The sequence below is a fragment of the Aegilops tauschii genome, chromosome 6 (genome assembly GCF_002575655.3).
Source record: "Aegilops tauschii subsp. strangulata cultivar AL8/78 chromosome 6, Aet v6.0, whole genome shotgun sequence".
In the NCBI taxonomy this organism is placed as follows: domain Eukaryota; kingdom Viridiplantae; phylum Streptophyta; class Magnoliopsida; order Poales; family Poaceae; genus Aegilops; species Aegilops tauschii.
Genome location: NC_053040.3, coordinates 92,964,146 through 93,036,234, shown reverse-complemented (window position 1 = coordinate 93,036,234; position 72,089 = coordinate 92,964,146). Strand labels below are relative to the sequence as shown.

Below are 72,089 nucleotides of genomic sequence, written 5' to 3'. Positions count from 1 at the left end.
CAGGGCTTCGCCAAGCACCACGGGAGAGGAGGAGGAGGGAGAGGGGTAGGGCTGCGCCGAAAGAGAGACGTTCTCATGTATCTTGGGCAGCCCAAACCTCAACTATATATAGGGGGGGAGGGGGCTGCGCCCCCTTTAGGGTTTCCACCCCCAAGAGGAGGCGGCCAGCCCTAGATCCCATCAAGGGGGGGCGGCCAAGGGGAGGAGAGGGGGGCGCCCCACTAGATGGGCCCTAAGGCCCATCTGGACCTAGGGTTTGCCCCCTCCCACTCTCCCATGTGCCTTGGGCCTTGGTGGGGGGCGCACCAGCCCACCTGGGGCTGGTCCCCTCCCACACTTGGCCCACGCAGCCTTCTGGGGCTGGTGGCCCCACTTGGTGGACCCCCGGGACCCTCCCGGTGGTCCCCGTACATTACCGATTTCACCCGAAACTTTTCCGGTGACCAAAACAGGACTTCCCATATATAAATCTTTACCTCCGGACCATTCCGGAACTCCTCGTGACGTCCGGGATCTCATCCGGGACTCCGAACAACATTCGGTAACCACGTACATACTTTCCCTATAACCCTAGCGTCATCGAACCTTAAGCGTGTAGACCCTACGGGTTCGGGAACCATGCAGACATGACCGAGACGTTCTCCGGTCAATAACCAACAGCGGGATCTGGATACCCATGTTGGCTCCCACATGTTCCACGATGATCTCATCGGATGAACCACGATGTCGGGGATTCAATCAATCCCGTATACAATTCCCTTTGTGCATCGGTATGTTACTTGCCCGAGATTCGATCGTCTGTATCCCTATACCTTGTTCAATCTCGTTACCGGCAAGTCTCTTTACTCGTTTCGTAACTCACATCATCCCGTGATCAACTCCTTGGTCACACTGTGCACATTATGATGATGTCCTACCGAGTGGGCCCAGAGATACCTCTCCGTTTATACGGAGTGACAAATCCCAGTCTCGATTCGTGCCAACCCAACAGACACTTTCGGAGATACCTGTAGTGCACCTTTATAGCCACCCAGTTACGTTGTGACGTTTGGTACACCCAAAGCATTCCTACGGTATCCGGGAGTTGCACAATCTCATGGTCTAAGGAAGTGATACTTGACATTAGAAAAGCTCTGAGCAAACGAACTACACGATCTTGTGCTAGGCTTAGGATTGGGTCTTGTCCATCACATCATTCTCCTAATGATGTGATCCCGTTATCAACGACATCCAATGTCCATGGTCAGGAAACCGTAACCATCTATTGATCAACGAGCTAGTCAACTAGAGGCTTACTAGGGACATGGTGTTGTCTATGTATCCACACATGTATCTGAGTTTCCTATCAATACAATTCTAGCATGGATAATAAACGATTATCATGAACAAGGAAATATAATAATAACCTATTTATTATTGCCTCTAGGGCATATTTCCAACAGTCTCCCACTTGCACTAGAGTCAATAATCTAGTCCACATCACCATGTGATTAACACTCATAGGTCACATCACCATGTGACCAACATCCAAAGAGTTCACTAGAGTCAACAATCTAGTTCACATCACTATGTGATTAACACTCAATGAGTTCTGGTTTGATCATGTTATGCTTGTGAGAGAGGTTATTAGTCAACGGGTCTGAACCTTTCAGATCCGTGTGCTTTACGAATATCTATGTCATCTTGTGGATGCTACCACACGCTACTTGGAGCCATTTCAAGTATCTGCTCTACTATACGAATCCGGTTTACTACTCAGAGTCATCCGGATTAGTGTCAAAGTTCGCATCGACGTAACCCTTTATGACGAACTCCTTTTCACCTCCATAATCGAGAAAATTCCTTAGTCCACTAGGTACTAAGGATAAGTTCGACCGCTGTCATGTGATCCATTCCCGGATCACTATTGTACCCCTTGACCAACTCATGGCAAGGCACACTTCATGTGCGGTACACAGCATAGCATACTGTAGAGCCTACGTCTAAAGCATAGGGGACGACCTTCGTCCTTTCTCTCTCTTCTGCTGTGGTCAGGTCTTGAGTCTTACTCAATACTCACACCTTGTAACATAGCCAAGAACTCCTTTGCTGATCTATTTTGAACTCTTTCAAAATCATGTCAAGGTGTGCGTTCTTTGAAAGTATCATCGGGCGTCTTGATCTATCTCTATAGATCTTGATGCCCAATATGTAAGTAGCTTTTATCCAGGTCTTCCTTTGAAAAACTCCTTTCAAAGAACCCTTTATGCTTTCCAGAAATTTTACATCATTTCGGATTAACAATATGTCATTCACATATACTTATCAGAAATGTTGTAGCGCTCCCACTCACTTTATTGTAAATACAAGTTTCTAACAAACTTTGTATAAACCCAAAAACTTTGATCACTCCATCAAAGTGTATATTCTGACTCCGAGATGCTTGCTCTAATCCATGGAAGGATCGCTGGAGCTAGCATACCTTTTAGCATCCTTAGGATCGACAAAAACTTTCTGATTGTATCACATACAACCTTTCCTTACGAAAACTGGTAAGGAAACTTATTTGACATCCATCTGCCAGATTTCACAAATGCAGCTAATGCTAACATGATTCCGACGGACTTAAGCACCGCTACGGATGAGAAAATCTCATCGTAGTCAACTCCTTGAACTTGTGGAAATACTCTTTGCCACAAGTCGAGCTTCATAGACGGTAACATTACCGTTCATGTCCGTCTTCTTCTTAAAGATCCATTTACCTCAACAGCCTTACGACCATCAAGTAGTACTCTCAAAGTCTATACTTTGTTTTCATACATGGATCCTCTCGGATTTTATGGCTTCTAACCATTTGTCGGAATATGGGCCCACCATCGCTTCTCCATAGCTCGTAGGTTCAGTATTGTCCAACAACATGATATCTCAGACAGGATCACGTACCACTCTGAAGTATTACGCATCCTTGTCGTCCTACGAGGTTTGGTAGTGACTTGATCCGAAGTTTCATGATCACTATCATAAGCTTCCACTTCAATTGGTGTAGGTGCCACAGGAACAACTTCCTGTGCCCTGCTACACCCTAGTTGAAGTGACGGTTCAATAACCTTATCAAGTCTCCACCATCCTCCCACTCAATTCTTTCGAGAGAAACTTTTCCTCGAGAAATGACTCGTTTCTAGAAGCAATTACTTTTGCTTCCAGATCTGAAATAGGAGGTATACCCAACTGTTTTGGGTATTCTTATGAAGATGCATTTATCCGCTTTGGGTTCGAGCTTATCAGCCTGAAACATTTTCACATAAGCATCGCAGCCCCAAACTTTTAAGAAACGACAACTTAGGTTTCTCTAAACGGCGTCGTCTCAACGGAATTGCGTGGTGCCCCTTTTAAAGTGAATGCGGTTGTCTCTAATGCCTAACCCATAAACGATAGTGGTGATTCGATAAGAGACATCATGGTATGCACCATATCCAATAGGGTGCAGTTATGATGTTCGGACACACCATCACTCTGTGGTGTTCCAGGCGGTATTAATTGTGAAACACTTTCCACAATGTCTTAATTGTGTGCCAAACTCGTAACTCAGATACTCATCTCTATGATCATATCACAGACATTTTATCCTCTTGTCACGACGATCTTCAACTTCACTCTGAAATTACTTGAACCTTTCAATAATTCAGACTGGTGTTTCATCAAGTAAATACACTCAGCATCTACTCAAATCATCTGTGAAGTAAGAACATAACGATATCCACTGCATGCCTCAACACTTATTGGACTGCATACATCAAAATGTATTACTTCCAACAAGTTGCTCTCTTGTTCCATCTTACTGAAAACGAGGCCTTTCAGTCATCTTGCCCATGTGGTATGATTTGCATGTCTCAAGTGATTCAAAATCAAGTGAGTCCAAACGATCCATCTGCATGGAGTTTCTTCATGCATATATACCAATAGACATGGTTCACATGTCTCAATCTTTTCAAAAACGAGTGAGTCCAAAGATCCATCTACATGGAGCTTCTTCATGCGTTTTATCCCAATATGACTCAAATAGCAGTGCCACAAGTATGTGGTACTATCATTACTTTTGGCATGAACATGTGTATCACTACGATTGAGATTCATTTTAGGTGTAAGACCATTGAAGGTATTATTCAAATAAACAGAGTAACCATTATTCTCCTTAAATGAATAACCGTATTGCGATAAACATAATCCAATCATGCTCAACGCAAACACCAAATCTTGATGGTAGAGGGAGCATGCGATGCTTGATCACATCAACCTTGGAAACACTTCCAACACATATCGTCATCTCACCTTTAGCTAGTCTCCGTTTATTCCGCAGCTTTTATTTCGAGTTACTAACACTTAGCAACCGAACCGGTATCTAATACCCTGGTGCTGCTAGGAGTACTAGTAAAGTACACATTCATATAATGTATATCCAATATACTTCTGTCGATCTTACCCGCCTTCTCATCTACCAAGTATCTAGGGTAGTACTGCTTCAGTGACCGTTCCTCTCATTACAGAAGCACTTAGTCTCGGGTTTGGGTTCAACCTTGGGATTCTTCACTAGAGCAGCAAACGACTTGCTGTTTCATGAAGTATCCCTTTTGCCCTTGCCCTTCTTAAACTAGTGGTTTTACTAACCATCAACAATTGATGCTCCTTCTTGATTTCTACTTTCGCGGTGTCAAACATCGCGAGTTGCTCAAGGATCATCATCTATCCTTGATATTTATAGTTCATCACAAAGCTCTAATAGCTTGGTGGCAGTGACTATTGAGAACCATCACTATCTCATCTGGAAGATTAACTCCCACTCGATTCAAGCGATTGTGGCACTCAGACAATCTGAGCACATGCTCAACGATTGAGCTTTTCTCCCTTAGTCTGCAGGCTTAAGAAACTTGTCAGAGGTCTCATACCTCTTGACGTGGGCACTAGTCCGAAATCCCAATTTTAGTTTTCAGAACATCTCATATGTTCTGCGACGTTTCAAAAACGTCTCTTGTGCCACAATTCTAAACCGTTAGCATTACTCACTGAACTATCACGTAGTCATCAAAACGTGTATGTCAGATGTTTCACAACATCTACAGACGACGCTGAGGTTTAGCACACCGAGCGGTGCGTTAAGGACATAAGCCTTCTGTGCAGCAATGAGGACAATCCTCAGTTTACGGACCCAGTCCGCATAATTGCTACTACCAACTTTCAACTAAATTTTCTCTAGGAACATATCTTAAACAGTAGAACTAAAGCGCAATGACATAATTTGTAAAGACCTTTTGACTATGTTTATGATAATGAAGTTCATCTGATTATTGAACTCCCACTCAGATAGACATCCCTCTAGTCATCTAAGTGATACATGATCCGAGTCAAACTAGGCCGTGTCCGATCATCACGTGAGACGGACTAGTCATCATCGGTGAACATCTCCATGTTGATCGTATCTGCTATACGACTCATGTTCGACCTTTCCGTCTCTTGTGTTCCGAGGCCATGTCTGTACATGCTAGGCTCGTCAAGTCAACCTAAGTGTTTCGCATGTGTTCCGAGGCCATGTCTGTACATGCTAGGCTCGTCAACACCCGTCGTATTCGAACGTTAGAATCTATCACACCCGATCATCACGTGGTGCTTCGAAATAACGAACCTTCGCAACGGTGCACAGTTAGGGGGAACACTTCTCTTGAAATTTTAGTGAGGGATCATCTTACTTACTACCGTCGTTCTAAGCAAATAAGATGCATAACATGATAAACATCACATGCAATCAAATAGTGACATGATATGGCCAATATCATTTTGCTCCTTTGATCTCCATCTTCGGGGCACCATGATCATCTTTGTCACCGGCATGACACCATGATCTCCATCATCATGATCTCCATCATTGTGTCTTCATGAAGTTGTCACGCCAACGATTACTTCTACTTCTATGGCTAACGCGCTTAGCAATAAAGTAAAGTAATTTACATGGCGTTATTCAATGACACGCAGGTCATACAAAAAATAAAGACAACTCCTATGGCTCCTGCCGGTTGTCATACTCATCGACATGCAAGTCGTGATTCCTATTACAAGAATATGATCAATCTCATACATCACATCTTCTGGCCATATCACATCACATAGCACATGCTGCAAAAACAAGTTAGACGTCCTCTAATTGTTGTTGCAAGTTTTTTACGTGGCTTGTATAGGTTCTAGCAAGAACGTTTCTTACCTACGTAAAACCACAACGTGATATGCCAATTTCTATTTACCCTTCATAAGGACCCTTTTCATCGAATCCGTTCCGACTAAAGTGGGAGAGACAGACACCCGCTAGCCACCTTATGCAACTAGTGCATGTCAGTCGGTGGAACCTGTCTCACGTAAGCGTACGTGTAAGGTCGGTCCGGGCCGCTTCATCCCACAATGCCGCCGAAACAAGATAAGACTAGTAGCGGCAAGAAGAATTGGCAACATCGACGCCCACAACTACTTTGTGTTCTACTCGTGCATAGAAACTACGCATAGACCTAGCTCATGATGCCACTGTTGGGGAACGTAGTAGAAATTCAAAATTTTCTACGCATCACCAAGATCAATCTATGGAGTAATCTAGCAATGAAGGGAAGGAGAGTGCATCTACATACCCTTGTAGATCACGATGCGGAAGCGTTGCAAGAACGCGGATGAGGGAGTCGTACTGGAAGCGATTCAGATCGCGGTTAATTTCGATCTAAGCACCGAAGAACGGTGCCTCCGCGTTCAACACACGTGCAGCCCGGTGACGTCTCCCACGCCTTGATCCAGCAAGGAGAGAGGGAGAGGTTGGGGAAGACTCCATCCAGCAGCAACACGACGGCGTGGTGGTGATGGAGGAGCGTGGCAATCCCGCAGGGCTTCGCCAAGCACCACGGGAGAGGAGGAGGAGGGAGAGGGGTAGGGCTGCGCCGAAAGAGAGACGTTCTCATGTATCTTGGGCAGCCCAAACCTCAACTATATATAGGGGGGGAGGGGGCTGCGCCCCCTTTAGGGTTTCCACCCCCAAGAGGAGGCGGCCAGCCCTAGATCCCATCAAGGGGGGGCGGCCAAGGGGAGGAGAGGGGGGGGGGCGCCCCACTAGATGGGCCCTAAGGCCCATCTGGACCTAGTGTTTGCCCCCTCCCACTCTCCCATGCGCCTTGGGCCTTGGTGGGGGGGGGGCGCACCAGCCCACCTGGGGCTGGCCCCCTCCCACACTTGGCCCACGCAGCCTTCTGGGGCTGGTGGCCCCACTTGGTGGACCCCCGGGACCCTCCCGGTGGTCCCGGTACATTACCGATTTCACCCGAAACTTTTCCGGTGACCAAAACAGGACTTCCCATATATAAATCTTTACCTCCGGACCATTCCGGAACTCCTCGTGACGTCCGGGATCTCATCCGGGACTCCGAACAACATTCGGTAACCACGTACATACTTTCCCTATAACCCTAGCGTCATCGAACCTTAAGCGTGTAGACCCTACGGGTTCGGGAACCATGCAGACATGACCGAGACGTTCTCCGGTCAATAACCAACAGCGGGATCTGGATACCCATGTTGGCTCCCACATGTTCCACGATGATCTCATCGGATGAACCACGATGTCGGGGATTCAATCAATCCCGTATACAATTCCCTTTGTCCATCGGTATGTTACTTGCCCGAGATTCGATCGTCGGTATCCCTATACCTTGTTCAATCTCGTTACCGGCAAGTCTCTTTACTCGTTTCGTAACTCACATCATCCCGTGATCAACTCCTTGGTCACACTGTGCACATTATGATGATGTCCTACCGAGTGGGCCCAGAGATACCTCTCCGTTTATACGGAGTGACAAATCCCAGTCTCGATTCGTGCCAACCCAACAGACACTTTCGGAGATACCTGTAGTGCACCTTTATAGCCACCCAGTTACGTTGTGACGTTTGGTACACCCAAAGCATTCCTACGGTATCCGGGAGTTGCACAATCTCATGGTCTAAGGAAGTGATACTTGACATTAGAAAAGCTCTGAGCAAACGAACTACACGATCTTGTGCTAGGCTTAGGATTGGGTCTTGTCCATCACATCAGTCTCCTAATGATGTGATCCCGTTATCAACGACATCCAATGTCCATAGTCAGGAAACCGTAACCATCTATTGATCAACGAGCTAGTCAACTAGAGGCTTACTAGGGACATGGTGTTGTCTATGTATCCACACATGTATCTGAGTTTCCTATCAATACAATTCTAGCATGGATAATAAACGATTATCATGAACAAGGAAATATAATAATAACCTATTTATTATTGCCTCTAGGGCATATTTCCAACACAGAACTGCGTCCTCTCTCCAGCGACTCGCCTACGGCAAGCTGGTGCTGACCTCGTAGCCTTCTCCCCATCTCTGGCTCCAGGAGCAGCTCTCGGGCGTGCTCCCTTACTCCTCCCCCTCACGATCCAGATGCAGCAGCAGCTCGCCGGCGGCAAGCAGGTGGTGGGCTCCTAAACTCCTTCCCCCTCATGTTCAACAACAAGGTATACTGCTCCACTCCCCTCCCCCATCTCTCTCTTACAGATTTGTATGTAATGGTTGCTTGCCTCTTCGCTAGCTATAGATCTCACGGGAACTACTAGCATAGAATCTGGGCTTCACGTACAAAAATAGAAAAAAAAGGTTCTGAGCCATTGGATTGAAGATAGACGGTACAGGTTATAGTGGAGCGATCCGCGCGATCTATTAGCAAAAAAGGACCCTCACTTATAGTTAATTTGCTTCTGATATCATTATCCTCCAAACCTGAATCAGATGGCTCGCCAATCTCTCACCGGCAAGAAGAGTAGCAGACGGTGGTGACGGTCCAGAATGTTGGGTAACGTAGCAGAAATTCAAAATTTTCTACGCATCACCAAGATCAATCTATGGAGTAATCTAGCAATGAGGGGAAGGAGAGTGCATCTACATACCCTTGTAGATCACGATGCGTAAGCGTTGCAAGAACGCGGATGAGGGAGTCGTACTCGAAGCGATTCAGATCGCGGTTGATTCCGATCTAAGCACCGAAGAACGGTGCCTCCGCGTTCAACACACGTGCAGCCCGGTGACGTCTCCCACGCCTTGATCCAGCAAGGAGAGAGGGAGAGGTTGGGGAAGACTCCATCCAGAAGCAACACGACGGCGTGGTGGTGATGGAGGAGCGTGGCAATCCCGCAGGGCTTCGCCAAGCACCACGGGAGAGGAGGAGGAGGGAGAGGGGTAGGGCTGCGCCGAAAGAGAGACGTTCTCATGTATCTTGGGCAGCCCAAACCTCAACTATATATAGGGGGGGAGGGGGCTGCGCCCCCTTTAGGGTTTCCACCCCCAAGAGGAGGCGGCCAGCCCTAGATCCCATCAAGGGGGGCGGCCAAGGGGAGGAGAGGGGGGGCGCCCCACTAGATGGGCCCTAAGGCCCATCTGGACCTAGGGTTTGCCCCCTCCCACTCTCCCATGCGCCTTGGGCCTTGGTGGGGGGCGCACCAGCCCACCTGGGGCTGGTCCCCTCCCACACTTGGCCCACGCAGCCTTCTGGGGCTGGTGGCCCCACTTGGTGGACCCCCGGGACCCTCCCGGTGGTCCCCGTACATTACCGATTTCACCCGAAACTTTTCCGGTGACCAAAACAGGACTTCCCATAAATCTTTACCTCCGGACCATTCCGGAACTCCTCGTGACGTCCGGGATCTCATCCGGGACTCCGAACAACATTCGGTAACCACGTACATACTTTCCCTATAACCCTAGCGTCATCGAACCTTAAGCGTGTAGACCCTACGGGTTCGGGAACCATGCAGACATGACCGAGACGTTCTCCGGTCAATAACCAACAGCGGGATCTGGATACCCATGTTGGCTCCCACATGTTCCACGATGATCTCATCGGATGAACCACGATGTCGGGGATTCAATCAATCCCGTATACAATTCCCTTTGTCCATCGGTATGTTACTTGCCCGAGATTCGATCGTCGGTATCCCTATACCTTGTTCAATCTCGTTACCGGCAAGTCTCTTTACTCGTTCCGTAACTCACATCATCCCGTGATCAACTCCTTGGTCACACTGTGCACATTATGATGATGTCCTACCGAGTGGGCCCAGAGATACCTCTCCGTTTATACGGAGTGACAAATCCCAGTCTCGATTCGTGCCAACCCAACAGACACTTTCGGAGATACCTGTAGTGCACCTTTATAGCCACCCAGTTACGTTGTGACGTTTGGTACACCCAAAGCATTCCTACGGTATCCGGGAGTTGCACAATCTCATGGTCTAAGGAAGTGATACTTGACATTAGAAAAGCTCTGAGCAAACGAACTACACGATCTTGTGCTAGGCTTAGGATTGGGTCTTGTCCATCACATCAGTCTCCTAATGATGTGATCCCGTTATCAACGACATCCAATGTCCATAGTCAGGAAACCGTAACCATCTATTGATCAACGAGCTAGTCAACTAGAGGCTTACTAGGGACATGGTGTTGTCTATGTATCCACACATGTATCTGAGTTTCCTATCAATACAATTCTAGCATGGATAATAAACGATTATCATGAACAAGGAAATATAATAATAACCTATTTATTATTGCCTCTAGGGCATATTTCCAACACAGAACTGCGTCCTCTCTCCAGCGACTCGCCTACGGCAAGCTGGTGCTGACCTCGTAGCCTTCTCCCCATCTCTGGCTCCAGGAGCAGCTCTCGGGCGTGCTCCCTTACTCCTCCCCCTCACGATCCAGATGCAGCAGCAGCTCGCCGGCGGCAAGCAGGTGGTGGGCTCCTAAACTCCTTCCCCCTCATGTTCAACAACAAGGTATACTGCTCCACTCCCCTCCCCCATCTCTCTCTTACAGATTTGTATGTAATGGTTGCTTGCCTCTTCGCTAGCTATAGATCTCACGGGAACTACTAGCATAGAATCTGGGCTTCACGTACAAAAATAGAAAAAAAAGGTTCTGAGCCATTGGATTGAAGATAGACGGTACAGGTTATAGTGGAGCGATCCGTGCGATCTATTAGCAAAAAAGGACCCTCACTTATAGTTAATTTGCTTCTGATATCATTATCCTCCAAACCTCAATCAGATGGCTCGCCAATCTCTCACCGGCAAGAAGAGTAGCAGACGGTGGTGACGGTCCAGAATGTTGGGTAACGTAGCAGAAATTCAAAATTTTCTACGCATCACCAAGATCAATCTATGGAGTAATCTAGCAATGAGGGGAAGGAGAGTGCATCTACATACCCTTGTAGATCACGATGCGTAAGCGTTGCAAGAACGCGGATGAGGGAGTCGTACTCGAAGCGATTCAGATCGCGGTTGATTCCGATCTAAGCACCGAAGAACGGTGCCTCCGCGTTCAACACACGTGCAGCCCGGTGACGTCTCCCACGCCTTGATCCAGCAAGGAGAGAGGGAGAGGTTGGGGAAGACTCCATCCAGAAGCAACACGACGGCGTGGTGGTGATGGAGGAGCGTGGCAATCCCGCAGGGCTTCGCCAAGCACCACGGGAGAGGAGGAGGAGGGAGAGGGGTAGGGCTGCGCCGAAAGAGAGACGTTCTCATGTATCTTGGGCAGCCCAAACCTCAACTATATATAGGGGGGGAGGGGGCTGCGCCCCCTTTAGGGTTTCCACCCCCAAGAGGAGGCGGCCAGCCCTAGATCCCATCAAGGGGGGCGGCCAAGGGGAGGAGAGGGGGGGCGCCCCACTAGATGGGCCCTAAGGCCCATCTGGACCTAGGGTTTGCCCCCTCCCACTCTCCCATGCGCCTTGGGCCTTGGTGGGGGGCGCACCAGCCCACCTGGGGCTGGTCCCCTCCCACACTTGGCCCACGCAGCCTTCTGGGGCTGGTGGCCCCACTTGGTGGACCCCCGGGACCCTCCCGGTGGTCCCCGTACATTACCGATTTCACCCGAAACTTTTCCGGTGACCAAAACAGGACTTCCCATAAATCTTTACCTCCGGACCATTCCGGAACTCCTCGTGACGTCCGGGATCTCATCCGGGACTCCGAACAACATTCGGTAACCACGTACATACTTTCCCTATAACCCTAGCGTCATCGAACCTTAAGCGTGTAGACCCTACGGGTTCGGGAACCATGCAGACATGACCGAGACGTTCTCCGGTCAATAACCAACAGCGGGATCTGGATACCCATGTTGGCTCCCACATGTTCCACGATGATCTCATCGGATGAACCACGATGTCGGGGATTCAATCAATCCCGTATACAATTCCCTTTGTCCATCGGTATGTTACTTGCCCGAGATTCGATCGTCGGTATCCCTATACCTTGTTCAATCTCGTTACCGGCAAGTCTCTTTACTCGTTCCGTAACTCACATCATCCCGTGATCAACTCCTTGGTCACACTGTGCACATTATGATGATGTCCTACCGAGTGGGCCCAGAGATACCTCTCCGTTTATACGGAGTGACAAATCCCAGTCTCGATTCGTGCCAACCCAACAGACACTTTCGGAGATACCTGTAGTGCACCTTTATAGCCACCCAGTTACGTTGTGACGTTTGGTACACCCAAAGCATTCCTACGGTATCCGGGAGTTGCACAATCTCATGGTCTAAGGAAGTGATACTTGACATTAGAAAAGCTCTGAGCAAACGAACTACACGATCTTGTGCTAGGCTTAGGATTGGGTCTTGTCCATCACATCAGTCTCCTAATGATGTGATCCCGTTATCAACGACATCCAATGTCCATAGTCAGGAAACCGTAACCATCTATTGATCAACGAGCTAGTCAACTAGAGGCTTACTAGGGACATGGTGTTGTCTATGTATCCACACATGTATCTGAGTTTCCTATCAATACAATTCTAGCATGGATAATAAACGATTATCATGAACAAGGAAATATAATAATAACCTATTTATTATTGCCTCTAGGGCATATTTCCAACACAGAACTGCGTCCTCTCTCCAGCGACTCGCCTACGGCAAGCTGGTGCTGACCTCGTAGCCTTCTCCCCATCTCTGGCTCCAGGAGCAGCTCTCGGGCGTGCTCCCTTACTCCTCCCCCTCACGATCCAGATGCAGCAGCAGCTCGCCGGCGGCAAGCAGGTGGTGGGCTCCTAAACTCCTTCCCCCTCATGTTCAACAACAAGGTATACTGCTCCACTCCCCTCCCCCATCTCTCTCTTACAGATTTGTATGTAATGGTTGCTTGCCTCTTCGCTAGCTATAGATCTCACGGGAACTACTAGCATAGAATCTGGGCTTCACGTACAAAAATAGAAAAAAAAGGTTCTGAGCCATTGGATTGAAGATAGACGGTACAGGTTATAGTGGAGCGATCCGCGCGATCTATTAGCAAAAAGGATCCTCACTCATAGTTAATTTGCTTCTGATATCATTATCCTCCAAACCTGAATCAGACGACTCGCCGATCTCTCACTGCCAAGCAGAGTAGCAGACGGTGGTGGCGGTCCAAATCTGCGTCCTCTCTCCAGCAACTCGCCTACGGCAAGCTGGTGCTGACCTCGTCGCCTCCTCCCCATCTCTGGCTCCAGGAGCAGCTCTCGGGCATGCTCCCTTACTCACCCCCCTCATGATCCAGATGCAGCCGCAGTTCACCGGCAGCAAGCAGGTGGCGGGCTCCTAAACTCCTCCCCCCTCAAGTTCAACAACATGGTATACTGCTCCCACTCCCCTCCCCATCTCTCTCTTATAGATTTGTATGTAATGGCTGCTTGCCTCTCCGCTCGCTACAGATCTCACGGGAACGACTAGCATAGAAGCTGGGCTTCACGTACAAAAATAGAAAAAAAACATTCTGAGCCATTGGATTGAAGATAGACGGTACATGTTATAGTGGAGCGAGTGGTTCTATCCTCCAAGTAGAAGGGGGCGAGGAGAGCATCATTGTCCGGCGCCACGAGTAGTTGGGGTCCTGCCCAAATGCTCGGGCCCAGAGCCACTCCTCCCAGTAATGGGGTGGATAGGGGGCGATCCCCCCCCCCCCCCCCGGTGCACTTCGCCACGTTATATTTATTCAATAGTTGTTTATGGTCGAATAGACGTATAACATATACTATTTGCAAAAAAAAGATGTATAACATATATGTGATGTATTGAAACTATTTGCTAATTAATATATGGGTGGAAGTCAATTTCGTGTTGTTCTTTTCGAGGGCGATGCATCAGCAAGCAGACTTTTCGGCCTGCTCGTGGCCCACTCAGGTCTGGACTGATCAGTCCCAGCTTGCTAGCAAAATTGGCTGGTACGACCTAGAAAATTAGGCCCGCTCAAACAACATGCCTATACACAAGTTTATTTTTTATTTTTTCTGATTCTTTTTCCTTTTTTTTGTTAATACACAAGTTTCAAAAACTGTTCCAAAATTCATATATTTGTTCATTTTTCCAAAATTATTCGTGTTTATCAAAATAAACTGAAAATTTCAAAATGTGTTCATGTTTTTCAAAAATTTCGTGTGTTATAAAAAATGTTCATGTTTTTTTGAAACAAGTTCAAATGTTTGAAACACATTTTCAAAAATTGTTTGAAAAGTCAAAAAATGTTCACCCTCTATAAAAGTGTACACATTTTCAAAAAACGTCCACATCTTTCAGAAAATGATTGGAACTTTGTATAAATATTCTTCTTTCTGAGAAAATGTTTCCCAATTTTAAAATTTGTTCTCATTTTTGCAAAACCATATCTTAATTTCAAAAAAAATTCGTCTCAACTTAAAAATCACAATTCAGGGAATGTTTGTTTTTTAAAATTGTTTGATCTGCCGCTGAATATAGTTTTCAGTGTTTGGCGGTGACAAGAAGTCACTGCGCCCAATAGCTCTTGTGGCTAGCTACAGGCATGCATCTATAAGAGGTCTTGTGTTTGATTCTGAGCAGCCGCATTTCCATTTTTTTGGAGTTTCTACGATGCACTATCCATCATCGTGCCACGCCTGCTAATGAGCCAGCCCAGTCAGGTGCTCCCTATGCGGTACGGCGCGTGACAGTCAGATGCAACGCCCGGCGGCTGCACAAGCACAAGCAAACAAAAAACGAGACAAACAAACAGACCCAAGATAAACAAAAGATAATAATGTTAGGAATCACAACTTTCAAAACGACTCAAAAGTTTGAAAAAAATCACTTTCTAAAATTGTTTGCGTTTTCCAAAAATGTTCGGAATCAAAATTTTGTTCAAACTTTCGAAATATGTTAACAAATTGTTCATATTTTCAAAAAGTGTTCAGAATTTGAAAAATCGTTCACAATTTCCAGAAAATATTAAAATTTCAGAATTTTTTCCCTTTTCAGAAAATATTCAAAATTTATTCATAATTTCAAAAAATGTAAAATTGGTCATATTTTTTAAAAAGAAAATCAGATATTTAAACGTCCGCACACAAGCTAGCCTCGTCCCAGCACGCTACCTTCCCGCCATTCGCTTGTACGTGCAAAGCAGGTCTCAGACCAAACACACAAGCAAGCAGCTCGATTTGATCTATAGTAGCTAGCAGATATGCACGTGTAGCTTTTTTTAGCGGCAACGGCCAAATTCTTTTGAGCGTGTAGTTGTACGAGCTGTAGCTTTTTTGTGTATATATACTGTAAAAAAAAGAAGAAAACAAATAGAGGGCTCCACAATGTAATATGATGTCATGTTAGATGTGAGGTAGTATTATCTTACATATGTGACATAGACAGACCCACTTTTTTTTTTTACTAGATTTGCTAATTTTCCTAAGTCTCACCTTACCCTTATTTGATTTTGCGCGGAGATTCATGCGATTTTTTATTCCCTTCAACTTTTCCCTACCATTACTCTATCCTTGATACGGGTGGCAAGATATGCATTTGTAAGAAGGAAAATCCTAGACACGTACAGAAGAAGGCAAGAGCAAAACGAATCTGTACGGCGGACGACGATGCGGCTGAGCCGGCGGTTCCTCTACCTCGTCGTCGACACGCGCAGGTTCTCCTCCAGCCCCAAGTACACGCTGCACCGCATCGATCCTTCTCACCTCTTCTACACCAATGGAGCAGCGGACCGCGCTGCGCGGCGCCGGCGGTCGACACACCTCTCCCTGAACCCACCATGGGCTTCAGCTCTTCTGAGGACATGTAGTTCACGCTCCTCGGCCACCGCATGGACACGATCCTCGGCATGGACTGCAAGGGCCGTGGCATCCTCTACGAGGACGACACGTACGCGGTCCGCCCTATGCCCAACATGACGGCGCCCGAGCGTTACTGTTGATCCCTCTGCCTTCTATTTTGCTAATGCATACGGAAAACATGACTTAAACATGATCAGTGTTGATCAACTTGACATGAAAGTGAGCATTAGATCTTAACTTAGATTAATTAAAATTGATGAACATAGGTGGCAGTACTGATCCGTAGCAAATTAGAATTAAAACATGATGATTTACAGAGGGTATCAAGACAGTAGCATGCATATTTGGCCTAACCAGGGGCTAAAACTTTCAATCTTGATCATGAACCCTAAACCTGACATTGATCTAAACATGATAGTGATCTACCGATCAACAATAAAGGGATCTATTGCAATCAAGATTGGCCACTGATACCATTGTTGGAGTAATTATGCATCTATGGGATGCTATTAGCAGGATCAAAAAATTGCATCTAGATCACCTAACAACATGAATAGAGTAGGGTTTAGAGATCCTTTACATGTCACGGGAGTGGACATGATCACCTGCTCGGTGCAGGCGTGATGCAGGGGTGATGTAGTCGAAGCAGAGGTTCTCCTCAACGTCCTGATTCCTTCAGGACCCCACCGGGACTGGCCAGGGACGGCAGCGGCAGCTGGAGTAGGTCTTCCCGTCGCTGCAGCGCTCCCCCTGATCGGATGGGGTGAGAGAATATCGGGAGGGGAGTGAAACCGTACGAGAATTGTGATCACGCAGGCTGCCAACCCTCTCTGGTACCCCCTTTTATCTAGCGCTGGCGACGGGGGACCTAAACCATCAGTTGGTTTGGGTGCCCCTGATTAGGGCGCCTTAGTTGGGATAAAAAGCCCACGTACGTTGGTGCGTGGGGCCTTTTCATTAACGTTATCTTTCCCTTTTTTCTGTTAGACTAATAGATCTAACTGGCATGTTTAAGCCGTCAGATCAAACCAACATGGGTATGGCACTCGCTCCCGCCGCCGCCGTACGTGCACGAATTGCCTATCCTGGGCACGGACGAACGGTCCGGCAAGATCATCTGCCACGGGATGGAAGGCAACCGCGTGGTCAACGGCTCGCTGGTTTGGGTGTCCACGGCGGGCCGCGACACGTATGGGCTGGACACCGGGAGCGACATGTGGAGCAAGGCCAGCGACTGGGCACTGCCGTTCCGGGGACACGCGTCGCCTGTCTGGGAGTACGGCCTCTGGTTCGGCTTCTCTGCCGTAGACAGCAGCCACATCCGCGCCACCAACCTATACCCACTGGTGCACGACGGTCCTAAACAAACGGTTTAAAACCCCTTTCCGCGACGGCATTTGGAACCGCCGCCAAGTGAGTATGTGCGATAGGGTGTCCTTCCCACACGACCCAGAAATCATCGGGGATAGGCCCTCCTGGGACCCAGGCTGGGGCCGTGTGCGATCGGGCGAGGCATCGAAACCCAATCATTTCCGTAGGTATGTACATCCCACACGGTGAATCCCAGAAATCATTTCCGTAGGTATGTACATCACAGACAGTCAATCCAGGGAAAACATTTCCGTTTGGATGTACATCCCACACGGTTTTATATATACGCTCGTGTGTGAAAGGTGTAATATCACACACGCTCTGCCTTGGTTAACTGTTTGCTTTCATTAACTACATCACACATGATTTGATGTAGAAAACTGTGTGGCATTGGGCTATCCATCGCAAGCGCTTTTACTGCTAGAACCGTTTGTAAAGGTCCATGACCGTCTGTTCTATTTTTATTTTTTCCTGTAATTTATTATTCTAATTGGAAATTTTGAAATACGAAACGTGCAATTCAAATTCTCAGCACAATGGTTCAACAACGAATCCATAAATAAAATTGCCAGTACAATATGTTCAGTAATTACAGGATTAGGCAGCAATTAACTATGATGAACCACAGTATTTAAAGGCGGTAAAGGTGAAGAGACAAGTGTAAATCATTTTGACTGCCGACGGTGTTGAAGAAGCGGAATGCCCATAATGTGCCTTCCTGCAAGCCATAGGCATGAACCACTTTTGTCCAACCCCTTGTGACGATCGCCCGCCCATCCTTCACCGCCTTCAGGAAGACTGCTAGAGCATTATCAATTTAACCTTAGTTGCCTCCACTCCGGTCATGTAGTTTGCAAGGTAATCATCAGTAAATAGCTTCGGAAACCACTGAAAAGAGAAAAATATCAGATACTGAGGTCTAATAGAGTAACTTGTTGTGGGCAGGGGGAAAAGGCAACACATTACCTACCATCCTAAAGTTCACTATTGTCTTCGACAAAGTGTAAATAAGGAGCTTAATTCCAATCACCCGTTTCTTTCGCCTAACAATCTTTCTTAGTTTCCTCACTTGACGCTTGTTCATGAATATCTCATTGCCCCATACGCAAAAGGGATCGAAGCGTGGATCAGTACCCCTCATATGTACCTACAAGCAACCAGTAAATGTTAGAAGCTAAACTGAGATTGCACAAATCATTTAAAATACAACTACCTATGTTCCTAAGTACAACTAATTTTTTTTTGAGATTTCAATATGAACTACATACGGATGTATATAGAATTATAGATATAGTTTAGATTAGAATCTAGATTCGCTCATTTTGCTCCTTATGTAGTCTATATTGGAATCTCTAAAAATACTTATATTTAGGAATAGATGGTGTATAAGACATGGGATGCAGCTAACCTCGACGGCAAACAACATCATCGCCCATTGTAGCCCTATGTAAGTACATGGAAAGCCAATGTTAACTACAACAGGGTTAACATCCACCAAAAATAGCAAATGGTAATAAAACGGCAGCATCTGTAGTGATATCTTCATTTCGAAAGAGTAGCACGGTAGCAAAGGGACGGATTAAAAAATGGATACAGCTGTTAATTGCAACAGGCTTAACAACATCCTAATTCAGGTTTTGTAAGTTTGTAGCCAGTGAAATACAACTCTTTAAAAATGGATACAACTGTTAATTGCAACAGGCTTAATGGCCATTGAAACCAGTACTGATAAAAATGCAATTGACAGAGTTAAACATCACTGGGCAGGTGCTGCCAGAGCAGATAATGGCCTAGTTGTCTATAAAGAAGTAGGGAAAATAGCTCAAACATGTTAGGCATGTTTACTACAACATGCTTAATACATCGACAGTACAAAACATAGCCATTAATTGCAACTGGTATTGGTAAGATTGAACTGGTGGGTACATACTTGGTAAGTTCTGAGAGGTAGTTGCTGGGGCACTTCATCTTGGCCAGAGGCCGCCCAAAGTCAGCGGCGGCGGAGGCGAGCTGTTCCTTCGGGTCGAAGCGTGGATCAGTGCCACTGACATGTGTACCTACAGGCAACCAGTAAATTGTAGAAGTTAAACTGCAATTGCACAAATGATGTGAAATACTGTAAGACATGGGATGCGGCTAACCTTAACGCAAACAACAGCATCGGCCGGTATGACCCTGCGTAAGTACATGGACAAGCATTTTAGGTACAACAGGGTTAGCATCCACCAAAAATAGCAAATGGGGCAGCATCTCTAGTATATCTTCATTGCGGAGAGTAGCATGGTAGCAAATGGACAGATTAAAAAATGGATACAACTATTAATTGCAACAGGCTTAACAACATCCTAAGTCATGTTTTGTAAGTTTGTAGCCATTGAAATGCAACTGTTTAAAAATGGATTCAACTGTTAATTGCAACAGGCTTAATAGACATTGAAACCGGTACTGATAAAAATGCAATTGGCATAGTTAAACATCACAAGGCAGGTGCTGCCAGAGCATAGAATGGCCAGAGGTCTATAAAAAGGTAGGGATAGTAGCAAAAACGTGTTAGGCATTTTTACTAGAACATGCTTAATACATCGACCGTACAGAACATAGCCATTAATTGCAACTGGTATTGGTAAGATTGAACTGATGAGTACATACTTGGTAAGTCTTGAGAGGTAGTTGCTGGGGCACTTCATCTTGGCCAGAGCTCGCCCAAAGTCAGCGACGGCGGAGGCGAGCTGTTCCTCTGGGTCGAAGCGTGGATCAGTGCCACTGACATGTGTACCTACAGGCAACCAGTAAATGGGTAGAAGCTAAACTGCAATTGCACAAATTATGTGAAATACTGTAAGGCATGGGATGCAGCTCACCTCGACGGCAAACAAAAGCGTCGGCCGTTATGACCGTGCGTAAGTACATGGACAGGCATGTTAAGTGCAACAGGGTTAGCATCCATTAAAAATAGCAAATGGGCAGCATCTCTAGTGATATCCTGAGTCATGTATTGTAAGTTTGTTGCTGGTATTGGTGAAATTGAGCTTGACACGGTAATATTTGAACATCACACAGTGTGTAGTACTGAAATAAACAAGGCACGAACATGCTTAATACATCAACCGTACAAATCATAGCCGTTGCAAGTGGTATTGGTAAGATTTAGCTAGTCAGATCTTACCTATTAAGTCCTGGGGGGTAGTCGCTGGGGGACTTCATCTGGGCCAGACTCTGCACCATGTCGTCGGTGGCGGCGGAGGCGAGGTGTTCCTCCGGGTCAACACGCACAGCGGCCATCGCGCCATGGACCGCCATCAGCTCCTGGCGGGGGGGGGGGGGATTTGGAGGCATGAGGATGTTTCGTAGGCGCCATTTAAGCAATTAGGCCGGGGACTGATACGTCTCCGTCGTATCTATAATTTTTTATTGTTCCATGCCAATATTATTCAACTTTCATATACTTTTGGCAACTTTTTATACTATTTTTGGGACTAACATATTGATCCAGTGCCCAGTGCCAGTTCCTGTTTGTTGCATGTTTTTGTTTCGCAGAATATCCAAATCAAACGGAATCCAAACGGGATAAAAACAGACGGAGATTATTTTTGGAATATTTGGAAAATTCCGGAAGAAAAATCCACGCGAGACGGTGCCCGAGGTGGCCACGAGGCGGGGGGCGCGCCCCTGACCCTCGTGGGCCACCCGTAAGGCGGTTGATGCCCTTCTTCGGCCGCAAGAAAACTAATTTTTGGTAAAAAATCACGGCGAAGGTTTCAGTCCAATCGGAGTTACGGATCTCCATATATATACGAAACAGTGAAAGGGTAGCAGAGGAAAACGCAGAAATAGAGAGAGACAGAGAGACAGATCCAATCTCGGAGGGGCTCTCGCCCCTCCCAAGCCATGGAGGCCAAGGACTAGAGGGGAAACCCTTCTCCCATCTAGGGAGGAGGTCAAGGAAGAAGAAGTCCCCTGCTCTTCCGGTGGCACCGGAACGCTGCCGTGGCCATCATCATCACCGCAATCTTCACCAACAACTTCACCGCCATCATCACCAACTCTTCCCCCCTCTATGCAGCGGTGTAACCTCTCTCTTACCTGCTGTAATCTCTACTTAAACATGGTGCTCAACGCTATATATTATTTCCCAATGATGTATGGCTATCCTATGATGTTTGAGTAGATCCGTTTTGTCCTATGGGCTATTTGATGATCAAGATTGGTTTGAGTTACATGTTTTATTATTGGTGCTGTCCTATGGTGCTCTCCGTGTCGCGCAAGCGTGAGGGATTCCCGCTGTAGGGTTTGCAATATGTTCATGATTTGCTTATGGTGGGTGGCGTGAGTGACAGAAGCACAGACCCGAGTAAGTAGGTTGTTTGCGTATGGGATAAAGGGGACTTGATGCTTTAATTCTATGGTTGGGTTTTACCTTAATGATCTTTAGTAGTTGCGGATGCTTGCTAGAGTTCCAATCATAAGTGCATATGATCCAAGTAGAGAAAGTATGTTAGCTTACGCCTCTCCCTCAAATAAAATTGCAATAATGATTACCGGTTTAGTTATCGATTGCCTAGGTACAAATAACTTTTTCGTGACAAAAAGCTCTTTACTAAAACTAATTTAGTTGTGTCTTTATCTAAACAGCCCCTACTTTTTATTTACTCGCTCTTTATTATCTTGCAAACCTATCCAAAAACATCTACAAAGTACTTCTAGTTTCATACCTGTTTCCGGTAAAGTGAACGTCAAGCGTGCGTAGAGTTGTATCGGTGGTCGATAGAACTTGAGGGAATATTTGTTCTACCTTTAGCTCCTCGATGGGTTCGACACTCTTACTTATCGAAAGAGGCTACAATTGATCCCATATACTTGTGGGTTATCAAGACCTTTTTCTAGCGCCGTTGCCGGGGAGCAATAGCGTGGGGTGAATATTCTCGTGTGTGCTTGTTTGGTTTATCACTAAGTAATTTTTATTTGCTGTTCTTAGTTGTTCTTTATCTTTAGTTATGGATATGGAACACGAAATACCAAAAAAACAGATGAGGAACCTCCTAAAACCCTCGATGCTCGTTATGTGACAGATATTATGTACTACTTTGATAATCCATAGAAAACCCCATTCAATTTGGTAATGGGAGTAACGTTGGATCAACTTGAATACTTTAGGGATTATCGCTTGACACAAAAAGGGAAACTATTATGGGATCAAATTTATATATTGAGGTGGTATGCTCGGCAAGTATGCTTGAGTTATGATTATACTTGTTGCTCTAGGATGAAGGCTCCACACCTTCCCTTTTCATGAAAATTTAATGATAATGAAACCTTGGCTTCTTATGCTAGAGGTATATATGATTACTATGATGTGGAACAAATAGAAGAATTTGTTGCTTTTAAGGGTGCTTATGAAATTGAATCTTTGTTTGAAAAGTATGAAGCTTTTGATGATGATGTTTATAGGCCTGAAAATTTAGCTATCCTAAAATATTGCTATGATAATTATGAATATAATTCCTATATTAATGCACTTATTGAGAAAGTCTCCGCTGTCCAAGAAGAGACTAATATTTTGCAGGAATCTATGGAAGAAGAAGTTGATGAAACTGTGAGCTCATTGGATGAAAAAGATGAGGAGGTGAGCAAAGAACAAAAGGAGGAAGAGCGGATTGATCACCCGTGCCCACCTTCTAATGAGAGTAACTCTTCAACTCATACATTGTTTAATTCCCCTTCGTGCTTACCGAAGGATGATTGCTATGATGACTATTATGATCCCATTGATTCTCTTGAAATATCCCTTTTTGATGATGCTTGCTATGCTTGTGTCCAAGATGCCAATATGAATGATGCTTATGGAGATGAACTTGCTATAGTTCCTTATGTTAAACATGAAATTGTTGCTATTGCACCCACGCATGATAGTCCTATTATCTTTTTGAATTCTCCCGATTATACTATATCGGAGAAGTTTGCACTTATTAAGGATTATATTGATGGGTTGCCTTTTACCGTTGCACATGATGATTTTGATAGATATAATATGCATGTGCTTGCTGCTCCTACTTGCAATTATTATGAGAGAGGAACTATATCTCCACCTCTCTATGTTTCCAACATGGTAAAATTGCAAGAAACTGTTTATACTATGCATTGGCCTTTACTATGTGTGCATGAATTGTTCTTTTATGACATGCGGATGGATAGGAAGAGAGTTAGACTTCGTCATTACATGATATATGTTACTTTGTGCTCACTACTAAATCACAAATCATTGTTAATTAAAATTGGCTTTGATATACCTTGGGATCCGGGTGGATTCACTACTTGAGCACTATATGCCTAGCTTAATGGCTTTAAAGAAAGCGCTGCCAGGGAGACAACCCGGAAGTTTTAGAGAGTCATTTATTTCTATTGAGTGCTTTCATATAGTTTAAAAAAAAAGAGGGGAACCCAAAACTTTTTCAAAAAGGAAAGTGAAAGTGAGAGAGACAAGCATTGTTGAAGTGGGAGCTAGCCTTGAACTTTGTTCTTGCTCACGGAAACTTTGTGAATCTTTATTACAGGAAATTTTCAACAAAAATAATTATCCCCTTGTACAATTACATTGTATTATAAAAATAATGTGCCAAGGTTTGCCTTTAGGATGTTTACAATGCTTGTTGGTTTGTACGGTGCAGGACAGAAACTTTGGCTGTAGTGCGCGATTTTTCATTTTTTTACTAGAACGTCAAACGGTTCTGATTCTTTTTGCACTGTCTTTATATACAAATTGTTTATTTTTCCTAATTTTGGCAGAATTTTTCAAGTACCAGAAGTATGGTTAATGTTCATATTATTACAGACTGTTCTGTTTTAGACAGATTCTGTTTTTGATGCATAGTTTGCTTGTTTTGATGAAACTATCGATTTATATCAGTGGATTAAGCCATGGAAAAGTTATACTACAGTAGACACAATGCCAAAACAAAATATGAATTGGTTTGCAACAGTACTTAGAGTAGTGATTTGCTTTATTATACTAACGGATCTTGCCGAGTTTTCTGTTGAAGTTTTGTGTGGATGAAGTGTTCGATGATCGAGAAGGTCTCGATGTGAGAAGAAGGAAGAGAGGAAAGAGCTCAAGCTTGGGGATGCCCAAGGCACCTCAAGTAAATATTCAAGGATACTCAAGTGTCTAAGCTTGGGGATGCCTCGGAAGGCATCCCCTCTTTCTTCAACAAATATCAGTATGTTTTCGGATTCGTTTCATTCATGCGATATGTGCAAATCTTGGAGCGTCTTTTGCATTTATTTTTCATTTTTCTTTTACGCACCATGCTGGTATGAGATAGTCCTTGGTTTATTTATAGAATGCTCTATGCACTTCACTTATATCTTTTGAGTATGGCTTTATAGAATGCTTCATGTGCTTCACTTATATCATTTGAAGTTTGGATTGCATGTTTCTCTTCACATAGAAAACCGCCATTTGTAGAATGCTCTTTTGCTTCACTTATATTTGTTAGAGCGTGGGCATATCTTTTGTAGAAAGAATTAAACTCTCTTGCTTCACTTATATCTATTTAAAGAGATGACAGGAACTGGTCATTCACATGGTTAGTCATAAAATCCTACATAAAACTTGTAGATCACTGAATATGATATGTTTGATTCCTTGCAATAGTTTTGCAATATAAAGATGGTGATATTAGAGTCATGCTAGTGGGTAGTTGTGGATTGTAGAAATACTTGTGTTGAAGTTTGTGATTCCCGTAGCATGCACGTATGGTGAACCGTTATGTAACGAAGTCGGAGCATGATTTATTTATTGATTGTCTTCCTTATGAGTGGCGGTCAGGGACGAGCGATGGTCTTTTCCTACCAATCTATCCCCCTAGGAGCATGCGCGTAGTACTTTGTTTTGATGACTAATAGATTTTTGCAATAAGTATGTGAGTTCTTTATGACTAATGTTGAGTCCATGGATTATGCGCACTCTCATCCTTCCATCATTGCTAGCCTCTTCGGTACCGCGCATTGCCCTTTCTCACCTTGAGAGTTGGCGCAAACTTCGCCGGTGCATCCAAACCCCGTGATACGATACGCTCTATCACACATAAACCTCCTTATATCTTCCTCAAAACAGCCACCATACCTACCTATCATGGCATTTCCACAGCCATTCCGAGATATATTGCCATGCAACTTCCATCATCATCATATACATGACTTGAGCATTTATTGTCATATTGCTTTGCATGATCGTAAGATAGCTAGCATGATGTTTTCATGGCTTGTCCGTTTTTTGATGTCATTTCTACGCTAGATCATTGCACATCCCGGTACATCGCCGGAGGCATTCATATAGAGTCATATATTTGTTCTAGATATCGAGTTGTAAGTAAATAAAAGTGTGATGATCATCATTATTAGAGCATTGCCCAAGTGAGGAAAGGATGATGGAGACTATGATTCCCCCATAAGTTGGGATGAGACTCCGGACTTTACACAAAATAAAAGAGGCCAAAGAAGCCCAAATAAAAAAAGAGGCCAAAGAAGCCCACCAAAAAAAATAAAAAAAGAGAGAAAATAAGAAAAAGAGAGAGAAAAAGAGAGAAGGGGCAATGTTACTATCCTTTTACCACACTTGTGCTTCAGAGTAGCACCATGTTCTTCATATAGAGAGTCTCTTGAGTTATCACTTTCATATACTAGTGGGAATTTTCATTATAGAACTTGGCTTGTATATTCCGATGATGGGCTTCCTCAAACGCCCGAGGTCTTCATGAGCAAGCAAGTTGGATGCACACCCACTTAGTTTTCAGTCTGAGCTTTCATACACTTATAGCTCTTAGTGCATCCGTTGCATGGCAATCCCTACTCACTCACATTGATATCTATTGATGGGCATCTCCATAGCCCGTTGATACGCCTAGTTGATGTGATACTTTCTCCTTTTTTGTCTTCTCCACATAACCCCGACCATCATATTCTATTCCACCTATAGTGCTATGTCCATGGCTCACGCTCATGTATTGCGTGAAAGTTGAAAAGGTTTGAGAACGTCAAAAGTATGATACAATTGCTTGGCTTGTCATCGGGGTTGTGCATGATGTGAATATTTTGTGTGGTGAAGATGGAGCATAGCCAGACTATATGATTTTGTAGGGATAACTTTCTTTGGCCTTGTTATTTTGAAAAGACATGATTGCTTTATTAGTAGGCTTGAAGTATTATTTCTTTTATGTCAAATGATAGACTATTGCTTTGAATCACTCGTGTCTTAATATTCATGCCATGATTAGACATATGATCAAGATTATGCTAGGTAGAATTCCACATCAAAAAATTTCTTTTTTATCATTTACCTACTCGAGGACGAGCAGGAATTAAGCTTGGGGATGCTGATACGTCTCCGTCGTATCTATAATTTTTGATTGTTCCATGCCAATATTATTCAACTTTCATATACTTTTGGCAAATTTTTATACTATTTTTGGGACTAACATATTGATCCAGTGCCCAGTGCCAGTTCATGTTTGTTGCAGGTTTTTGTTTCGTAGAATATCCATATCAAACGGAATCCAAACGGGATAAAAACAGACGGAGATTATTTTTGGAATATTTGGAAAATTCCGGAAGAAAAATCCACACGAGACGGTGCCCGAGGTGGCCACGAGGCAGGGGCGCGCCTGCTCCCTGACCCTCGTGGGCCACCCGTAAGGCAGTTGATGCCCTTCTTCGGCCGCAAGAAAGCTAATTTTTGGTAAAAAAATCACGGCGAAGGTTTCAGTCCAATCGGAGTTACGGATCTCCATATATATACGAAACGGTGAAAGGGTAGCAGAGGAAAACGCAGAAACAGAGAGAGACAGATCCAATCTCGGAGGGGCTCTCGCCCCTCCCACGCCATGGAGGCCAAGGACCAGAGGGGAAACCCTTCTCCCATCTAGGGAGGACGTCAAGGAAGAAGAAGACGAAGAGGCCCCCTCTCCCCTTTTCTTCCGGTGGCACCGGAACGCTGCCGTGGCCATCATCATCACCACAATCTTCACCAACAACTTCACCGCCATCATCACCAACTCTTCCCCCCTCTATGCAGCGGTGTAACCTCTCTCTTACCCGCTGTAATCTCTACTTAAACATGGTGCTCAACGCTATATATTATTTCCCAATGATGTATGGCTATCCTATGATGTTTGAGTAGATCCGTTTTGTCCTATGGGCTATTTGATGATCAAGATTGGTTTGAGTTGCATGTTTTATTATTGGTGCTGTCCTATGGTGCTCTCCGTGTCGCGCAAGCGTGAGGGATTCCCGCTGTAGGGTTTTCAATATGTTCATGATTTGCTTATGGTGGGTGGCGTGAGTGACAGAAGCACAGACCCGAGTAAGTAGGTTGTTTGCGTATGGGATAAAGGGGACTTGATGCTTTAATGCTATGGTTGGGTTTTACCTTAATGATCTTTAGTAGTTGCGGATGCTTGCTAGAGTTCCAATCATAAGTGCATATGATCCAAGTAGAGAAAGTATGCTAGCTTATGCCTCTCCCTCAAATAAAATTGCAATAATGATTACCGGTTTAGTTATCGATTGCCTAGGGACAAATAACTTTCTCGTGACAAAAAGCTCTTTACTAAAACTAATTTAGTTGTGTCTTTATCTAAACAGCCCCTACTTTTTATTTACTCGCTCTTTATTATCTTGCAAACCTATCCAAAAACATCTACAAAGTACTTCTAGTTTCATACCTGTTTCCGGTAAAGCGAACGTCAAGCGTGCGTAGAGTTGTATCGGTGGTCGATAGAACTTGAGGGAATATTTGTTCTACCTTTAGCTCCTCATTGGGTTCGACACTCTTACTTATCGAAAGAGGCTACAATTGATCCCATATACTTGTGGGTTATCAGGGACATGATAGAGATTGGTGGGTTACCTGACTGGATCCGAGCATAACGTAGATGTGGTTGAAGCTGTGGTTGCGGCGGCGGCGGTTTGAGATGCCGGTAGGGGGAGGCGCGAGGGAGGGGGATACTGAGGGGAAGGAGCTGTGGTTGGAGAAATAAATTCTGAAATCGCGCGCCTAATGAAAATTTTGGTGCGAAATTTGAAACTTGGGTGGGGGAAACACACAACACAGATGAAGCGCGTAAAATACTCGTGTGCGAGAAAAAAGATAGTTGGCAGATCCCGTCTCCAAAAAATGTACATGTGTACTTGATTTTTTTCGGTCAATGGTATGCCTGGTTTATTAGGAAATATCGCACAGGTAACTGACTTATGGGTCATTAACAGAAAAAACGCAGACGGGTACGGCATAGAAACCATGTGTTTTGTGATCTTCTACTGATTAACGCAAAAAACGCACACGGGCACACATGCTAATCAACGCTCAAAGCCTCAAAGGATGCTCTTACCGACATTGTAAGTTAATACTACAAACTTAAAGTACTAATGGTAATTTTCTCTAATACTACAAACTTAAACTACTTCTCACATGCTGCCATTAGGGCATGCTAGCCAGACGCCGGCGTTCTCCTTCCCGCGGCGGCAGCCCACCGTGCTTCGATCTCCGCCAAGCTCTCCTCACCACGGCGTGCGGCCTCTTTTTTCTTGCGGCGGCGGGACTCTCTTTTCTTGACTGCTTTCTTCCTTTTCCGCTCCTTCTGTGCGGCTTTGGCCGCCTCTAGATCCACCACCCATTCGGCCATGGCAGCCTCAAAGGCCGCCCATGTAACTGTCTGGCCGCCGGCGGCGATGAACTCGGCGCGGCGAGATGCCATCGCTTCCTTACCATGTGCGTGGTCGCGGGCGGCGAGGAACGCGGCGTGGTGGGATGCCATCGCTTCCTTACCAGTTACTGTGCGCCGCGGTGCCATGGACGACGCCTGGAGAGAGCTCTGGGACGGAGGGGCCGGGAAGCCATACAGTGCGGTGGTATTCAAGAGCTCAACCACAAAAGACAACAGAAATTTAGCTTCCCTTACAATTTTGCTCGTTCATTATCGCCCACGGTTCATCTCCGTCGCTTCCGAAAACAGTGTGCGCAGAGCCTATTGTGTGTTGGGTTATGATTGGCCGGAACCCCAGCCACGGGGATCGCGCGTGTGCACCGTTGGATGCGCCGCGATCGAACGGCAATCCACGTCCCTCACATCACACCCGTGCACCTGTAGCTGGATTGGATTTATATGCGATAAATGCCTAGAAAATGCACATAATCCCCTAAATATGGTAAATGAGCCCGGAAAAATGCCAAATTTGACCACGGCGATTTGCAGGGTGTATGTTCGTCGTAGAAAAAAACTCCAGGGCAAAGAACAAAGAAATTTTGGATTCCCCTTCAATCTTGAGGATTTCCCTTTCGAAAGCATGGAACTTCCTCGGTGATGGTTCGATTTATGAAGGGCGTGCATGACAACATAAGCCAAACCTTCTCAAATTTTTACCAAGGCATGGTGAGGTCATACCATGGCACCATGCCAGGCGTCATGTTTTTTAAGCATTTATTTCATTTTTCGTAGTTGAAAACCCAACAAACAGACATTTGTGGTTGACTATTGCCACACATTTCATCGAAATATCTGTCCATTCCTTGTAAAAGGCATGAGAATTTACTAAATGGCACGGGCATGATTTTCTAGGCCGTTCTTGCGGACCCATTCATGCATCGATTGTTTGAACTTGAATTATGCGCATTAATGCCTAGGAAATGCACATAATCCCCTAAACATGGCAAATGAACCCAGAAAAGTGCTAAATTTGAACATGGTGATTTGCAGGTTGTATGTTCATCGTAGAAAAAAAACTCGTCAACAAAGGACAAAGGAAATTTGGACCCCCTTCAATCTTGGTGATTTCCCCCTTGAAACCATAAAACTTCCTCGGTGATGGTTCGATTTATGAAAAGCGCGCATCACGACATAAGGAAAACATTCTCCAATTTTTACCAGGGCATGGTGAGGCCATACCATGGCACCAAGCCAGGCGTCATGTTTTCCAACCATGTGTTTCATTTTTTGTATAGTTGTTAACCGAGTAAACGACGCGTTTATGGTTGACTATTGCCACACATTTCCTTTAAATATCTGCCCATTCCTTGTAAAAGGCATGAGAATGTGCTAAATAACATGAGCATGGTTTTCCAGACTGTTCTTGTGCACCTTTTCATGCACCGATTGTTCGAATTTGAATTATGTCCATTAATGCCTAGAAAATGCACATAATCCCCTAAATATTGTAAATGAGCCCGGGAAAATGTCAAATTTGAACACGTTACATTTGAGGCGGTATGTTGATCGCTGGAAAAAACTGAATGACCAACTAGGACGGAAATTAGGATCCCCCTTCAATCTTGGGGATTTTCCCTCTCGAAAGCATGGAACTTCCTCGGTGATGGTTGATACGTCTCCAACGTATATATTATTTTTTATTGTTCCATGCTATTATATTATCAATCATGGATGTTTTATATGCATTTATATGCTATTTTATATGATTTTGGGACTAACCTATTAACCTAGAGCCCAGTGCTAGTTTCTGTTTTTTCCTTGTTTTTGAGTATCGGAGAAAAGGAAAGCCAAACGGAGTCCAATTGACCTGAAACTTCACGGAACTTATTTTTGGACCAGAAGAAGGCCATGGAGTAAAAGAGTTTGGCCAGAAGAGTCCCGGGCTGCCCACGAGGGTGGGGGCGCGCCTCCCTACCTTGTGGACAGCCCGGAGACCCCCCTGACTTGTTCTCGATGCCAAAACCTCTTATATATACAGAAACCCCCAGAACATAACCTAGATCGGGAGTTCCGCCGCCGCAAGCCTCTGTAGCCACCAAAAACCAATCGGGACCCTGTTCCGGCACCCTGCCGGAGGGGGGATCCCTCACCGGTGGCCATCTTCATCATCCCGGCGCTCTCCATGACGAGGAGGGAGTAGTTCACCCTCGGGGCTAAGGGTATGTACCAGTAGCTATGTGTTTGATCTCTCTCTCTCGTGTTCTTGAGGTGGTACGATCTTGATGTATCGTGAGCTTTGCTATTATAGTTGGATCTTATGATGTTTCTCCCCCTCTACTCTCTTGTAATGGATTGAGTTTTCCCTTTGAAGTTATCTTATCGGATTGAGTCTTGAAGGATTTGAGAACACTTGATGTATGTATTGCATGTGCTTATCTGTGGTGACAATGGGATATCACGTGATCTACTTGATGCATGTTTTGGTGATCAACTTGCGGGTTCTGTGACCTCGTGAACTTATGCATAGGGGTTGGCACACGTTTTCGTCTTGACTCTCTGGTAGAAACTTTGGGGCATTCTTTGAAGTACTTTGTGTTGGTTTGAATAGATGAATATGAGATTGTGTGATGCATATCGTATAATCATACCCGTGGATACTTGAGGTTACATTGGAGTATCTAGGTGACATTAGGGTTTTGGTTGATTTGTGTCTTAAGGTGTTATTCTAGTACAAACTCTATGATAGATCGATCAGAAAGAATAACTTTGAGGTGGTTTCGTACCCTACCATAATCTCTTTGTTTGTTCTCCGCTATTAGTGACTTTGGAGTGAATCTTTGTTGCATGTTGAGGGATAGTTATATGATCCAATTATGTTATTATTGTTGAGAGAACTTGCACTAGTGAAAGTATGAACCCTAGGCCTTGTTTCAACGCATTGCAGTACCGTTTGTGCTTACTTTTATCATTAGTTACCTTGCTGTTTTTATATTTTCAGATTACAAAAACCTATATCTACCATCCATATTGCACTTGTATCACCATCTCTTCGCCGAACTAGTGCACCTATACAATTTACCATTGTATTGGGTGTGTTGGGGACACAAGAGACTCTTTGTTATTTGGTTGCAGGGTTGTTTGAGAGACACCATCTTCAACCTCCCACGGATTGATAAAACTTAGGTCATCCACTTGAGGGAAATTTGCTACTGTCCTACAAACCTCTGCACTTGGAGGCCCAACAACGTCTACAAGAAGAAGGTTGCGTAGTAGACATCAAGCAGTTTCTGGCGCCGTTGCCCGGGAGGTTAGTGCTTGAAGGTATATCTTTAGATCTTGCAATCGAATCTTTTTGTTTCTTGTTTTATCAATAGTTTAGTTTATAAAAGAAAACTACAAAAAATGGAATTAAGGTTGCCTCATATGCTTCATCTTTTTAATGTCTTTCGTGAAAATGATGGGAAGGAAAATTGTGCTCAATTGCTAGAGGAAGAATGCATTAGAATGTTTGGCACTAAATATTTGAATGATGAGCATGATTGCAATGTTGTTAGTATGAATTCCTTGAATATCCATGATGCTGATGATATGCAAAGCCACAAGCTTGGGGAAGCTATGTTTGATGAAGATGATATTTTTTGTCCCCCAAGTTTTGATGAGCAAATTTATTATGATGATAGCATGCCTCCTATTTATGATGATTATATTGATGAAAGTGGGTTTGGAAGAGTGTCAACTTTAGGAAGTAATGATCCCACTATTTTGGAGGGTGTTGAATCTTATTGTGATAATTATGAAAGTGAATTTGGAGAGTTCATGACTTTATTTAGTGATGAATCCACTATTTCGGAAGAGGTTCCAATTGATTATGAGAATAAAGTTGCTATCTATGATGATTACTGTGATGACATGTATGCTATAAAGAATAATTATAACCATGAAACTTGTCATCATGATTTTACTTTTCAATTGGATTATGCCTCACATGATGGTTATTTTGTTGAGTTTGCTCCCACTACTATTCATGAGAAGAAATTTGCTTATGTGGAGAGTAATAAAAATTCTATGCTTGTAGATCATGAAAATAATGCTTTATGTGATGGTTATATTTTTGAATTCATTCATAATGCTACTGAAAATTATTATGAGAGAGGAACATATGCTTGTAGGAATTGCAATAATATCAAGTTTCCTCTCTATGTGCTTAAAGTTTTAAAGTTATGCTTATTTTGCCTTCCTATGCTAGTTGACTATTGTTCCCATAAGTTGTTTGCTCACAAAACCCCTACGCATAGGAAGAGGATTAGACTAAATGTGCTAGTCATATTCTTCATGATGCTCTCTTTATGTTTCAATTCTTATCTTTTATGTGAGCATCATTGAAATCATCATGCCTAGCAAGGGGCGTTAAACGATAGCGCTTGTTGGGAGGCAACCCAATTTTATTTTATTTTTTTGCTTTTTGGTTCTATTTAGTAATAAATAATCCATCTAGCTTCTGTTTAGATGTGTTTTTGTGTTTTAATTAGTGTTTGTGCCAAGTAGAACCTTTGGGAAGACTTGGGGAAAGTCTTTGCGATCTTGCTGTAAAAAAACAGAAACTTTAGCGCTCACGATATTAGCTACAACTTTTTACTGGAGAGTGCTATTTAGTTTATTCTTTTTGCAGATGATTAATAGATAAATTCCTCACGGCCAGCAATTTATTTTAGAATTTTTTGAGTTCCAGAAGTTTGCGTTAGTTACAGATTACTACAGACTGTTCTGTTTTTGACAGATTCTGTTTTTCGTGTGTTCTTTGCTTATTTTGATGAATCTATGGCTAGTAATGGAGTTTATGAACCATAGAGAAGTTGGAATACAATAGGTTTAACACCAATATAAATAAAGAATGAGTTCATTACAGTACCTTGAAGTGGTGTTTTGTTTTCTTTCGCTAACGGAGCTCACGAGATTTTCTGTTAAGTTTTGTGTTGTGAAGTTTTCAAGTTTTGGGTAAAGATTTGATGAATTATGGAACAAGGAGTGGCAAGAGCCTAAGCTTCGGGATGCCCAAGGCACCCCAAGGTAAAATCTAAGGACAACCCAAAATCCTAAGCTTGGGGATGCCCCGGAAGGCATCCCCTCTTTTGTCTTCGTCCATCGGTAACTTTACTTGGAGCTATATTTTTATTCACCACATGATATGTGTTTTGCTTGGAGCGTCTTGTATGATTTGAGTCTTTGTTTGTTAGTTCTCCACAATCATCCTTGCTGTACACATCTTTTGAGAGAGACACACATTATTCGGAATTTATTAGAATACTCTATGTGCTTCACTTATATCTTTTGAGTTAGACAATTTTGCTCTAGTGCTTCACTTATATCTTTTAGAGCACGGCGGTGGTCGACAAGGATGCGTACTATTTCAGAGTGGTACGTAATCCTGTCTTGGAGGTCATGTTGCTAGACAACAATGAACCTACGAGCTATGGAGAAGCGATGGTGGGCCCGAATTCCGACAAATGGCTCGAGGCCATAAAATCCAAGAGGATCCATGTGTGAAAACAAAGTATAGACTTTGGAAGAACTACTTGATGGTCGTAAGGCTATTAGGTACAGATGGATTTTAAAAGGAAGACAGACAATGATGGTAAGTATCACCATTAAGAAAGCTCGACTTGTCGTTAAGATGTTTTCCGACAAGTTCAAGGAGTTGACTACAGTGAGACTTTCTCACTCGTAGCGATGCTAAGAGTCTGTTGGAATTGTATTAGCAGTTACTGCATTATTTATGAAATCTTGCAGATAGGATGTCAAAACATTGTTTCCTCGACAATTTTCTTGAGGAAAGATTGTATGTGATACAACCAGAAGGTTTTTGTCAATCCTAAAAGATGCTAACAAGTATGCAAAGCTCCAACAATCCTTCTAAGGACCGGAGTAAGCATCTCGGAGTTGGAATATACGCTTTGATGAAATGATCAAAGATTTTGGGTTTATACAAAGTTATGAGAAACTTGTATTTCCAAAGAAGTGAGTGGGAGCACTATAGAATTTCTGATGAGTATATGTTGTTGACATATTCTTGATCAGAAATGATGTAGAATTTCTGGAAACCATATAGGGTTGTTTGAAAAGTGTTTTTTAATGGAAAACCTGGATTAAGCTACTTGAACATTGAGCATCAAGATCTATAAGGATAGATCAAAAACGCTTAATAGTACTTTCAAATGAATACATACCGTGACAAGATTTTGAAGGAGTTCAAATAGATCAGCAAAGAAAGAGTTTTTGGCTGTGTTATAAGGTGTGAGCATTGAGTAAGACTCAAGATCTGACCACGGCAGAAGAGAAAGAAAGGACGAAGGTCGTCCCCTATGCTTTAGACGTAGGCTCTACCGTATGCTATGCTGTGTACCGCACCTGAAGTGTGCCTTGCCGTGAGTCAATCAAGGGGTACAAGAGTGATCCAGGAATGGATCACATGACAGCGGTCAAACTTATCCTTAGTAACTAGTGGACTAAGGAATTTTCTCGATTATGGAGGTGGTAAAAGAGTTCGTCGTAAAGGGTTACGTCGATGCAAACTTTGACACTAATCCGGATGACTCTGAGTAGTAAACCGGATTCGTATAGTAGAGCAGTTATTTGGAATAGCTCCAAGTAGCGCATGGTAGCTGCATCTACAAGATGACATAGAGATTTGTAAAGCACACACGGATCTGAAAGGTTCAGACCGATTGACTAATAACCTCTCTCACAAGCGAGATATGATCAAACCCCATCGGTGTTGGATTCATTACAATCACATAGTGATGTGAACTAGATTATTGACTCTAGTGCAAGTGGGAGACTGTTGGAAATATGCCCTAGAGGCAATAATAAAATGGTTATTATTGTATTTCCTTGTTCATGATAATTGTCTATTGTTCATGCTATAATTGTATTAACTGGAAACCGTAATACATGTGTGAATACATAGACCACAACATGTCCCTAGTGAGCCTCTAGTTGACTAGCTCGTTGATCAATAGATGGTTATGGTTTCCTGACCATGGACATTAGATGTCATTGATAACGGGATCACATCATCAGGAGAATGATGTGATGGACAAGACCCAATCCTAAGCATAGCACAAAATCATGTAGTTCGTTTGCTAGAAGCTTTTCTAATGTCAAGTATCATTTCCTTAGACCATGAGATTGTGCAACTCCCGGATACCGTAGGAATGCTTTGGGTGTACCAAACGTCACAACGTAACTGGGTGGCTATAAAGGTGCACTACAGGTATCTCCGAAAGTGTCTGTTGGGTTGGCACGAATTGAGACTGGGATTTGTCACTCCGTATGACGGAGAGGTATCTCTGGGCCCACTCGGTAATGCATCATCATAATGAGCTCAATGTGACTAAGTAGTTAGTCGCGGGATCATGCATTACTAAACGAGTAAAGTGACTTGTCGGTAACGAGATTGAACGAGGTATTGGGATACCGACGATCGAATCTCGGGCAAGTAACGTACCGATTGACAAAGGGAATTGTATACAGGATTGGTTGAAGCCCCAACATCGTGGTTCATCCGATGAGATCATCGTGGAACATGTGAGAGCCAACATGGGTATCTAGATCCCGCTGTTGGTTATTGGCCAGAGAGCTGTCTCGGTAATGTCTGCATGATTCCCGAACCCGTAGGGTCTACACAGTTAAGGTTCGATGATGCTAGAGTTGTTATGGGAATTAGTGTGCAGTTACCGAATGTTGTTCGGAGTCCCGGATGAGATCCCGAATGTCACGAGGAGTTCCGGAATGGTCCGGAGGTAAAGATTTATATACGGAAAGTCCTATTTTGGCCACCGGAAAATGTTCGGGATTTTTTGGTATTGTACCGGGAAGGTTCTAGAAGGTTCCGGAGTGGGGCCCACCTGCATGGGGGGACCCACATGAACGTGGGTAGTGGGGGCAAGGCCCCACACCCCTGGTCAAGGCGCACCAAGATCCCCCCTTAGAAGGAATAAGATCATATCCCGAAGGGATAAGATCAAGATCCCTAAAAAAGGGGGATAACAATCGATGGGAAGGGAAATGATGCGATTTCTTTCCCCCACCTTTGCCAACGCCCCAATGGACTTGGAGGGCAAGAAACCAGCCCCCTCCACCCCTATATATAGTGGGGAGGCGCATGGGAGCCGCAGCCCTTCCGCTGGCGCAGCCCTCTCCCTCCTCAACACCTCCGTAGTAGTAGTAGTGCTTGGCGAAGCCCTGCCGGGGAACTGCAAGCTCCACCACCACGCCGTCGTGCTGTCGGAGCTCTCCCTCAACTTCTCCTCTCCCCTTGCTGGATCAAGAAGGAGGAGACGTCCCTGGGCTGTACGTGTGTTGACCGCGGAGGCACCGTTGTTCGGCGCTTAGATCGGAATCAACCGCGATCTGAATCGCTGCGAGTACGACTCCTTCATCCGCGTTCTTGTAACGCTTCCGCATCGCGATCTTCAAGGGTATGAAGATGCACTCCCCTCTCTCTCGTTGCTAGTCTCTCCATAGATTGATCTTGGTGATGCGTAGATTTTTTTTAATTTCTGCAACGATCCCCAACAGTTTCCAACCAACTGCTGAAAGTCCTGATGTGTTCACATGTAATCCAGTCGTCACACTGCTCTGGGTGTTTGGAGCGCAGACTGTTCTTGTATTCATCGACATACGGGGTCACCAAGGTAGAGTTCTGTAGAACTGTGTAGTGTGCTTGAGACCAAGAATGCCCGTCCCTGCATATTATTGAGTCTGCTCCTAGCGTGCCTTTTCCAGTCAGTCTCCCGTCATACCGCGATTTAGGGAGACCTATCTTCTTAAGTCCAGGAATGAAGTCAACACAAAACCCAATGACATCCTCTGTTTGATGGCCCATGGAGATGCTTCCTTCTGGCCTAGCACGGTTACGGACATATTTCTTTAGGACTCCCATGAACCTCTCAAAGGGGAACATGTTGTGTAGAAATACGGGGCCCAGGATGACAAGCTCATCGACTAGATGAACTAGGACGTGCGTCATGATATTGAAGAAGGATGGTGGGAACACCAGCTTGAAACTGACAAGACATTGCACCACATCACTCCTTAGCCTTGGTATGATTCCTGGATCGATCACCTTCTGAGAGATTGCATTGAGGAATGCACATAGCTTCACAACGGCTAATCGGACGTTTTCCGGTAGAAGCCCCCTTAATGCAACCGGAAGCAGTTGCGTCATAATCACGTGGCAGTCATGAGACTTTAGGTTCTGGAACTTTTTCTTTGGAATATTTATTATTCTCTTTATATTCGACGAGAAGCCAGTCGGGACCTTCATACTGAGCAGGCATTCAAAAAAGATTTCCTTCTCTTCTTTGGTAAGAGCGTAGCTGACAGGACCTTCATACTGCTTTGGAGGCATGCCGTCTTTTTCGTGCAAACGTTGCAGGTCCTCCCGTTCCTCAGGTGTATCTTTTGTCTTCCCATACACGCCCAAGAAGCCTAACAGGTTCACGCAAAGGTTCTTCGTCACGTGCATCACGTCGATTGAAGAGCGTACCTCTAGCTCTTGCCAGTAGGGTAGGTCCCAAAATATAGATTTCTTCTTCCACATGGGTGCGCGTCCCTCAGCGTCATTCGGAACAGCTAGTCCGCCAGGACCCTTTCCAAAGATTACGTGTAAATCAGAGACCATAGCAAGTACGTGATCACCGGTACGCATGGCGGGCTTCTTCCGGTGATCTGCCTCGCCTTTGAAATGCTTGCCTTTCTTTCGACATTGATGGTTGGTCGGGAGAAGTCGAAGATGGCCCAGGTACACATTCTTCCTGCATCTGTCCAGGTATATACTTTCGGTGTCAGCTAAACAGTGTGTGCATGCGTGGTATCCCTTGTTTGTCTGTCCTGAAAGGTTACTGAGAGCGGGCTAATCGTTGATGGTTGCAAACAGCAACGCATGCAGGTTAAATTCCTCCTGTTTGTGCTCATCCCACACACGTACACCGTTGCCATTCCAAAGCTATAAAATGTCTTCAACTAATGGCCTTAGGTACACATCAATGTCGTTGCCGGGTTGCTTAGGGCCTTGGATGAGAATTGGCATCATAATGAACTTCCGCTTCATGTACATCCAAGGAGGAAGGTTATACATACATAGAGTCACAGGCCAGGTGCTGTGATTGCTGCTCTGCTCCCCGAAAGGATTAATGCCATCCGCGCTTAAAGAAAACCATACGTTCCTTGGGTCACGTGCAAACTGAGCCCAGTACTTTCTCTCGATTTTTCTCCACTGCGACCCGTCAGCGGGTGCTCTCAACTTCCCGTCTTTCTTACGGACCTCACTGTACCATCGCGTCAACTTAGCATGCTCTTTGTTTCTGAACAGTCGTTTCAACCGTGGTATTATAGGAGCATACCACATCACCTTCGCAGGAACCCTCTTCCTACGGGGCTCGCCCTCAACATCACCAGGGTCATCTCGTCTGATCTTATACCGCAATGCACCGCATACCAGGCATGCGTTCAAATCCTTGTACGCACCGCGGTAGAGGATGCAGTCATTAGGGCATGCATGTATCTTCTCCACCTCCAATCCTAGAGGGCATACGACCTTCTTTGCTGTGTACGTACTGTCGGTCAATTCGTTATCCTTTGGAAGCTTCTTCTTCAATATTTTCAGTAGCTTCTCAAATCCTTTGTCAGGCACAACATTCTCTGCCTTCCACTGCAGCAATTCCAGTACGGTACCGAGCTTTGTGTTGCCATCTTCGCAATTGGGGTGCAACCCTTTTTTGTGATCCTCTAACATGCGATCGAACTTCAGCTTCTCCTTTTCACTTTCGCACTTTTCCCTTGCATCAACAATGACCCGGCAGGGATCATCATCGAGCACACCGTCTGGTTCCTCTTGATCTTCAGCAGCTTCCACCGTTGCAGCATCACCGTATTCAGGGGGCACATAGTTGTCATCGTCCTCTTCTTCTTTGCTGTCTTCCATCATAACCCCTATTTCTCCGTGCTTGGTCCAAACATTATAGTGTGGCATGAAACCCTTATAAAGCAGGTGGGTGTGAAGGGTTTTCAAGTCAGAGTAAGACCTCGTATTCCCACAGCTAGGGCATGGACAGCACATAAAACCATTCTGCTTGTTTGCCTCAGCCACTTCGAGAAAATTATGCACGCCCTTAATGTACTCGGAGGTGTGTCGTACATCCATTGCGGGTTCATCTGCGTGCATTATATATAATTATGTGTGTCAAAAGTAAGAAAATTAGACAAGTATCTATGTAAAGTAAGATTTTTTTTCAGAAAGAAGATAAGAACAAGAGGCTCACCACGGTGGTCCTGGCGACGAGATCGGCGCGGGCGATCGACGGCGGTGAAGACGAGGACGAGGCGTGACAGACCACTAATATAAACCTAGACAAATCTCGGGAAAAATGGAGCTCGGAGGTCGAGCTTCGAGAGGAGAAAGCTTAACTAGTGTGGCTTGGGCATTTTATCGAACAACTCATGTACATAGGAGGTGAGCTAGAGCACCCAATGCCCTCCCCCTCGCCGGCCAGCAAAAAACAGAGCACTGTGAAGTGCTCTGCTCGCCGGCGATGGGGTATATATAGGCAACTCATTTGTCCCGGTTCGTGGGTGAAACCGAGACTAAAGGCCTTTCTTCTGTCTCGGTTCCTGCCACGAATCGGGACCAATGGTTGTGGGCCAGGAGCGAGGCCCATTGGTCCCGGTTCGTGCCAAGAATCGGGACAAATGGGCCCAGACGAACCAGGACCAATGCCCACGAGGCCCCGGCCGGCCCCCTAGGCTCCCAAACCGAAACAAATGTCTCCATTGGTCCCGGTTCGTGGACTAATGGGCTGGCCAGGCCCGAACGAAAGCCCCGTTTGTTCGGAATGCCTGCGCCTGGCCTCCATCTGCTTCTCCTTCATGTCGTCGAAACGCAAGGAGCGTCCTGCTCGTGCCTCGGCTCCAAAGTACCCGCGCAGGGATGGCCCCGGTCTGATCTAGGGTTTCCTACCCGTCGACAGGGATGGAAAAGGATGGGGAGGAAGAAGAGGCAGATACGGACTACAGTATTTTACTTGATCGACGTGGGGGCGATCACGGCCGTCGGATGCTATTAAACAGACAAGATCGAATACGTTTGATTTTCTTTTCGCCGGCGATTAGTCTGCTTTCTTGCGCCGGCCGGCCTAATTAAGCAGAGGAGGAGGAGGAGGAGGGATTCGAACAAGGGCCGATCAGGCGCCCGCCATTGTCACAGATCCAGTAAGGTCGATCCACATAGCGCTGTGCAGGCGCATCATCAAGAACACCAGTTCTTTTAGATCATCAGAAAGGCACACGCCTAGTTACGTTGCGACCAATTGTTGGTCCGATCAGCCATGACGAAGAAAAGACGTCGTCGCAGACGCAATGTAAGTACTGTTATATATTACTGTTGTGCCTGATTGGTATTTGTATACGTACTTCACACGAAAGGAAAGGTTCTTCCTAAAAAGGCTGATTATCTGTTGCTCCAGGTAAATGCAGCACAGAAAGCAACTCGCAACAACGACGAAGAAGACGGAGACAGGCTTAGCAAGCTGCTTGACGACCTTCTGCTCAACATTCTGGAGAGGGCGGACACACTCGATGCAGTAAGGGCCTGCGTCCTCTCGAGGCGAATGATGAAGCTCATCACCATGCTCTCGCGGTTCTTCCTAAGCTGCAGCTCCGTTCCAGGCCACCAGGACAGCGCTCGTATTTTCGACCCCACTGAATTTTTCAGAATCAACAGCGCCGTGGCTCATGTAACGGACAACATCTTGAGCACAAGGAGCCCGGAGATCACCATCAGCAAGCTCCAAATCAGATTCATCCTGACGCAACGTGATTCTTACACGATTGGCGAATCCGTCGCCCACGCCATGGCAACGCAGAAGGTCGGCGCGGCTGAGTTTCAGATCTTGACAGAGAAGGCTTATCTGGAGAGCACTCCTGCCGATCTTCTCGACCATGCCAAGAAGTTCAATGGTTTTCTCAGTGCTTGCCCTGATGCGTTTGCCGGCCTCAGGCGCCTGTGGCTGCGCAACATGAGGTTTGCTGAACCGGACATACCCAACATCCTCAGCGCTTGCAAGCTCTTGGAGTCTCTGCATCTGACCCACTGCGACTCGGGGAAGAATTCCGTGCTGCGGCTGGAACATGCTCAGCTTACCGAGCTCGAGGTCAAGGTTGGGAAATTTGAGACAGTTGAGCTGGCATGTCTACCAAAACTCCAAAGGGTGAGCTATAACAATTGGTTCAACTCCCATAAAGATCCCCTGTATTTGGGTTTTGTACCACAGCTTTCAAAGCTGTGGCTTGCTAAAACTGGCCGCCGATCGACTAGGACTCTAAAGTTAAGTCAGCTCCTTGGTAATGTTCCTTCCATAAGCGATCTGCATATGGATTTTCAAAGTGAAAAGGTACTAATTAGTCATTTGAATCATGCCTGTCCATTCTCACTCTATATATGATGGTTATATATATATGTGTGTGTAAATAACGATAGTAGCTTAAGTTGGTCTTCTCCGCCGGTTGAGAATGTGATTTCTGCAACTTGCACTCACAGTTTGTAAATTGTTTCTTCTTTCCCAGATTTGGGTTCTGCCAGAAAGCCCGAAGCTGCTCAAGCCTGTGCTCAGCAAACTACAGCACGTGAATCTGGACAATCTTCCTGAAGGATGTGATTTAGCTTGGACAATGTTTATTCTTGAAGCTGCGCCGTCCCTAAAAGAGCTGTGCATCACGGTATGGGATCATTGGTGCAATATGGCGATGAGAGACAAAGAGTTTCGGGAGAGAAATGGTTACTGTGAAAAGGTAGACGTGGAGTGGAAGCCACATGCCCCTGATTTCAAGCACAAGAACCTGGTTAAGCTCACCATCTACGGCTTCCAAGCAGATGGCATCTTTGTGCGATTCATCAGGTGTGTCATGGAACATGCGGTTAATATGGCAGAGATATCTCTGCATGACAGGAAGGTGTGTCTGCACTGTGGTGACTTGGATCCCGAGATGAAGTGCCCATCGAGATATCCATGGAACGCTGATGAGCGCATGCAGATCATTGAAGAATTGGGGTGTCTTTGCCTGCCATGGTTCGCTTCCTGTCGTAATTGAAAAAAAGAGATGCTGTTTGTAAGCCCTCTGAACTCAGTAGTTCAGTAGTTATTGCGATTGTACTCTTGCTTCCTCTTAAATTGAAGCTATGTGAACTGTTGCTTAATGGAGAAATTTTTTAGTAAATTTTCTGAGTATTCTGACATTTTTGAATGCTTCCTTTAGGATAAGTTCATAGATACGTGGCTCCGTTTAGAGGTTAGAACCAAGTGCCCTCGATGTGTTGGAACAAGCTGACATGCTCATTTGTTTTTATGCATATCAGTGTAGAAATAATAGTGGGGTAATGCATTGTTATGGTTTGCTCTCTGATGTCTAAATTCCATCTTTTAGGTCAGATATTTGTGTTTTTTTTTCTAGAAAAGGAGGAATCACCCCCGGCCTCTGCATCTGGGAGAGATATTTGTGTTTTACACATCAACTTTTCTGGTACACTGTTGTGACTCGTTGCTTGAGCTTTATTTATCTAGTACTGAAAACCAGTACTTCAGAGAAATTGCAATCCAATAGTTGTTGCTGAAGCACTTTTTTCAGTGGACTACTTCAGTAGCAGCATACATGTTGAATGCGCACTTCAATGGTTACTCATCTGTTTTGGCGCTTTATTTATTTATTTATTTATTTTTGCTCAAGTGAGAAGTAAAAAAAGATCAATCTTACATTGATGGTAAGGGAAAGTAACATGGTTGCCTTCTTCTTACAAAAGAAACCTACTAGTAGATTTTGTGTTTTGGAATTAAGGAGCCCCAGGTCCGGCAGATTATTACAGCAGCTATTCTTAAATATCCAAAGTTAACTGAACCAACAGCTAGAAAACCTGACCATACAGCAAGTTCAAAACGATCGTGGCCGCGTAGTTGTTACATAGCAATAGCTCAAAGCACTAGTGTCATTGCTCTGTAAGTCAAAGATAAAACATGTAGCCAGGAGGATCCACAAAGCATAATTTGTATGGGAACTCAACACTAGTGTCACTGAAACTTATTTGTGATAGATTGGTGGTGTTTATCTGTGGCCAAGTGATCTAGGTATAATTTCAAGAGTTCTGACTGAAGCACTCATTTGCCTACAGAATCATGAGTGTGGGCAAATTCAAGTGAACCTGCATCACCTGGGCAACCACCGGTTCTACGTCGTCAAGCTCTTCAGGATGACGACCCGCCGCCAAGGCGGGGGCTGCTGCGATGATCCCAAGGAGAAGTGTTTCGCAACGCTCACTGGCGTGGAGGTTGTGGGCGGCGACCACGCCGGCAAAGGCATCACATGATGAAGCACAGATCTCTCCAGTACTACTTGGGTGAACACTTCTCTGGGTTGTTACTGGCTTGAGAATTTGGAAATTTATCACTGTCTATTTTTTTGAGTTGCAAGAAGATTGATCACTGTCGACTAAGGTTGGTTAAGAATGGTCAGTTTTGGAGACTATGCTAAATCAAACCTCTCCTGTACTTTGAAACGGAGAGAATGTTAATGGTTAATTGAAATTCGTTTTTGTTGTGTATAGTTGTCTCTTGCAAATTCATCTCTTTGGTGTTCCACATATGTGTAAAGTAACAAGAGCATGTACAGGATTCTGATGGAGCAAAAATAAATGGACAAATTCATGTAGTGCCAAGGCAAGCAAATGCAGCAATGTATGGATAGATTAAAAAAATGCACAAACATAGAAGTGACAAAATTAAGAGTGAAAAGGGAAACATACAAGCCAAGAACGATGAAAATTGAGATCTAAGAAAAAATGGCATAAATGTAGTAAGATGTGCGCATCTGCGGTGGTGTTTGCAGAGGACAGTTCCGCTGGGAGTACCATGCTAAATCTAAAGGACCTGCTAAGTGTTCGTGCAACTTGGAAATCTAAGGCAACACTTATTATCTTTAATGGGCTCCATTGCAGTGACCTGGAGGCGTTTGTATTGATCAGGGATGATGCGAGATCCTGGAAATCAGCCGGCTCTATCTCTGAAACTGGAATCTTCTGAGGTATTTTTCAGTTGGAGTTACTCTGTACTTCAGCTTGCTCTGCTGAGTTTTCTTGCTACCCTGTTTTTCTCCCTCTCATAATAAAGATCCTCGGCCAATGCCCTTTCAGATGGGGCTCGATGGTGCAGACGACATCGCCGGTCGATGGTGCCAAGTAGTAGAAGATGATAAGGAGCTGTTCGGCAATCCAGCAGCTCCCTGAAATTTAAGAATCTGCGGAGCACCTGTTCGCTCGCTCCGCGGTTTTTAACTGGAACTCCACATGCTCAGGGAGCGGCCTCGTGGAGCAAAGGGACTCCGAACAGGTAAATGAACTAGCTCCATGAAGAGCTCACAGTATATCGGTCAAGATGAGCAGTACTTCATACGTGCCGTGTTCACAGTCGCAGGTTAGTGCAAAATCTATGGCACCTGTAATCAGTAGTGCCAAGCAGTTGGATGCTGGAGGAAAGCCTAAGAATGGGAAGATAAATTATAGAGAAGATCAGACTTATAAGCATGTGTCGCATCAGTCTACCTACATGCAGAAGGTGCTGTACCATGTTGTCCGAGCATGCCCAAGAGTCAGTGGATCAGAAGAGAGGCAAAGTGGATATTGGACTTGTGGAACTGAATACACTTGCTAAGGAGGTGAAGGCAGAAGGAACTGTTATGGAAGCGTGGGGCTGCTGGTAACCTGATGGAGCCGCGTGTGACGCTCCATGAGGAGCTATGAATCTTCTAAGTTGGAACTGCCAGGGGATTGGGGCCATCTTATTCCTCAGTTTGCGTTCTTCTGTGAAACTAGGCAGAGCAGTGATAGAGTTAACCATGCTCTGTTGCTCTAGGTTTAACAAAGACAATGACATCTAACTGCAAGCCTGCGACAACAGGGTTAACCATGCCTAGTTTGATGATGTTCGCCACACTTTTCAAAAGTGGAGATGACAGTTCAATGTTCAACAAGTGTCAAATAACCTAATCCTTCTTACTGGTTCGCCAAACATCTCATTTCTTGTGCAAACAGGCAACAAGCACGCACACACAATTTTTCGAAATGCAACAAGATCCTGACGACACGGTTTTCATTACTGACAAGAGATAACTACTAGTAGTAACATCTTTACATACTGCCCAACTTAACTTAGAAAAAAAAACATACTACCCAACTGGAAACTGTTTCCTGAGTTGTACCAGCTGCCAGCACAGGGCCACCATTAAAAAGGTTTGGACAAAACAACACAAAAGGCTTGAAACAACTTCTATCACTGGTCCAACACACCAATTTAGTCTTCACCGGACCAGTAGGGATCAAAGGCCCTAGGTGATACACACACGAGACGATAGACTGCACAAAATTGAAAACAAAACATCAGCTAGATTATATGATTGATACCTTAATTGATTTGATAGGAATTTCTGACTGAATGGACAGGATTTTTTTTTTTGAAACAGAGAGAGAACTAACATAACATGAATGTATTTATCAGAGTACATAGACCGGGAAGTAAGCTGAAACTTTTGTTTAGTTATCCGAGTACATAGACTTCCAGCAGTACAAGACCTCAATATTCAAAAGACTCAGCTTTCAGTTAGAATTGTGGCTGACATGTTGGTTTGCCCAGTTTTACTATAGGAGATAAAGAATTTCTCTGATAAGCAAATTGGTCACAAGCTCCATACATAACTAAAAAACAGTCAACAATAGGAGATTCTTATTAAAATGGAAGCCAAGAAGAGGAGCATAAAAGCAAAGTAAACTGAATATGAAGATGAGAGCAACTGGTGTACAAAAGCAAGAGTTAACTTACAACCTTCTGGCCTTGGGATCTTCTTGAAACTGATGTTCTCAGTAAGTACGCCATTTCTAGTCATGATCTTCACAATTTGGTTGACCTTATCCTTGACCCTTAGTTTCTCTTCACATTCAATGCTGACTTCCTTAAGATGCACGCATGAAAATGATTGCTCAATTCGAACATGTTTTCTTTCACCTCGGGCAGCGCTTAACAAATTCTACAGGACACAAGCCATTTTAGTAAGATCAATACAATACACATGATCTATTCATTACTACAGTGGTCCAGAAAATCTACCCAGTCGCTACGAAGCTGGAGAGTGAGCTTTTCAAGAACTGGCGTGTGCTGCAGAATGCGAACTAGTGCATGCAGATCAGTAGCCCTGCACCACATGTCGAGTAAAAGAGTCTTCAATCTGCCAAATATGGGGCAACATTCCAAATCCCTTTTGTAGATGTACTGGACAAATTGCACAAGTACAAAATATCAGAAATTCAAGTTTTCAAGATTTTAAAGGAAAATAATTGAGTTTACTAGAAACTCTGGGCAGATATTTTAAATTCACAAATAAATAGAAAGATCCCAGAACTACACCTCAAGTCTCTAAACTATCCAATTTGTATAATCATGCATCCATTTAATTAAACCCAATGATCTAAGGGTGCACTTCAATAAAAATAATTAGTCGAGGGATCGCATCAAGAAAACAACACTATAAGGACTTGACTGGACAAAATACGACAACAGTTAGTGCCTTAAAAGAGTAGTTTTGACATGCAATGAGAAGTGTTCATAACCCATTATGTTTAAGTTTTTCTGCATCCAAACATGGATATAAGAAATTGACAAGTACTCAGTCTAACATTTCAAAACTGCAATGCTGTAAGAAAATGCAGGTATAATCAACAGTGTAAGAATAATTTATCCTAATCAACAGAAACTAATAAAAATGTATGTCATTAGAAACTAATTAAAGTACCAAGTTATTTAAGTATGCGTTTATGCATGTCGAACAATCAATAGAGATATTAGTTTATAAGAGAAACTGTGGGTTGCAAATGACAGGAAAAGAAGATACAGAAGAAGTGAAAGCAAAGCATACCACTTCAGGTTGATCTTTCAACTCCAAATTTACAGCATTAGACAAAGTATTCAAAAGGACACTACGATAACTCCCAGCAGGATAACCATGACAACCTTCACAGCTTGGATCACCACCAGAACCCCGACACTTATCCTTGCATCGACCAGAAAGGTCAAGGGATACTGTATCAAGCAATGGCATGCTTTCAAGCAAAGGAGTCTTGCCTCCACTGTCATGCAGACACAGTGAAACAAGACTGGGTGCAGAAATACAAACACGATACGCCTCAGGGAAGTTGCATTCAGTAAGCCACAAACGCTTTAGCGATGGAAACGACATCTTGCGCACCCAAAGGCCACAGTGCTGCATCTTCAGTTCTTCTAACATTGGACAGCTTGAGAAATCAACAAAATCCTTTTCCACCAGAACATGATGAACTTCCAGGCTCCTCAGGTGCTGGGAGATGAGAGGCACGATGAGCTCAGTTTCCGCTCCCACATCATCACCGATGATTTTGAGCACCTGAACCTTGCACAATAGAGCATATTGGATCCACGAATCAAAGTATATGTTTGGCAAGGGTTCATCAGGTTCACCAGCATAATCATCATTGGTTGGATAGGCTTGGATCTCGCAGCTGACAAGAGGTAAATGGCCACGGAGGGAGATGAGATGGTTCATGAACTTGTCAAAATCCTCCGCGCTGGTGAACCTCTTCTTGTTGGGACCTAGGAGGCGCAGGACAGGTATGTGCTTCCAGAGGTATCGCCACCGGCGGGCCAGCACAGATGTCTGCACGGCCTCATGCACCGGCAACAAGGAGAGCACATGGTGGAGGAGCACATCCGGGAGTTCGCTGATGCGGTCCTCACTGGTCACCACAGCCTTCTTCCGCATTCCTTCAAACTGGTTGCGGTTGCGGGCAGCACAGAGGTTCTGCAGGAGCCAGAAAATAATGAGCATGGACCGAGAGAGAGAGAGAGAGAGAGAGAGAGATGAGAGAAAATATGTGGAATTAGGGTCACGTCACCTCAACTCGACAGTCGGTTGCTACTTTGCTCCAGCCACCAACAGCAGTGAGAGAGCAAGATGACTCAGTGGTTGACTCCATTTGCCTATCAACAGCAGCAAACCATTGTTACAATAAGAGATTAACAAGTCCAAAGGATTCCCAGTTCCTAGTGGAGTAATGCATTACAAAGTCTTCTACATGAGTCAAGTAAGAATATAAAAAATTCAAACATATTCTACACACAAATTCTTCAAACATGTTATCCGTGGACCAACTAAGCACATAGCTGACGTGGAGTTACTGACATGGTGCACTCCAGTGCTTAGCAAGAAGATAGCTACGGCTGGTCAGCTTCATTGGATGCATATGCGGGCTTAATACTTCGTCACTTCTCACATGGTTCAAATATGTAATGATTTTTGTGAGCAAGATGGCAGGAGAAAGTAATGATGCGATAGGAGAACATGGTACACACAGTCTGCTAGATCAAAACCAGATGCATCTGCATGGTTTATCATTTGGTACGAGCAATAAGTAATAACTGACACAGATCGGCATCGTGTATCATTTGGTAATCTAGCTATTACTACTTGATGTTGCTAGCACAGCACAATGAACAGTCAACTAATGGTGGATGGAAAGAACGTATTCGGTCAGCACGGATCGACAGTGGCATCTAGAAGTACAGATGAGATGATATGGTTAGGCAGGCACGAGCCAGATGAACGCAACACAACCAGCTGTTACGTTCTGATGCAGTTCTAATTTCTCTTCTCGTCAGCAGAATGTGATCAGTGGCATCTAATCTACAGTGGATCAATAACTACATCTACGGTTACATTAGACATGATCGACAACGCCATCTATAAACAGCCATGGAATGGAGGATTGCTCGGATCCTCACCGCGGATTCGGTGTATAGCTGCCGCCGGGGGTAAGGTGAACCCAGTAGCTCGGCAGCATCGGCACGCGACGCGGAGGCGGCGGCGCTAGGGCTTGACGATCCGCCCTTTCCGCCGCCGGCGCGGGCTTCTCCCGGTGAGACATGCTCCCGGGGGGCCGCCGGCGGTGTGGACCGAGGAGGCTCTGGGGGCTGCAGGGAGGCGAGCGGCGAGGAGGGGAGGCGAAGGTGAAGGTGCCGGGGGATTTAAGGTGGCCAGCGAGCCGCTGGTCGCGGGAGGTTTGGGCCGGGGGCGCGGGATTTGGCGGGGAAGGGGAAGAATCGCGCGCGCGGGAGCGGGGAAATTTGGGGGAGGAAGAAGCGCACGGGACCGCGATGTGTGTCAATTAACTCGCCGCCTCGGTGGTTACGAAGCGCACGGGCTTTGCTCCTTCGTGGACTTCTCGTGGCCCCGTGCGCTGCCGTCTCACCTTAGCGCCATGGCTATGTGTCATCGTCCACATTTGAGAAATTTAGTTTCATTCGTTTCCGGCTGTCATCTTTGGCGCGGAAAGATAGGAGATCTCAAATCTTCAAGACCTATATATTCTTTGTAAACGGCTTGCGATTAAGATAGAGTTTTATGACAATAAATTTCCTTTCATTATTTTGACGGTGTCATAGAGTTTTCTGTCCTCGCAGGTCCGATTATTAGGACCTATTAAGTTTAAGTTGTTGTGCCAAGCTTTTTTTCTTTTAGTTTGATTTATCGTGGAGGTGAAATATTTTACGGAAAAACTAACGCCCACACGTGTGGGCGTTTGCACATCGCCCACGCGCCTCCATCACCACTCATTTTGCCACGTATGAATAGATGACATCAGCAGCAATCTTTTTGGTTTTTGGCTTAAAAATGTTTTATCTCCTAATTAAAAAAGCGAATTAAAAATCTGTTTTCACCATTAAATCTGTCTCGACGAGATCTTCAAAACTAGACCCCATGTTGATATGTTTCGACGAAATTTTTTTTTGCCCAGAAGTTGCCATGATGTTTACACTATAGTTGCCATAGTGCTTAAACTAAAATTGCCATGTGCCAATTTTAGTTTGTAGATCATGACAATTTTAGTTTTTTGATGATGGCAATTCCAGTACTTTAACCATGAAAATAATTTTTTGTATGAACCATGGCAATTTTAAGTGCATGTATCATGGCAATTTTAGTTTATGGTGCATGGCAAGTCTAGTTTCTTAATTCCCCGTTTTATAATATGTTAAAATTTACTTTTAATGTAAAAGAAAATTGCTGAAACATATTATGGCAACTTCAGTGTAAATATCATGGCAATTCATGTGCAATAGACATGGCAACTTTTAATAAAAAAATCGCCAAAATATATCGATATGAGATCTAGTTTCGAAGATCTCGTCGCGAGGGATTTAATGGTGAAAACGGATCTTCAATCAGATTTTTTATTTAAGAGATAAAACATTTTAAAAACTGAAAATCCAAAAAAATTCCACATACATGCATGCGGTGACATGGCGTAGTCTGTGTGTTATATGGCGTGTGGGCGGGTTTGACTCCCACCACACGTGTGGGCGTTAGCGTTGTCCATATTTTATGAACACCATGACGAAGATAGTGATTCGATGGCATGCACTTTTAGGGGATCATATCATCGATCAAGGCTTTCCTTTTTTTGGATGGCCGACTCAAGACGCTTTTAAAAATCATTATTGGTAATGTTTGTGCAGGTGAAAGAGTGACAACGTTGTTGCTTCAGCCCAATTGCAACCTTTTTACCAATGTCTTTGGAGTATTACTTCAAGCAGAGATTGATATCACCACTAGTAGAAAACATGGCTTTGGTCACAGCTCAATATACACATTAGTCCCGGTTGCATTACGAACCGGGACTAATGCGAGCATTAGTCCCGGTTCGAGCGGCTAAAGGCATTAGTCCCGGTTCAAATGAGACCTTTAGTCCCGTTCGTGTCTCAAACCGGGACTAAAGGGGTGTGTGTCCCAAACTCTACCCCCTCCCCCCCCTCGTGTATCGCCATTTCAGTTTTGAAAAAAACAAAAGAAAATGATAAAAACTTGAAAAAATAAGATCCTTCGAGATGTAGTTATATTAGTACATCTACTAGTTAGGAAAATTAAAAAACTTAAATTTGGACATGTTTTGCAAAGAAGTGTTATGAAAAAGTAAAAACGGCTATAACTTTTGCATACGATGTCGAAAAAAAGTATAATATATCAAAATGTTCAGCACGAAAATCCGCGTCCAATTTTGACGGTCGTAGGCCTGTTTGCAAATTTTTAGAGTCCTCAAATTTTATAAGGAAAAAAAGTTATGCTCAAATTTCAGTTTTTTTTGAATTTTGGTTAAATCTGGTCAAACTACTTATTCAAGAAGTATTAGTGTTACTAAATAATTATTCAAAAATATTAGTGTTACTAAATAATTATTTCAGTTTTTGTGAATCTTGGTCAAATCTGGTCAAACTGTGGTCAAACTACTTATTCAAGAAATATTAGTGTTACTAAATAATTATTGTTTTTTAGAATAATAGTTTCAAACTCAAACAGTGAAACGTGTGACTTCATGATCAAGCTAAACTCCTGAGGGTTAATAGGATTGACATCTTACTATTGTCAGGAAAACAACAAGTGCAGACTTGGACACGAGGGGGAATAGAACCCGGAAGTTAAGCGAGCTCAGGCTGGAGTAGTGAGAGGATGGGTGACCGGCCGGGAAGTTAGATGATTTGAAATGATGAGGGGTGATTAGATATTAGAGGTTAAATTGAGCAGTGATGAGGGGGTGATTAGAGATTAAATTATAAAATAATTCAGAAATTTGAAAACCAGGAAAAAATTAAAAAAAATCGTAAAATTTCCTTTAGTCCCGGTTGGTGTTACCAACCGGGACTAAAGGTGGAGCTCCAGACAGCGACCGCATGGAGGGCCTTTAGTCCCAGTTTGTAACAGAACCGGGACTAAGGGGGGGGGGGCTTTAGTACCGACCCTTTAGTCCCGGTTCCAGAACCAGGACTAAAGACCCTCTAGAACCGGGACAAATGGGCATTTTTCTACTAGTACGCGAGGAGGTGTTTCCAAGAGATTTCATCGCAATTCTTAGTCATAGACTACCAGGGAAAACCCTAGTAGTAGCGTGGGGTTTTTGCCTAGCAGTAGCATACCCGCGCTACTGCTAGGGCGCTATAACTAACTTTTAGCAGTATCGCTTATCCTACCTCCGCTACTGCTAAGTCAGTTATCACTTGCATGGGTTCAAACCAGTGCTATTGCTAAGTACTAGAAGCGTGCGCCTTTGCCCCGCGCTACTATTATTCGTATGTATTTCATTTCTTTTGTTTTATATTGTATTTATATATTGTTATATAAGTTTTGATACAGTAGCAGTTAGGAGATTGTTATATCACTATGATCATGATGAGTTATTATACCATTGGATGGAAGAAAAGCAGATTAGATTCAAGTGGATGGATCTAAAGTGACCAAGTTTGAACTTGGTCACTCATCATCATCATCATAACAACTCATCATCATCATATCGTAATAACAAGTCCACCGATCATCGTCATAGTCATATAACAACTCATCATTCTAGCACATAACTCATCATCATCATAATAACAACTCCTCCCCATCATCATAGTCATAACCAACACTAGCTAATTATTCTTAGCACATGATGACTACTAGCTAGGATCTGCTACTCTCTCTAAGGTAAAATAGCATAAACCAGAATAGCCTCTAAATCTTCATTGTGAAGAATAGAGATCCACATGTCCCCAATTTGTGGGTTGCACACCATGTTGCCTCCAAGTAGTTCCCTACGATCATTCATAACTTTTCTCCATCCTTTGATTGTGAGATCTTCATCTCTTCGACAAATCTAGTATGGACTACGTTGAATTGTAGGCAGACTTGGTTGTAAGCTTATAATATTCATGTCACCTTTTGTAGGATCGAAAGTATGTCTAGAGGGGGGGGTGATTAGACTACTTGACCAAATAAAAATCTAGCCTTTTCCCAATTTTAAGTCTTGGCAGATTTTAGCAACTTAGCACAAATCAAGTAAGCAACCTACACATGCAATTCTAAGAGTATAGCAGCGGAATGTAAAACAATTGCATATGAAGGTAAAGGGAGGAGTTTGGAGGGAGCAAACGCAATGTAGACACGGAGATTTTTTATCCGTGGTTCCGATAGGCGGTGCTATCGTACATCCACGTTGATGGAGACTTCAACCCACGAAGGGTAACGGTTGCGCGAGTCCACGGAGGGCTCCAACCACGAAGGGTCCACGAAGAAGCAACCTTGTCTATCCCACCATGGCCATCGCCCACGAAGGACTTGCCTCACTAGGGTAGATCTTCACGAAGTAGGCGATCTCCTTGCCCGTACAAACTCCTTGGTTAAACTTCACAATCTTGACGGAGGCTCCCAAGTGACACCTAGCCAATCTAGGAGACACCACTCTCCAAAAGGTACTAGATGGTGTGTTGATGATGAACTCCTTGCTCTTGTGCTTCAAATGATAGTCTCCCCAACACTCAACTCTCTCTCATAGGATTGGATTTGGTAGAAAGACGATTTGAGTGGAAAGAAACTTGGGGAAGGCTAGAGGTGAAGATTTATGTGGTTGGAATGGGATATCTTGGTCTCAACACAAGTGTAGGTGGTTCTCTCTCAGAAAATGTATATTGGAAGTGTAGGCATGTTCTGATGGCTCTCTCCATGAATGAAGAGTGGGTGGGGGTATATATAGCCTCCACACAAAATCTAACCATTACACATATTATACCAAACTCGGTGGGACCGAATCAGAAAACTCGGTCAGATCGATTCAGTACATATGTGACCGTTAGGCAATTTCGGTGGGACCGACATGTCCACTCGGTGGGACCGGTTTCATTAGGGTTAGGGCATAATGTAATCTCGGTTGGACCGATTACTCAAACTCGGTGGGACTGATTTTGGTAATAAGCAAACAGAGAGTTGGTCAGGCAAACTCGGTGGGACCGAAGCGTTACGAAAAGGAAACAAAGATTTTGCATTGCAGACTCGGTGGGACCGATCGCTCATCTCGGTTAGACCGAAACGTTACGAAGGGAAACAGAGAGTTTGCAATCCCATCTCGGTGGGACCTCGGTGAGACTGAGATCCCTATCGGTGAGACCGAAAAGACTAGGGTTTCTGGCAGTGGCTATGTCAAATGAACTCGGTGGCACCGGATGAAAAGTTTCAGTGGGGCCGAGTTTTACTTTTGGTTTGGGACATATGTGGATATGAGAAAGTAGTTGAGGGTTTTTGGAGCATATCACTAAGCATTTTGAGCAAGTAACTCATTAAGCAACACCTCACCCCCTTTTGATAGTATTGGCTTTTCCTATGGACTCAATGTGATCTTGGATCACTAAAAATAAAATGTAGAGTCTTGAACTTTGAAGCTTGAGCCAATCTTTTGTCCTTAGCATTTTGAGGGGTCCACTTTCTAATCCATGCCATGCCAATCATTGAGCTTTCCTGAAATATTTATCTTGAAATAGTATTAGCTCAATGAGCTATATGTTGTTAATCATTACCAAAACCACCCAGGGATAGTTGCACTTTCAGTCTCCCCCTTTTTGGTAATTGATGACAACATATTGATCAAAGCTTCGACAAATGATAATAAGATTGAAATACGTTGTGGCTTTGAGAAGTATGTGATAAGCAAGAGCTCCCCCTAAATTTGTGCATTATTTAAAATTTGCTTTGGACTGCAAATGCACAATGTGTTAGGATCATGGGTCACTCTTCCATGTCACATACATCTTGGTGGAGCGCTAAAAAATGATAATAATGAAAAATATGCACTCATCACCAAACAAAGTGAATGATCATATATAAGGTATAAAAGATAGTATCATCCAAACAAGCATTAAGGTAGTAAATGATCAATCACATGATCATACAAGTATCTCACAAGGACATAAGGTATCTCACACAAGCACACAATCAAAAAGTTCAACCAAAAGCAAGAGAGATAAAAAGATAAAAAAAACAAGACACTTTCTCGAAGCCTATGATCTATACATATGTCTCCCCCTTTGGCAACAAGTTACCAAAAAGTTCAAGTATGTATAGTACTATGCGGCTCTCAGGCTTGGTCTTCGGGAGGCGGTGTAGAGAGAACTCCAAGGACGAAGGCATCTGTGGATGTAGTTGGAGCTGGTGGAGTGGCTGTTGGAGGTGGTACTGGAGTTGTAGCTGCTGGTGCTGTAGCTCTGGAATCTCTCACTGGTACTGCAGCAGACCTCTGTCCTCTAGGCACTCGCTCAAATGCATCAGTAGTTGCCTTGCCTCTCTTCTCTTCTGCTTTCTCCTGAAGCTGCTCAACTGCTGTTTGAATCTCAGTTACCTTGACATCAAGATCATAGAATTTCTGCTCAATGTTCCTCTCCAAGCTCTCCTGGTTTTGAGTCAGGGTGGCCAAGCCCTTCTCAATCCTTAAGGTGGATTGGATCAGATATCCAAGCTGATCTTGCTTGCTCTTCAGGAAAACTTGAGATGCCTCTTCAACACTTGGCATCTTGGCAGCTTTTTCAGCCTTTGCTTTGGCTCTCTTCTCCTGTGCTTGAACAGATGTGGGTTCTTCCTCATTCATCACAACAGTATTGTCTTCAAAGTCAGGATGCAGAGGAAGGTGCTCCTTGTCCAACAAGTATGTACCTGTGCCCATCTTGGAGTTGACGAGCTCCTGAATGTGTGGAGCATACCCACAGCTCCTCTTCTGATCTGCAGCTGTCCTCTTGATTGTTTCTACCATTAAGCTCATAACCTTGAACTTCTGAGGGACATCAAAAAGCTGGAGTAGGTTGATAGAATGTCCTTTGATCATCTTGTGATCTCCTGACTTGGGTAGCAATGTTTGCCTAAGGATCCAGTTGATGATAGGCAGACCAGACAACAAGAAGTGTACAGATCCAAGTTTGTGAGTCTCCAAAGCCTTATCTTGGATCTCCTTGTACATGTTTTCCATTGTGTTGTGGTCTTTCTTCTTGGTGGCATACACATCCAAGTCATCTTCATGTTGTTCAGGGGCATTTATCAGATTAGCCCACTCCTCAATTGTGGACTGGTACCTTGTACCCTCAGACATCCATACTATCTTCCCATCTGGATAGAAATGGGCACTGGATTAAAACTGCATGATCAGCTCATCATTCCATTTGGTGAGTTCCTGTCCAACAAACTATCTACTCCACGAGCCTTGAAGCTGTCATAAACTCCTGGATAGTGATCTTCATTTTCCTTGATGTACTCCCAATCGACCCATCTCATGTCACACACTATGGGCTTCTTGTCAAGCAGGATAGTCTCATAGAAATCTTGTTGTTCCTTTGTATGGAACCTGTAATCAACTGTTGTTCTCCTCCTCACAGATCTGATTGTCTCCACAATCTCAGTCATGCATCCTTCCTGATCCTCATATCTTCTGCAACATGATGTGCATCATTATGGTCAGGGATCTTTGGCTTTAGCTTCCTCAAAACAAGTGAATTATCTTCTTCTTCTTCAACATCAGGCACTGGGGCCTTGTTCTTCTCCTCAGCTGGAATACTTCTGGTGTTCCTCTTGGGTTTTGGGGGCTTCTGAGCTTGAGCTTTTGGAGCAGACTTGGGCTTTGATGGAGCAGCCCCTGCCTTTATAGCATCTCCCATAAGCTTCTGAGCTTTGGGTGCTGGTGCAGCATCCTCTTCCTCTTCATCATCTGATCTCACCATTGAGGACTTCCCAATAACTCTGGCAATGGTCTTCTTGACCCTTTATTTCCTCTTCTTGCCTTCACCTCCTTCTTTGGGTTCAAGAGTGAACTCCATTGTCTCTTGAGTAGAGGCTCTGGCCTTAGACATAGGAATTCTCCTGGCAGGTGCCTTCTTGTTCAGCCCTGGCTTACTTGCAGCAGCTGTGCCATACTCCTTCTTTAGCACCTTCTTCTTGGAGCTTACTTCCTCCTCAGTGGCCACATAGTCCTCATCCTCAGATTCCGAGGTTCTCTTCTTCCTAGATCTGGTGGCTGCCTTTGGCAAGTTGCTTGGAGTGCTTCTGCTGCCATCATCAGAAGTGCTAGAGGGATCTGATCCCTCACTCATCTGCACATGTTCCTTTGACCTGTTCTGACTGTCACTTTGATCAGACATCTTGCAGGCAAACTGTCAGCAGACCCTGTGAATAGGTTGTAGATGAGGTAGAGTAGATGAGCATCGCAAAGTGCAGAGGTTTTGCAAAACAAATTGAGTCAAAGATCTTAGTTTTAGTTCTCTACAGAAGTGATCTCGGAGCTACCAAATTGACAAACTCGGTGATACCGAAGCAACACTTGGAACCTAAACTTGTGAACTCGGTTGGGCCGAGTCACAGTTCGGTGGCACCGAGATTGCTAGGGTTTCACAGAATCTTGAACTCGGTCACACCGATTTGCACGTTCGGTCAGACCGAAAAGTGCATGTGCAATGGCCTAAGCCGAATCGGTGAGACCGATATCTACATTTCGGTCGGTCCAAGATGATTTCTGCGGAGAGCTAACCCTAAAATTTTCGAATCAATCTAGACCTAAGGAAGTTTTAGCTGGATAGATTAATCTCATTCATGCCAAGAAACATGGCATTGTCCTTGTGATAGGAATCGGAGTAAAAAAGACAGCACAAGGGGTCGAACACTTACCCTAGAACGGCGAGTGTTCGCTACGGCGGCGACGGCGGAGCAGATTCCGTCGACGGCGGCAGAATCCAACGGCGGGAGGTTGTTGGCGGCGACGAGATGATCCGGAGACCCGAGGAGGCAGAGCAGGACACGCGCGGGTTGAGAGAATTTGAAGAAATTTCCAACGTCTCACCCGTGGGTATTTATATCCCGACCCTGTCGGTGTGACCGAGTGGAACAACTTGGTGGCACCGAGATTGCATAATCGCAAGCGGTTGCTGCAACTCGGTGTGACCAAAGTGCTCAAATCGGTTGCACCGAGATGAAAACCTATATCAACTTAGTGAACTCGGTTTGACCGAAATGGATTTCTCGGTCAGACCGAAATGCACAAAGAGGTTTTGGAAGTTTAATTCTATGACAAATCGGGGACTCCGAGTGCTCCTCACACAGAGTAGTTCGAATCGGACTTGATCAAACTTTGTGATGTAGCATGAATAGAGTTTGAGACGAGAAAAACATAGATAGCTAGAGGGAGTTCTTAGGCATTCTTGTCCATCCATTTGGCAAAAGAAAAACCAAACAAACAAAACAACAAATGGATGTCCTTGAATGAGTAAAATATGCATCCAACATGCTCACACAATAAAGTGACAAATGAAATATGTGACAAAGCATGCACAATCACTCTAGCATCTATCAAGCAATTTGGCGATGACTAGGTCATCTATATATGAGTATATTCACTTAGGAGTCAAATGAGAACATTTGATCATAGGTCATACTCATCGTTTAAGCACAAGTGGGGTTGCCACTTTTACATAAAGCATTCTTGTGTTCACATCATTAGAGTTGCTTGAGCTCAATTGATTAGAGTAAAGCTCCCCCTAGATGTGATATCCCCCCTAAGAGGGATGAACTAACCTTGGGTTTTGTCGATGATGACTTCATGTAGGTGTTGAAGATGTAGGTGCTCAATGTTGATGTAGATCATTCGGAGCAATCCTTTGGAGTGAGTTGCACTTTCAATACCTACACGGGTTAGTCCCACAAGGAACAAACAAGGATATCCATAGACATAGAGTGATGTTCACATGAGATGATGTCCATGAATGCATTAGGTTACCTTGTCCCTTGTCTTACCAACAAGAGGGTTTGTGACTCCTTGAACTAGTGCAAGATATGGAAGTTGTTTGCACTTGTCCTTGCCAAAATGATAAGAATGAGGTATGTTGGTGGAGTCACCCTCAAGAACTCTCTAGTTCTTCTTCTTAGGGATCCACACCATCTTGATGGAATCCTTGGAGTTGTAGTCGTACTTGATGAAGTGGAACTTGATGTAGTCTTGGGAACCCACTTGACCAAGGCTTTAGGTGCTTCTTCAAATGCATCAATTTCTTCTTGAAGCTTGTCCTTGCCTTTTAGCTGGTGGTCTTGTGGTGGAAGATCATCTTGAGCTTGTGTTCCTTGGAAAGAAGTAGGATCATACTTCTCTTGTTGAGGAACAAATTTCGTTTTGGGATATTGATCTTCTTCCCACTCAACTCCATTGGCATTGAACTTTCGTTCAAAACCAACACCTTGATTCTTCCGGTGCCTTGCTTGCTTGCGTACAATTTCCTCAAATTGCTTACTCCCGACAAGGTTCTTGTAGACACCCTTCTCTATAATTCCCTTCAATAAGCTATTTTCTTGCTCAAGTGTAACTTGGCTAAGAGAATGATTAGTGGAATCAAGAGAGCTACTAGAGGCAACAACATTGGATTTAACATGATTGTTGTTACTACTAGAGGAGGAATCTTTCTTGTTCTTATTGCTAGATTTAACTTGTGGCATGTAAGTAGACAAGAGTAAACGCTTGGCAATGTAAGCAGAACTTTTCTTGCGGAGATCATCATTGATTGCCTTTTAAAAACTCATGCTCTTGCTCAAGGTTGAGCTTTTCAAAGCGTAGCTTCTCATGAGTCTTTAAAAGTTCTCGATGATCTTCCAAGGTAGTTTCATGAGCTAACTTAAGAGTGTTTAGTTCTTTAGTTAGACGCTCAATCTCCTTCTTATCATCGTCATTCATTTTATCTTGATTATGATGATTAATAGCAAGTTCATCATAGCTTTCATAACTAGAGTTGTCAACAAGTAAATCTTCATCTCCTAGCAAATCATCTTCGTCACTATTAAAATCAACATACTCAGGGTGTGTTACCTTTGGTCCTTTAGCCATGAAGCATCTTCCAATTCCTTCATTTGGTGAGTCAAATATGTCGTAGGAGTTGGTTGACACAAGTGCTAGACCAGTGATACGTCTCCAACGTATCTATAATTTATGAAGTATTCATGCTATTATATTATCAACCTTGGATGTTTTACATGCATTTATATGCTATTTTATTTGGTTTTTGGGACTAACCTATTAACCTAGAGCCCAGTGCCAGTTCCTGTTTTTTTCCTTGTTTTAGAATATCGTAGAAAAGGAAAACCAAACGAAGTCCAATTGACCTGAAACTTGACGGAGCTTATTTTTGGACCAGAAGAAGGCCATGGGGTAAAAGAGTTGGGCCAGAAGAGTCCCGGGCTGCCCACGAGGGTAGGAGGTGTGCCCACCCCCTGGGCGCGCCCCCTACCTCGTGTACAGCCCGGAGACCCCCCTGACTTGTTCTTGACGCCAAAACCTCTTATATATACATAAACCTCCAGAAATTAACCTAGATCAGAAGTTATGCCGCCGCAAGCCTTTGTAGCCACGAGAAATCAATCTAGGCCCACTCTGGCACCCTGCCGGAGGGGGCCATCATCACCGGAGGCCATGGAGGAGGATCCCGGGGGGGCCATCATCGCCATGAAGGCCAAGGACCAGAGGGAGAACCTCTCCCCATCTAGGGGGGAGGCCATGGAGGAGGAAGCACAAGGGGGAGAACCTCTCCTCCTCTCTCACGGTGGCGCCGGAGTGCCATCGGGAGGGGAATCTTCGCCGCGGTGATCGTCTTCATCAACATCACCATCACCATCATCATCACCATCCTCATCTCTTTTATGCGGTCCACTCTCCCGCACTCCGCTGTAATCCCTACTTGAACATGGTGCTTTATGCCACATATTATGATCCAATGATGTGTTGCCATCCTATGATGTTTTGAGTAGATTGTTGGGAATCGTAGCATAATTTAAAATTTTCCTACGTTCACCAAGATGCATCTATGGAGTCTACTAGCAACGAGGGGAAAGGAGTGCATCTACATACCCTTGTAGATCGCGAGTGGAAGCGTTCCAATGAACGTGGATGACAGAGTCGTACTCGCCGTGATCCAAATCATCGATGACCGAGTGCCGAACGGACGGCACCTCCGCGTTCAACACACGTACGGTGCAGCGACGTCTCCTCCTTCTTGATCCAGCAAGGGGGAAGGAGAGGTTGATGGAGATCCAGCAGCACGACGGCGTGGTGGTGGATGTAGCGGGTCTCCGGCAGGGCTTCGCCAAGCTTCTGTGAGAGAGAGAGGTGTTGCAGGGGAGGAGGGAGGCGCCCAAGGCTGTGTGTTGCTGCCCTCCCTCCCGCCCTTTATATAGGCCCCCTTGGGAGGGGGGGCCGGCCAAAACCCATCTAGGGTTGGGGGGGGGGGGGGCGGCGGCCAAGGGGTGGAAAGGGGTTGCTTGCCCCCCAAGGCAAGGGGAAAGCTCCCCCCCTAGGGTTCCCAACCCTAGGCGCATGGGGGGAGGCCCAAGGGGGACGCCCCAGCCCACTAAGGGCTGGTTCCCTTCCACTTTCAGCCCACGGGGCCCTCCGGGATAGGTGGCCCCACCCGGTGGACCCCCGGGACCCTTCCGGTGGTCCCGGTACAATACCGGTAACCCCCGAAACTTTCCCGGTGGCCGAAACTTGACTTCCTATATATAATTCTTCACCTCCGGATCATTCCGGAACCTCTCGTGACGTCCGGGATCTCATCCGGGACTCCGAACAACTTTCGGGTTTCCGCATACATATATCTCTACAACCCTAGCGTCACCGGACCTTAAGTGTGTAGACCCTACGGGTTCGGGAGACATGCAGACATGACCGAGACGCCTCTCCGGTCAATAACCAACAGCGGGATCTGGATACCCATGTTGGCTCCCACATGTTCCACGATGATCTCATCGGATGAACCACGGTGTCGAGGATTCAATCAATCCATATACAATTCCCTTTGTCAAACGGTATGTTACTTGCCCGAGATTCGATCGTCGGTATCCCAATACCTTGTTCAATCTCGTTACCGGCAAGTCTCTTTACTCATACCGCAATGCATGATCCCGTGACTAACGCCTTAGTCACATTGAGCTCATTATGATGATGCATTACCGAGTGGGCCCAGAGATACCTCTCCGTCACACGGAGTGACAAATCCCAGTCTCGATCCGTGCCAACCCAACAGACACTTTCGGAGATACCCGTAGTGCACCTTTATAGTCACCCAGTTACGTTGTGACGTTTGGCACACCCAAAGCACTCCTACGGTATCCGGGAGTTGCACGATCTCATGGTCTAAGGAAAAGATACTTGACATTGGAAAAGCTCTAGCAAACGAAACTACACGATCTTTTATGCTATGCTTAGGATTGGGTCTTGTCCATCACATCATTCTCCTAATGATGTGATCCCGTTATCAATGACATCCAATGTCCATAGTCAGGAAACCATGACTATCTGTTGATCAACGAGCTAGTCAACTAGAGGCTTACTAGGGACAGGTTGTGGTCTATGTATTCACACATGTATTACGATTTCCGGACAATACAATTATAGCATGAATAATAGACAATTACCATGAACAAAGAAATATAATAATAACCATTTATTATTGCCTCTAGGGCATATTTCCAACAGTCTCCCACTTGCACTAGAGTCAATAATCTAGTTCACATCACCATGTGATTAACACTCACTGGTCACATCACCATGTGACCAACATCTAAAGAGTTTACTAGAGTCAACAATCTAGTTCACATCACTATGTGATTATCACTCAATGTGTTCTGGTTTGGTCATGTTATGCTTGTGAGAGAGGTTATTAGTCAACGGGTCTGAACCTTTCAGAACCGTGTGCTTTACGAATATCTATGTCATCTTTGTGGATGCTACCACGCGCTATTTGGAGCCATTTCAAATAATTGCTCTTCTATACGAATCCGGTTTACTACTCAGAGTCATCCGGATTAGTGTCAAAGTTCGCATCGACGTAACCCTTTACGACGAACTCCTTTCCACCTCCATAATCGAGAAAATTCCTTAATCCACTAGGTGCTAAGGATAAGTTCGACCGCTGTCATGAGATCCTTTCCCGGATCACCATTGTACCCTCTTGACCAACTCATGGCAAGGCACACTACATGTGCGGTACACAGCATAGCATACTATAGAGCCTATGTCTAAAGCATAGGGGACGACCTTCGTCCTTTCTCTATCTTCTGTTGTGGTCAGGTCTGTCTTTTGAAAGTATCATCAGGCGTCTTGATCTATCTCTATGGATCTTGATGCCCAATATGTAAGTAGCTTTATCCAGGTCTTCCCTTGAAAAACTCCTTTCAAACAACCCTTTATGCTTTCCAGAAATTTTACATCATTTCGGATCAACAATATGTCATTCACATATACTTATCAGAAATGTTGTAGCGCTCCCACTCACTTTATTGTAAATACAAGTTTCTAACAAACTTTGTATAAACCCAAAAACTTTGATCACTCCATCAAAGCGTATATTCTGACTCCGAGATGCTTGCTCTAATCCATGGAAGGATCGCTGGAGCTAGCATACCTTTTAGCATCCTTAGGATCGACAAAACCTTTCTGATTGTATCACATACAACCTTTCCTTACGAAAACTGGTAAGGCAACTTGTTTTGACATCCATCTGCCAGATTTCATAAATGTAGCTAATGCTAACATGATTCCGACGGACCTAAGCATCGCTACGGATGAGAAAAACTCATCGTAGTCAACTCCTTGAACTTGTGAAAATACTCTTTGCCACAAGTCGAGCTTCATAGACGGTAACATTACCGTCCATGTCTGTCTTCTTCTTAAAGATCCATTTATCTCAATGGCTTGCCGATCATCGGGCAAGTTCACCAAAGTCCATGCTTTGTTCTGATACATGGATTCTATCTCGGATTTCATGGCCTCGAGCCATTCGTCGGAATATGGGCCCACCATCGCTTCTCCATAGCTCGTAGGTTCATTGTTGTCTAGCAACATGACTTCCAAGACAGGATCACGCATTACTCTGAAGTAGTGCGCATCCTCGTCGTCCTACGAGGTTTGGTAGTGACTTGATCTGAAGTTTCATGATCACTATCATAAGCTTCCACTTCAATTGGTGTAGGTGCCACAGGAACAACTTCATGTGCCCTGCTACACACTAGTTGAAGCGACGGTTCAATAACCTTATCAAGTCTCCACCATCCTCCCACTCAATTCTTTCGAGAGAAACTTTTCCTCGAGAAAGGACTCGTTTCTAGAAGCAATTACTTTTGCTTCCAGATCTGAAATAGGAGGTATACCCAACTGTTTTTGGGTATTCTATGAAGATGCATTTATCCGCTTTGGGTTCGAGCTTATCAGCCTGAAACTTTTTCACATAAGCATCGCAGCCCCAAACTTTTAAGAAACGACAACTTAGGTTTATAAACGGTGTCGTCTCAACGGAATTGCGTGGTGCCCCCTTTAAAGTGAATGCGGTTGTCTCTAATGCCTAACCCATAAACGATAGTGGTAATTTGATAAGAAACATCATGGTATGCACCATATCCAATAGGGTGCAGTTATGATGTTCGGACACACCATCACACTATGGTGTTCCAGGCGGTATTAATTGTGAAACACTTTCCACAATGTCTCAATTGTGTGCCAAACTCGTATCTCAGATACTCATCTCTATGATCATATCACAGACATTTTATCCTCTTGTCACGACGATCTTCAACTTCACTCTGAAATTACTTGAACATTTCAATAATTCAGACTTGTGTTTCATCAAGTAAATACACTCAGCATCTACTCAAATCATCTGTGAAGTAAGAACATAACGATATCCACTGCATGCCTCAGCACTCATTGGACTGCGTACATCAAAATGTATTACTTCCAATAAGTTGCTCTCTTGTTCCATCTCACTGAAAACGAGGACTTTCAGTCATTTTGCCCATGTGGTATGATTTGCATGTCTCAAGTGATTCAAAATCAAGCGAGTCCAAACGATCCATCTGCATGGAGTTTCTTCATGCATATATACCAATAGACATGGTTCGCATGTCTCAATCTTTTCAAAAACGAGTGAGTCCAAAGATCCACCTACATGGATCTTCTTCATGCGTTCTACACCAATATGACTCAAGTGGCAGTGCCACAAGTATGTGGTACTATCATTACTATCTTATATCTTTTGGCATGAACATGTGTATCAGTACGATCGAGATTCATTTTAGGTGCAAGACCATTGAAGGTATTATTCAAATAAACAGAGTAACCATTATTCTCCTTAAATGAATAAACGTTTTGCGGTAAACATAATCCAATCATGTTCAACGCAAACACCAAATATCGATGGTAGAGGGAGCATGCGATGCTTGATCACATCAACCTTGGAAACACACATATCGTCATCTCACCTTTAGCTAGTCTCCATTTATTCCGCAGCTTTTATTTCGAGTTACTAACACTTAGCAACCGAACCGGTATCTAATACCCTGGTGCTGCTAGGAGTACTAGTAAAGTACACATTCATATAACGTATATCCAATATACTTCTGTCGACCTTGCCTGCCTTCTCATCTACCAAGTATCTAGGGTAGTACTGCTTCAGTGACCGTTCCTCTCATTACAGAAGCACTTAGTCTCGGGTTTCGGTTCAACCTTGGGATTCTTCACTAGAGCAGCAAACGACTTGCTGTTTCATGAAGTATCCCTTTTGCCCTTGCCCTTCTTAAACTAGTGGTTTTACTAACCATCAACAATTGATGCTCCTTCTTGATTTCTACTCTCGCGGTGTCAAACATCGCGAATAGCTCAAGGATCATCATAACTATCCTTGATATGTTATAGTTCATTACGAAGCTCTACTAGCTTGGTGGCAGGGACTATGGAGAACTATCACTATCTCATCTGGGAGACTAACTCCCACTCGATTCAAGCGATTGTGGCACTCAGACAATCTGAGCACACGCTCAACGATTGAGCTTTTTCTCTCTTAGTTTGCAGGCTTAAGAAACTTGTCAGAGGTCTCGTACCTCTTGATGTGGGCACTAGTCTGAAATCCCAATTTCAGTCTTCGGAACATCTCTCATGTTCTGCGATGTTTCAAAAACGTCTTTGGTGCCACAATTCTAAACCGCAACGAACTATCACGTAGTCATCAAAACGTGTATGTCGGATGTTTCGTAACATCTACGGACGATGCTGAGGTTCAGCACACCGAGCGGTGCATTAAGGACATAAGCCTTCTGTGCAGTAATGAGGACAATCCTCAGTTTACGGACCTAGTCCGCATAATTGCTACTACCAACTTTCAACTAAATTTTTCTCTAGGAACATATCTTAACCAGTAGAACTAAAGCGCAAGCTATGACATAATTTGCAAATACCCTTTTGACTATGTTCATGATAATGAAGTTCATCTGATTATGAACTCCCACTCAGATAGACATCCCTCTAGTCATCTAAGTGAAACATGATCCGAGTTTAACTAGGCCGTGTTCGATCATCACGTGAGACGGACTAGTCAAGATCGGTGAACATCTCCATGTTGATCGTATCTTCTATACGACTCATGCTCGACCTTTCGGTCCTCCGTGTTCCGAGGCCATGTCTGTACATGCTAGGCTCGTCAAGTCAACCTAAGTGTATTGCGTGTGTTCCGAGGCCATGTCTGTACATGCTAGGCTCGTCAACACCCGTTGTATTCGAACGTTAGAATCTATCACACCCGATCATCACGTGGTGCTTCGAAACAACGAACCTTCGCAACGGTGCACAGTTAGGGTGAACACTTTCTTGAAATTATTATAAGGGATCATCTTACTTACTACCGTCGTTCTAAGAAAATAAGATGCAAAAACATGATAAACATCACATGCAATCAAATAGTGACATGATATGGCCAATATCATCATGCTCCTTTGATCTCCATCTTCGGGGCACCATGATCATCTTCGTCACCGGCATGACACCATGATCTCCATCATTGTGTCTTCATGAAGTCGTCACGCCAACGATTACTTCTACTTCTATGGCTAACGCGTTTAGCAACAGAGTAAAGTAATTTACATGGCGTTATTCAATGACACGCAGGTCATGCAAAATAATAAAGACAACTCCTATGGCTCCTGCCGGTTGTCATACTCATCGACATGCAAGTCGTGATTCCTTTTACAAGAATATGATCAATCTCATACATCATATATATCATTCATCACATCTTCTGGCCATATCACATCACATAGCACTTGCTGCAAAAACAAGTTAGACGTACTCTAATTGTTGTTGCAAGTTTTTACGTGGTTTGTAGGTTTCTAGCAAGAACGTTTCTTACCTACGTATGACCACAACGTGATTTGCCAATTTCTATTTACCCTTCATAAGGACCCTTTTCATCGAATCCGTTCCGACTAAAGTAGGAGAGACAGACACCCGCTAGCCACCTTATGCATCTAGTGCATGTCAGTCGGTGGAACCTGTCTCACGTAAGTGTACGTGTAAGGTCGGTCCGGGCCGCTTCATCCTACAATGCCGCCGAAACAAGAAAAGACTAGTAGCGGCAAGAAGAATTGGCAAACTCAAGGCCCACAACTGCTTTGTGTTCTACTCGTGCATAGTAACAACGCATAAACCTGGCTCTGATACCACTGTTGGGAATCGTAGCATAATTTAAATTTTTCCTACGTTCACCAAGATGCATCTATGGAGTCTACTAGCAACGAGGGGAAAGGAGTGCATCTACATACCCTTGTAGATCGCGAGCGGAAGCGTTCCAATGAACGTGGATGACGGAGTCGTACTCGCCGTGATCCAAATCACCGATGACTGAGTGCCGAACGGACGGCACCTCCGCGTTCAACACACGTACGATGCAGCGACGTCTCCTCCTTCTTGATCCAGCAAGGGGGAAGGAGAGGTTGATGGAGATCCAGCAGCACGACGGCGTGGTGGTGGATGTAGCAGGTCTCCGGCAGGGCTTCGCCAAGCTTCTGTGAGAGAGAGAGGTGTTGCAGGGGAGGAGGGAGGCGCCCAAGGCTGTGTGTTGCTGCCCTCCCTCCCCCCTTTATATAGGCCCCCTTGGGAGGGGGGGGGGGGCAGCCAAAACCCATCTAGGGTTGGGGGGGCGGCGGCCAAGGGGTGGAAAGGGGTTGCTTGCCCCCCAAGGCAAGGGGAAAGCTCCCCCTAGGGTTCCCAACCCTAGGCGCATGGGGGGAGGCCCAAGGGGGGCGCCCCAGCCCACTAAGGGCAGGTTTCTTTCCACTTTCAGCCCACGGGGCCCTCCAGGATAGGTGGCCCCACCCGGTGGACCCCCGGGACCCTTCCGGTGGTCCCGGTACAATACCGGTAACCCCCAAAACTTTCCCGGTGGCCGAAACTTGACTTCCTATATATAATTCTTCACCTCCGGACCATTCCGGAACCTCTCGTGATGTCCGGGATCTCATCCGGGACTCCGAACAACTTTCGGGTTTCCGCATACATATATCTCTACAACCCTAGCGTCACCGGACCTTAAGTGTGTAGACCCTACGGGTTCGGGAGACATGCAGACATGACCGAGACGCCTCTCCGGTCAATAACCAACAGCGGGATCTGGATACCCATGTTGGCTCCCACATGTTCCACGATGATCTCATCGGATGAACCATGGTGTCGAGGATTCAATCAATCCGTATACAATTCCCTTTGTCAAACGGTATGTTACTTGCCCGAGATTCGATCGTCGGTATCCCAATACCTTGTTCAATCTCGTTACCGGCAAGTCTCTTTACTCGTACCGCAATGCATGATCCCGTGACTAACGCCTTAGTCACATTGAGCTCATTATGATGATGCATTACCGAGTGGGCCCAGAGATACCTCTTCGTCACACGGAGTGACAAATCCCAGTCTCGATCCGTGCCAACCCAACAGACACTTTCGGAGATACCCGTAGTGCACCTTTATAGTCACCCAGTTACGTTGTGACGTTTGGCACACCCAAAGCACTCCTACGGTATCCGAGAGTTGCACGATCTCATGGTCTAAGGAAAAGATACTTGACATTGGAAAAGCTCTAGCAAACGAAACTACACGATCTTTTATGCTATGCTTAGGATTGGGTCTTGTCCATCACATCATTCTCCTAATGATGTGATCCCGTTATCAATGACATCCAATGTCCATAGTCAGGAAACCATGACTATTTGTTGATCAACGAGCTAGTCAACTAGAGGCTTACTAGGGACAGGTTGTGGTCTATGTATTCACACATGTATTACGATTTCCGGACAATACAATTATAGCATGAATAATAGACAATTACCATGAACAAAGAAATATAATAATAACCATTTATTATTGCCTCTAGGGCATATTTCCAACATAGATATCCTTTGTCTTTGGGTTGATTGATGATCTAGATTGGTACGAGTTGTATGTTTTATTTCGGTGCTGTCCTATGGTGCCCTCCGTGTCGCGCAAGCGTGAGGGATTCCCGCTGTAGGGTGTTGCAATACGTTCATGATTCGCTTATAGTGGGTTGGTGAGTGACTGAAACACAAACCCGAGTAAGAGGGTTGTTGCGTATGGGAATAAAGAGGACTTGATGCTTTAATGCTATGGTTGGGTTTTACCTTAATGACCTTTAGTAGTTGCGGATGCTTGCTAGAGTTCCAATCATAAGTGCATATGATCCAAGAAGAGAAAGTATGTTAGCTTATGCCTCCCCCTCATATGAAATTGCAATGACGACTACCGGTCTTGTTGACAATTGCCTAGGACAATTCCGCACACCGATCCATCATTATTCCACACTCGCTATTTATAATATTTAGTAATGTATTCTAACTTTATGATAACAACACCTAGTTTTATATTTTAGCTCTCTGACACTATGCAAAGTTATCCTCTTCATACCCACAACGTAGTTTTATTTCTCGTTTCTAGTTGGAAGCAAACGTTCGGTGTACGTAGAGTCGTATCAGTGGCAGATAGGGCTTGAGAGAATATTGATCTTACCTTTAGCTCCTTGTGGGTTCGACACTCCATACTTATTACTTCCACCTTTGGAAATTGCTATGATGATTCCCTTCACTTGGGGATTATCAAGCTCTTTTCTGGCGCCGTTGCCGGGGAGCAATAGCGTGGGGTTGATATTCTCTTGTGTGCTTGTTTGCTTTCTTCACTAAGTAGATTTTGTTTTTCCTTTTTGTTTCTGTTTAGTTGTGGGTGAAACATACAATTTTTTTAAAAAGAATAAAAATAGAAAAAATATTTACTTGCCTCTCATGCCTAAAAAGTGTTTCAAAAAGAGAAGTGATTGGAAAGTTATTATGCATTGAAGAAGTGAGGGTCGACCTTGAGCACTTGTGTTCATGCTCACGGAAACAATGGAGAATTTTTCATGGAAGTTTCTCTGTAAATAATTATCCCCTTGTGTATATCCATTGTATTATAAAAATAATGTGCCAAGCTTTGCTTTTAGGATGATTAGATTGCTTGTTTACTATGTGCAGAACAAAAACAGAAACTTTGGCTGTAGCGTGTGATTTTACATTTTTACTGGAAAGTCAAATGGGTCTGAAACTTTTTGCACATTACTTCTGTAAAAATTGTTAAAATTGTCAAATTTATTTCATAATTTTTGGAGTTACAGAAGTTTACTAAACATCCAGATTACTACAAACTGTCCTGTTTTAGACAGATTCTGTTTTCTATGTGTTGATCGCTTTGATGAATCTATGGGCAGTATCGGGAGGTATGAACCATGGTGAAGTTGGAATACAGTGGATATAGTTCTAATATGAAATTGGAATGAGTTTGAAACAGTACCTAAAGGTAGTGATTTGCTTTATTATACTAACGGATCTCACAAAGTTTTTGTTAAAGTTTTGTGTGGATGAAGTGTTCGAAGATCGAGGAGCTATCAATATGAGAAGAATAAAGAGAGGCAAGAGTTCAAGCTTGGGGATTCCCAAGGCACCTCAAGTAAATATTTCAAAGGATACTCAAGCATCTAAGCTTGGGGATGCCCCGGTTGGCATCCCATCTTTTTTCTTCAATAACTATCGG

General features: G+C 44.4%; 2 protein-coding genes across 2 annotated transcripts; one reads left to right on the top strand and one right to left on the bottom strand.

Annotated features, from left to right (window-relative positions):
• The first annotated feature begins 15,941 nt into the window (after positions 1–15,941).
• LOC109731613 (uncharacterized) lies at positions 15,942–44,615 on the top strand. Its single transcript, XM_073501776.1, has 6 exons — positions 15,942–16,228; positions 17,149–17,489; positions 41,684–42,651; positions 42,824–43,326; positions 43,682–43,694; positions 44,421–44,615. Exons 1-6 carry the CDS (start codon positions 15,942–15,944, stop codon positions 44,613–44,615), a joined length of 2,307 nt encoding a protein of 768 aa, XP_073357877.1.
• Positions 44,616–46,265: 1,650 nt separating this feature from the next.
• Positions 46,266–50,448, bottom strand: LOC109731602 (putative FBD-associated F-box protein At5g56440). Its single transcript, XM_020290777.4, has 6 exons — positions 50,107–50,448; positions 49,221–49,305; positions 48,209–49,126; positions 47,404–47,565; positions 47,122–47,323; positions 46,266–46,655 (listed from the first exon to the last, which is right to left on the bottom strand). The coding sequence occupies exons 1-6, from the start codon at positions 50,247–50,249 to the stop codon at positions 46,594–46,596; spliced, it is 1,572 nt and encodes a 523-aa protein (XP_020146366.1). The 5' UTR covers positions 50,250–50,448; the 3' UTR covers positions 46,266–46,593.
• Between the last annotated feature and the right edge of the window lie 21,641 nt (positions 50,449–72,089).

Coding starts and splice junctions, on each gene's coding strand:
- LOC109731613 (XM_073501776.1), top strand. CDS start 15,942: ATGCGGCTGAGCCGGCGGTTCCTCTACCTCGTCGTCGACACGCGCAGG. Junction 16,229..17,148: donor ACGAGGACGACACGTACGCG/GTCCGCCCTATG, acceptor GGCATGTTTAAG/CCGTCAGATCAAACCAACAT. Junction 42,652..42,823: donor TGGATTTTCAAAGTGAAAAG/GTACTAATTAGT, acceptor CTTCTTTCCCAG/ATTTGGGTTCTGCCAGAAAG.
- LOC109731602 (XM_020290777.4), bottom strand. CDS start 50,249: ATGTCTCACCGGGAGAAGCCCGCGCCGGCGGCGGAAAGGGCGGATCGT. Junction 49,127..49,220: donor CAACCGACTGTCGAGTTGAG/GTGACGTGACCC, acceptor TGGCTCCTGCAG/AACCTCTGTGCTGCCCGCAA. Junction 46,656..47,121: donor GAAGATCCCAAGGCCAGAAG/GTTGTAAGTTAA, acceptor AATTTTGTGCAG/TCTATCGTCTCGTGTGTGTA.